This window comes from Somniosus microcephalus, chromosome 25 (assembly GCF_052327205.1).
Source record: "Somniosus microcephalus isolate GS21.2 chromosome 25, FLI_Smic_1.0, whole genome shotgun sequence".
Taxonomy (NCBI): domain Eukaryota; kingdom Metazoa; phylum Chordata; class Chondrichthyes; order Squaliformes; family Somniosidae; genus Somniosus; species Somniosus microcephalus.
The window spans coordinates 35,668,810-35,740,898 of record NC_141011.1 but is presented as its reverse complement, the minus strand read 5'-3'; the positions used below and the strand labels follow the sequence as shown (position 1 = coordinate 35,740,898).

The window sequence follows — 72,089 nt, the reverse complement described above, 5'->3', positions numbered from 1 at the left end:
GCTCCTGGGCCTCGTCCTCGCCCCTGGGCCCCGTCCTCGCTCCTGGGCCCCGTCCTCGCTCCTGGGCCCCGTCCTCGCTCCTGGGCCCCGTCCTCGCTCCTGGGCCCCGTCCTCGCTCCTGGGCCCCGTCCTCGCTCCTGGGCCCCGACCTCGCTCCTGGGCCCCGACCTCGCTCCTGGGCCTCGATCTCGCTCCTGGGCCCCGACCTCGCCCCTGGACCCTGTCCTCGCTCCTGGGCCCCGACCTCGCTCCTGGGCCCCGTCCTCGCTCCTGTGCCTCGCCCTCGCCCCTGGACCCTGTCCTCGCTCCTGGGCCCCGACCTCGCTCCTGGGCCCCGTCCTCGCTCCTGGGCCCCGTCCTCGCTCCTGGGCCCCGTCCTCGCTCCTGGGCCCCGTCCTCGCTCCTGGGCCCCGTCCTCGCTCCTGGGCCTCGTCCTCGCCCCTGGGCCCCGTCCTCGCTCCTGGGCCCCGTCCTCGCTCCTGGGCCTCGTCCTCGCTCCTGGGCCCCGTCCTTGCTCCTGGGCCCCGACCTCGCCCCTGGGCCCCGTCCTCGCTCCTGGGCCCCGTCCTCGCTCCTGGGCCCCGTCCTCGCTCCTGGGCCCCGTCCTCACTCCCGGGCCCCGTCCTCGCCCCTGGGCCCCGACCTCGCTCCTGGACCCTGTCCTCGCTCCTGGGCCCTGACCTCGCTCCTGGGCCCCGTCCTCGCTCCTGGGCCCCGACCTCGCTCCTGGGCCCCGTCCTCGCTCCTGGGCCCCGTCCTCGCCCCTGGGCCCCGTCTTTGCTCCTGGGCCCCGACCTCGCCCCAGGGCCCTGTCCTCACTCCTGTCAACAGTCTACTTAATCATGGATCCTGTCACTGTTAAATGTCCAACAAATTGACTTTTCAGCAGTGGGTCTGGAGGGTCATTGTATGGTGGTCTGGAGGGTCATTGGACGGTGAACTGGAGAGGTCATTGGATGGTGAACTGGACACACAGACATCTCACACTCAAACTCACACACACACACCCACACACATACCCAGACACACCCACACATGCAAACACTCGCACACCCACACACACAGACACACACACACCCACACACACGCACTTACCCACACCCACACACCCACATAAACACACACACCCACACACACTCACACACACCCACACACACTCTCACACACACACACCCACACACACTCTCACACACCCACACACACTCTCACAGACACATACCCACACACTGACACACACACGCTCACACCCACACACACACTCTCTCACACAGACGCACACAGACAATCACACACACACTGACACACACACTCAGACACACACTCATCCACTCACACACCCACACACACACATGCACACACACCCACACCCGCACGCACACACACACACACACACACACCCACACACAGGGGGAGAAATTCGGTATCGCCCATTTTGAGGCGCGAATATCGGCTAAGCGCAAATTATCGCCGCCGACTGCAAAATTCGCCTCTCTCACCCCTGGAGGTGATTGGAGCGCTAAATCAGGTGCTACACAACTCTCTTAAGGCGCTAAGCCCGAGGAGCGAGGCGCTACATCAGAGGGTGGGCACAGCGCAGGTGCTGTCAGTTAGCGATTGAACACAGACACACTGGTGCCGGTCAGTTCTTAAAGGGGAGGGTCGACCTTGCTGTGCAGCCACGCCCTGCTCACTGGAGCCTTGAGTCTCGGCCTGGACAGACCTGTGGCGAAATCTTCCAGCCAAGGACCATGGAGAGGGCCAGGGAGCAAGCACAGCGCTTCAGCAAGCATGCCTTGGAGGCTCTGGTTGGCGTGGTGGAGCGCAGAAGACCTCTACTGTACCCAGAGAGTGGCAGGAGGCCTTTGCCAAGCGAATACAGGAAAGCGTGGAGGGACGTGGCTCACAGAGTGACCTCAAGCAGCATGGTGCCTAGGACCCCTGTGCAATGCAGGAAAAAGTTCAACGACCTCAGTCGGGTCGTCAGGGTGAGTGCCTTTTTTCAAAACCTCTTCATCCCTACATCTCCACCTCACTTTATGGCCAGAGGGTCTTGAAAGCCCCAATGCCCAGCACTTATCCAACACCTATGGCCCTTTCATGAAACACACACACGCACATTCCACACTTTGCATACAGTAAGGGCTATTCAACCATGGGAGGCATTTCAGGCAAGATCATGGCTGCATATAGTAAGGGCTATTCAACCATGGGAGGCATTTCAGGCAAGATCATGGCTGCATATAGTAAGGACTATTCAACCATGGGAGGCATTTCAGGCAAGATCATGGCTGCATATAGTAAGGGCTATTCAACCATGGGAGGCATTTCAGGCAAGATCATGGCTGCATATAGTAAGGGCTATTCACCCATGGGAGGCATTTCAGGCAAGATCATGGCGGCATATTTGCTCAGACGCCATCCTTTTTCTTGCAGGCCAAGCTGGCTCATAATAGGAGACAGCAGCAACAGACCGGTGGAGGGCGGCCTCACCTTCAAGCCCTCAGCGATCTTGAGCAGCGCGTCCACAGGATTGTGGCAAGCCGGGTGCTTGGTCCCGTCGCCACTGGAGTCGCCGACCCCGTTCTGGCCAGCAATGGTAAGGTCATCACCTTTATGTCCTCTCTCCTTCCACTTGTTCCTCACAACAGCAGCCTTTGACACTTTCAATCCAAATCAGTACATCGCTGCACTCATGTCTCCCTTGCTGCCACCCTGTCCTCACGCTAAAGCCACTTTTGTACCTCCCTGCTTTCAGATGGTGATTCACCAGGTGAGGAGACGGGCCCTCAAGCTGCCATTGGGAGTGAAGCTGAAGGCGAGGAGGAAGAGGAAGCCGGACCATCAGCGCAACCCTCTGCCGAGGCAGCCCATGCCCATACTGGGGACACGACTTCCCTGGAGGGGAGCGGGGGGGAATGGTTTGATGAGGGTGAAGCTCCAGGACCCAGCGGGCTGCAGCAACACGAGTGGGTTAGGGAAGCTCGGGGGCCTTCTCCCTGGACGGAGAGTATGGCCTCGAGTCCTGCTGCACTGAACGCAGACGAGGAGTGGGTCCTCACTGAAATGAGCGCCCAGGCGGAGCAAAGGCACACTGAGCTCGTGGCTGCAGTGGCAAGGATGCCCGAATCCATTGAATCACTGGCAAGAAGTGTGGAGCACTTCGCTGGAGCACAGGAGGCTGCCACGCAAATGCTAAGTGCTGCAATGCAGTCAGTGGCTGGTCTCATGCAAACACAGATTGAGGTCACGCAAGCACTGACTGCTGCCACCCTCGCTGGATCGGGCAGATTTCCCCGGGGCTCTCACCGCGCCGCAGCAGGCCAGCAATCTGTGCTCCAGTAGATTGCTCCGTATGCTGAGGTGCTGCCCCGTCAGAGTGCCAGTGTGTCAGTCGAGCAGGGAGTTGCTGTCCTCGCTCAAGATGACAGCATTCCTGCTGCCAACACTGTCACTCCTCCACTGCAGTTGCCACCACCCGTAGGACAGACTGCTGCCGCCCATGCAGAGTTGGAGCAGTCAGCAGCCGGGCCCTCCAGGCCCAGAGCTGGTCCAGGCCGTCCCTCAAGGGCATCTGCAGTCTCAGTTTCTGACACTCAGTAGCCTTCCCCCAGCCTTGCTGCAGCCACTGGGGTCCCATTATGGAGGAGCTGCAGGGTGGGAAGGGGGCAATTTCACAAGGGAGGCAGATCACCCTCGAAGGGCAAAAAGTAGGAGGTGTCGCAAAATGTATTTCATTGTTTTATTGAAGGCCGAGTGTTGTGGTCAATTTTTTGTTACTGTTTTGGACATTGTCTCCAGGTTGTGAGAGCCAGTTATGTGAATGACTGTTTTTTTTGGTGTTTCTTTCTATTACTTTGTCATGCAGAAATGAGACACAGTTTGTGAAATAAAGAAGTGTCTGTATTCAAAATGTGCATGTTTAGTCACACACCCACACACACACATACTCTCACACACACCCACACCCACAGACACACAAACACAATCACACACACACACATACACACACTCTCACACACTCACACATACGCGCACACACACTCAAGCACACACCCACACACTCACACAGACACACACACACATACCCACACACCCGCACACGCACTCACACACACTCACCCACACACACTCACACACAATCACACACACACTCACACACACATACTCACACACACTCACCCAAACACACACACACACTCACACACACTCACCTACACACTCACACACACACACACACACACTCACCCTCACACTCACACACACACAAACATACACACACACACTCACACGCACACACTCACACACGCACCCACACACCCACTCTCACACACACCCACTCACACACATACACACACACACACAAACACACACCACCACACTCACACACAGATACACACATCCACACTCACACACACCCAAACACACACTCTAACAGACACACACACACACAACCACACACACACATTCTCACCCACACCCACACACACACCATCACTCACAACCTCACACACCCACCCACAAACGCACACCCACACACACACACACTCTCTCACACACACCCACACACACACCCACACCCACACGCTCACACACACATACACTCACCCACTCTCACACACACACAAACCCACACACACTCTCTCTCACACACACACCCACACATGCACTTCTCACACACACACCCACACACATCCCACATGCACACATTCATGCGCACACACATTTACACACACACAAACACTCTCTCTCACACACGCACCCACACGCACACTCACACACACACATAAACTCTCACACACAGACACCCACACACACAGTCTCACACACACATACCCACACACTGACACGCACACACCCACACACAAACACACACACTCTCACATACACCCACAGACACACACACACTTTCACACACATACACACACATACCCACACACTCTCACACACACATACCCACACACTGACACCCCCACACACACCCCCACACACACACACACTCACCCACTCACACGCACATGCACACACACAGACCTTCACACACACACACACCCACAGACCCACAAATGCAATCACACACCCGCACACACACACACGCTCACACACGCACCCACATAGGCAATCACACACACACTTACACACACACTAAGACACACACTCATCCACACACACACACACACACACACACATACAAACACCCACACACCATCCCACACACACATACACTCACACCCACATCCACACCCACACTCACACACCCACACACACACTCTCACACACACACACACACATATTCACACACTCACACACAGACACACACATACACCCAGTCACATACACATACATGCACACACTAGCACGTGCACACACACAGCAACACTCAGAACCTCACACACCCACCCACAAACCCACACACAAACACAGACACACACACTCTCACACATGCACACACACACACACACTGACACACACACTCTCTCACGCACACACTCACACACACACACACAAACACACACACACACTCATGCACACTCACACACACACTCACACTCACACACACACACTCACACTCACATACACACTTTCACACTCACACACTCACAAACACACACACACATCCAAACACACACACACACTCATACACTCACAGACACACTGACACTCACACACCCCCTCACACACCCACACACACCCACACAATCAATCTCTCACACACAAACCCACATACAAACACACACACACTCACACACATACCCACCCACACACACACCACACACACACACACAAACACAGGCACACCCACTCATGCACACTCACACTCACACCCACACACTCTCACACACACACACACACACACACACATGCTCACACACAACCCACACACCCACACACACTCTCACACACCGACACAGCCACGCACACCCACACATACCCACACACACACACACCCACGTATGCACCTTCACACACACACACACACGCACACACACACACCCACATACACACAAACACACACACACACTCATGCACACTCACACACCCACACACACTCTCACACACCAACACAGCCACACACACTCACACACACACACTCTCTCACACACATACACACACACTCACACACTCACAAACACACACTCACACTCACACACCCACAACACACACCTACACACACACATTCTCTCTCACACACACTCACACACACACACTCTCTCACACACAAACCCACACACAAACACAGACACACACACTCTCACACACACACTCACACACGCTCACATACCCACCCACACACATGCACACACCCACCCACACACACTCACACACATACCCACCCACGCACACGCACACACCCACCCACACACACTCACACACATACCCACCCACACACACACACACAAACACACACACACACTCATGCACACTCACACGCACACTCACACACTCACACTCACACACACACACACTCACACCCACACACACACACACTCACACTCACACACACACACACTCACACCCACACACTCTCACACCCACACACTCTCACACCCACACACACAGACACACCCTCTCACACCCACACACTCTCACGCCCACACACTCTCACACACAGACACACCCTCTCACACCCACACACTCTCATGCCCACACACTCTCACACACAGACACACCCTCTCACACACACACACTCTCACACACACACTCACACACACACTCTCACACACACACTCACACTCACACTCTCACACACACACTCACACTCACACTCTCACACACACACACTCACACACACACCCTCTCACACACACTCTCACACATTCACACACACTCTCACACCCACACACTCTCACACACACTCACACACACAGACTCTCACACACCCACACACACTCTCACACACACTCTCACACACAGATTCTCACACACCCACACACATGCTCACACACACACACTCACACACACAGACACACACTCACACACACAGACACACACTCACACACACACACACACACTCTCACACACACGAAGCAGCATCTTTTTGTGAGAATCACCAAAAATGACTCACAAAAGTTTCTGATTCAATTTCCCCTCAGTGGCTGATCTCCCGAGTATGTCAATTGTTCTAACGTAATACAACACTGATCACTGGTGCCAGGAACCAATCGATGATCCCTTTATTAAATGTGTTCTGTTATGGCTATTTTACAAAATGTCACTGATGTTAATTATAATAATAATAATTTTAAAAAGTTGCGCTTTGCTTCACACACCCTCCCTTAATCTTCATTTAATTCGTATTCAGCTCGGCTAATAATTCGCCTGCCAAGTAATAACAGCGCGTGTATTCCACAAATAACTGTAAATGAACATTGGGAACAGCCTTGTGTGTCAGACTGCTACCCGGCCGGAGGTGAGACCCGGACAGCCCCTCAAATCCACACAACAATTCATTGCAATTCACTTCTCTTTTTATTAAAACTGTTACTAATATTTGGGCCATCCGTTGCGTTGGAACTGCATTAAAAAAAATCTCACCGCAGAAGTTGACTCACGAATTGATGGGGCTCCGTGACACTTCCGCAATTAGTTCTCTGGTCGTCTGTTGAGGGTTCCTGCTTCGAGCGGTGTGTTTAGAAACCGCGCAGGATTTGAAATATCGATGCTGCTATTCCTAGCCCCTAACTCTAACAGTAAAACCAATTCCCATCCCGACTTTCATCCCAATTCTAGCAGAATTCAACCCCGAATTGACCCCCAAACCTAATCCTGAATCCTGAATCCTGATTCTAACCCAGATGTACACCAGGACTAGCCCCAATCTCCAGTCTAATCCTAACCATATTGCGAGCACAGTTTTCCGTGTCTGCTAACCCAACTCAAATCCTACATCTCTGCCTCAGGCCTAAACCAAACAATTGCTCAGAGTTCCTGTCGGTCACATTTGAACGAATTGATAGAAAGCTTCACCACACGGACTGCAGCGGTTCAAGAAGGCGGCTCACCGCCACCTTCTCGAGGGCAACTAGGGATGGGCAATAAATGCTGGCCTTGCCAGCGACACCCACATCCCATAAACTATTTTTTTAAAGCGCAACATTTGGAACCGTTCGCCTAATACCGGGAGAGCGGCGAGCGACACGGGACACGGTTTGTACCGAACAAGGAGACTGTTCTTCCTGCAGCTGCATCCCGGCTTCCAGCTCCCTGTCCCTCCCGAACCGTAGTCCGAATTCCCTTTTATCCTAATCTCAACATTAATCGAGAGAAAGAGGCAGTCAGTTGAAAAAGACGGATGAGCAGGTAGGTTAAAAAGAGGAATATTAATCCCCATTATCAAATAATATTACCCTACATTGTCCAGTTACCTCTTTCAAAAAATATCCAGTTCTGCTAATCCCTAATATCAAGCTATGTCAGCCCCTAAGGATCAGTTATCAGTGTCACTATCCAGTTAAGTCGCTCCCCAATATCCAGTTATATTAGTCCCGAATATCCAATTATAGCAGTCCCAAAATATTCAGTTATCTCAGTCTTCAATATCTAATTATATCAGTCCCCAATATTCAGTTATATCAGTTCCTAATAACCAGTTATAGCAATTTCCATTTTCAGTTAGTTTAGTCCCCAATCTCCAGTTAATTCAGTCTCCAATGTCCAGTTATATTTGACCCCACCATCCAGATATAACAGTTTCTAACATCCAGTTACATCAGTTCATAAAATTCAGTTATATCAGTCCCCAATATCCAGTAATATTTGACCCCAATATTCAGTTGTGACAGTTCCCAATATCCAGTTATATCAGTCTCCAATATCCAGTTATATCAGTCTCCAATATTCAGTTATATCAGTTCCCAAAATCCACGTATTAGTTCCCAATATTCAGTTATATCAGTCTCCAATATTCAGTTATATCAGTCTCCAATATCCAGTTATATCAGTTCCCAAAATCCACGTATTCGTTCCCAATATCCAATTATATCAGTCCCTTGTATCCAGCTATATCAGCCCCAATATCAAGTTATAACAGTCCCCAATATTCAGTATATTAGTCATCAATAACCAGTTATATCAACTCCCAATAATGAGATATATTCATTACCAATATCCAGTTGCCAGCCCCAATATCTAGTTACATAATTCCAATATTGAGTTATATTTGTTCCTAAAATGCAGTTTTATCAGTCCTCAATATCAGTTATATTAGTCCCAACAGTCACTCATTATCCGTCTTCAATATCCAGTTAAATCACTTCCTAATATTTACTTATACCAGTGTCCAAAATCCAGTTATACCAGTTCAGGTATATTAATCCCCAATAACTTGTCCACTTATCTCAGTCCCCAATGTCTAGTTATATGCATATCAATTGTAGTTATATTTATACCCATTATTCAGTATATCTGCCCCAATAACCAGTTACATCATTCCTCAGTATCCAGTCATATTATCCCTAATAACTAGTCATTATTAGTCTCCAATATTGTGTTCAATTGCATTTTATGCACTTGCAACAATTGCCCAAAATCCAGATATATTAGTATCAATATCCAATCTATCAAACTTCAATATCCAGTTATATCAGCCCCCAATATCCAGCTATATCAGCCCCCAATATCCAGTTATATCAGCCCCCAATATCCAGTTATATAAGTCCCCAATAACCAGTTATATCAGCCCCAATATCCAGTTATATCAGCCCCCAATATCCAGTTATATCAGCCCTCAAAATCCAGTTATATCAGCCGCCAATATCCAGTTATATCAGCCCCCAATATCCAGTTATATCAGTCCCCAATATCCAGTTATATCAGCCCCAATATCCAGTTATATCAGCCCCCAATATCCAGTTATATCAGCCCTCAAAATCCAGTTATATCAGCCCCCAATATCCAGTTATATCAGCGCCCAATATCCAGTTATATCAGCCCCCAATATCCAGTTATATCAGCCCCCAATATCCAATTATCAGCCACCAATATCCAGTTATGTCAGCCCCAATATCCAGTTATATCAGCCGCCAATATCCAGTTATATCAGCCCCCAATATCCAGTTATATCAGACCCCAATATCCAGTTATATCAGACCCCAATATCCAGTTATATCAGCCCCAATATACAGATATATCAGCCCTCAAAATCCAGTTATATCAGCCCCCAATATCCAGTTATATCAGCCCCAATATCGTTATATTAGCCCCCAATATCCTTTTATATCAGCCGCCAGTATCCTTTTATATCAGCCCCCAATATCCAGTTACATCAGCCCCTAATATCCAGTTATATCAGCCCCAATAACCAGTTATATCAGCCCCAATATCCAGTTATATCAGCCCCCAGCATCCAGTTATATCAGCCCCCAATATCCAGTTATATAAGCCCCCAATATCCAGTTATATCAGCCCCCAATATCCAATTATCAGCCACCAATATCCAGTTATATCAGCCCCAATATCCAGTTATATCAGCCGCCAATATCCAGTTATATCAGCCGCCAATATCCAGTTATATCAGCCCCCAATATCCAGTTATATCAGACCCCAATATCCAGTTATATCAGCCCCCAATATCCAGTTATATCAGCCCCCAATATCCAGTTATATCAGCCCCAATATCGTTATATTAGCCCCCAATATCCTTTTATATCAGCCGCCAGTATCCTTTTATATCAGCCCCCAATATCCAGTTACATCAGCCCCTAATATCCAGTTATATCAGCCCCAATAACCAGTTATATCAGCCCCAATATCCAGTTATATCAGCCCCCAGCATCCAGTTATATCAGCCCCCAATATCCAGTTATATAAGCCCCCAATATCCAGTTATATCAGCCCCCAATATCCAATTATCAGCCCCCAATATCCAGTTATATCAGCCGCAATATCCAGTTATAACAGCCACCAATATCCAGTTATATCAGCCCCCAATATCCAGTTATATATGCCCCCAATATCCAGTTATACCAACTCCAATATCCAGTTATATCAGTCCCCAATACCCAGTTATATCAGCCCCCAATATCCCATTATATCAGCCCCCAATATCCAGTTATATCAGCCCCAATATCCAGTTATATCAGCCCCCAATATCCAGTTATATCAGCCCCCAATATCCAGTTATATCAGCCCCCAATACCCAGTTATATCAGTCCTCAATATCCAGTTATATCAGCCCCCAATATCCAGTTATATCAGCCCCCAATATCCAGTTATATCAGCCCTCAAAATCCAGTTATCTCAGCCCCAATATCCCATTATATCAGCCCACAATATCCAGTTACATCAGCCCCAATATCCAGTTATATCAGCCCCCAATATCCAATTATATCAGCCCCCAATATCCCATTATATCAGCCCCCAATATCCAGTTATATCAGCCCCAATATCCAGTTATATCAGCCCCCAATATCCAGTTAAATTAGCCCCCAATATCCTTTTATATCAGCCCCTATTATCCTTTTATATCAGCCCCCAATATCCAGTTATATCAGCCCCCAATATCCAGTTATATCAGCCCCCAATATCCAGTTATATCAGCCCCCAATATCCAGTTATATCAGCCCCCAATATCCTTTTATATCAGCCCCTATTATCCTTTTATATCAACCCCCAATATCCAGTTATATCAGCCCCCAATATCCAGTTATATCAGCCCCAATATCGTTATATTAGCCCCAATATCCTTTTATATCAGCCCCCAGTATCCTTTTATATCAGCCCCCAATATCCAGTTACATCAGCCCCTAATATCCAGTTATATCAGCCCCAATAACCAGTTATATCAGCCCCAATATCCAGTTATATCAGCCCCCAGTATCCAGTTATATCAGCCCCCAATATCCAGTTATATAAGCCCCCAATATCCAGTTATATCAGCCCCCAATATCCAATTATCAGCCACCAATATCCAGTTATATCAGCCCCAATATCCAGTTATATCAGCCGCCAATATCCAGTTATATCAGCCCCAAATATCCAGTTATATCAGCCGCAATATCCAGTTATAACAGCCACCAATATCCAGTTATATCAGCCCCCAATATCCAGTTATATATGCCCCCAATATCCAGTTATACCAACTCCAATATCCAGTTATATCAGTCCCCAATATCCAGTTATATCAGCCCCAAATATCCAGTTATATCAGCCCCCAATATCCAGTTATATCGGCCCCCAATATCCAGTTATATCAGCCCCCAATATCCAGTTATATCAGTCCTCAATATCCAGTTATATCAGCCCCCAATATCCAGTTATATCAGCCCCCAATATCCAGTTATATCAGCCCCCAATATCCAGTTATATCAGCCCCCAATATCCAGTTATATCAGCCCCCAATATCCAGTTATATCAGGCCCCAATATCCAGTTATACCTACTCCAATATCCAGTTATATCAGTCCTCACTATCCTCTCATATTATCCCTAATATCCAGTTTTTTCACCCTCCATTATCCAGTTGTATCAGTCCCCATTATCCAACAATCTGAAGCCTGCTGAGAGATGCTGGAACCCCCTGAATTCCAAGTGTTGCACCCAGTATAATTTACCAGGTGCGGGCCTGATCCCCCAGCCCCAGGGCTAACATTACTGGCCATGTTTACTGACACTGTCTGTCATTGGTTGCAGGGAGAGTGCAAGAAAATCCCTGGCTGTTTCCTCAGGTGATTTGTGTGGGCCCCACACAGTCTCCTGTTGTCTGTAATCTCGGTTTTACATCAACAACAGGTGAGAGGCAGAGTGTGGGCAAGCCACAAATCTAAAGCTGCTACTGTTTCACTAAACAGCAAAATCCAGACTCTGCTTTCATTGCGGTTAATAAAGCAAAGATCAAAGAGGATCTTGTCACCGTGACCAAACAAATGTAAATGTATTTAAACACATTAAAACTTCAATCAGGCTGCACAGGTGCAGGTTTGGAGCCGAGATTGTGTCTCGGAGGCGTGCGCTCTGCATTGGGTTCATTGGGAGGGGGCGAGTGGGGTGGGGCACTGGGCATCACCAGGCACAGTGGGTGAGCAGGCAAATCTCCCAAATTATTTCTCGATCAGGGATGAAATGGCAATTTTACATGGGAAAGGGAGAGAGAGAAAGTGGTAAAGGGGAGAGAAAGTGTGAAAGGGAGAGAGAGAAATTGGTAAAGGGGAGAGAAAGTGGGAAAGGGAGAGAGAAAACGTGGGAACATAAGAAAGAAATAGGAGCAGGAGTTGGCCTTACGGCCCCTCAAGCCTGCTCCGCCATTCAATAAGATCATGGCTGATCATCGACCTCAACTCCACTTTCCCGCCCGATCTCCATATCCCTTGATTCCCCTCGAGTCCAAAAATCTATCGATCTCAGCCTGGAGTATACTCAAAGACTCAGCATTCACAGCACTATGGGGCAGAGAATTCCAAAGATTCACAACCCTCTGGGTGAAGAAATTCCTCCTCATCTCAGTCTTAAATGGCCTACCCCTTATCCTGAGACTCTGCCCCCTAGGTCTAGACTCTCCAGCCAGGGGAAACAACCTCTCAGCATCTACTCTGTCAATATGATGGGAAAGTGAGAGATAATATGGTAAAGGGAGTGTTTGATGGGGCAGTGCAGAGGGAGCTTTACTCTGTATCTAACCCGTGCTGTACCTGCCCTGGGGGTGTTTGATGGGACAGTGTAGAGGGAGCTTTACTCTATATCTAACCCGTGCTGTACCTGCCCTGGGGGTGTTTGATGGGAGAGTGTAGAGGGAGCTTTACTCTGTATCTAACCCGTGCTGTACCTGCCCTGGGAGTGTTTGATGGGGCAGTGTAGAGGAAGCTTTACTCTGTATCTAACACATGCTATACCTGCCCTAGGGGCGTTTGATGGGACAGTGCAGAGGGAGCTTTACTCTGTATCTAACCCGTGCTGTACCTGCCCTGGGGGTGTTTGATGGGACAGTGTAGAGGGAGCTTTACTCTGTATCAAACTCGTACTGTACCTGCCCTGGGAGTGTTTGATGGGACAGTGCAGAGGGAGCTTTGCTCTGTATCTAACCCGTACTGTACCTGCCCTGGGAGTGTTTGATGGGACAGTGTAGAGGGAGCTTTACACTGTATCTAACCCGTACTGTACCTGCCCTGGGAGTGTTTGATGGGACAGTGTAGAGGGAGATTTACTCTGTATCTAACCCCTGCTGTATTGCCCTGGGGGTGTTTGATAGTACAGTGTAGAGGGAGCTTTACTCTGTATCTAACCCATGCTGTACATGCCCTGGGAGTGTTTGATGGGACAGTGTAGAGGGAGCTTTACTCTGTATCTAACCCGTGCTCTACCTGCCCTGGGAGTGTTTGATGGGACAGTGTAGAGGGAGCTTTACAATGTATCTAACCCATGCTGTACCTGCCCTGGGAGTGTTTGATGGGATAGTGTAGAGGGAGATTTACTCTGTATCTAACCCGTGCTGTACCTGCCCTGGAGGTGTTTGATGGGACAGTGTAGAGGGAGCTTTACTCTGTATCTAACCCGTGCTGTACCTGCCCTGGGAGTGTTTGATGGGACAGTGTAGAGGGAGCTTCACTCTGTATCTAACCCGTGCTGTACCTGCCCTGGGGGTGTTTGATGGGACAGTGTAGAGGGAGCTTTACTCTGTATCTAACCCGTGCTGTACCTGCCCTGGGAGTGTTTGATGGGACAGTGTAGAGGGAGCTTTACTTTGTATCTAACCCGTGCTGTACCTGCCCTGGGGGTGTTTGACGGGACAGTGTAGAGGGAGCTTTACTCTGTATCTACCGCGTGCTGTACCTGCCCTGGGAGTGTTTGATGGGATAGTGTAGAGGGAGATTTACTCTGTATCTAACCCGTGCTGTACCTGCCCTGGGGGTGTTTGATGGGACAGTGTAGAGGGAGCTTTACTCTGTATCTAACCCGTGCTGTACCTGCCCTGGGAGTGTTTGATGGGACAGTGTAGAGGGAGCTTCACTCTGTATCTAACCCGTGCTGTACCTGCCCTGGGGGTGTTTGATGGGACAGTGTAGAGGGAGCTTTACTCTGTATCTAACCCGTGCTGTACCTGCCCTGGGAGTGTTTGATGGGACAGTGTAGAGGGAGCTTTACTTTGTATCTAACCCGTGCTGTACCTGCCCTGGGGGTGTTTGACGGGACAGTGTAGAGGGAGCTTTACTCTGTATCTACCGTGTGCTGTACCTGCCCTGGGAGTGTTTGATGGGACAGTGTAGAGGGAGCTTCACTCTGTATCTAACCCGTGCTGTACCTGCCCTGGGGGTGTTTGATGGGACAGTGTAGAGGGAGCTTTACTCTGTATCTAACCCATGCTGTACCTGTCCTGGGAGTGTTTGATGGGACAGTGTAGAGGGAGCTTTACTCTGTATCTAACCCGTGCTGTACCTGCCCTGGGGGTGTTTGACGGGACAGTATAGAGGGAGCTTTACTCTGTATCTAACCCATACTGTACCTGCCCTGGGGGTGTTTGATGGGACAGTGTAGAGGGAGCTTTACTCTGTATCTAACCCGTGCTGTACCTGCCCTGGGGGTGTTTGACGGGACAGTGTAGAGGGAGCTTTGCTCTGTATCTAACCCATACTGTACCTGCCCTGGGAGTGTTTGATGGGACAGTGTAGAGGGAGCTTTACTCTGTATCTAACGCATGCTGTACCTGCCCTGGGGGTGTTTGACGGGACAGTGTAGAGGGAGCTTTACTCTGTATCTAACCCATACTGTACCTGCCCTGGGAGTGTTTGATGGGACAGTGTAGAGGAAGCTTTACTCTGTATCTAACCCGTGCTGTACCTGCCCTGGGGGTGTTTGATGGGACAGTGTAGAGGGAGCTTTTCTCTGTATCTAACTCGTGCTGTACCTGCCCTGGGGGTGTTTGATGGGACAGTGTAGAGGGAGTTTTCTCTGTATCTAACCCGTGCTATACCTGCCCTGGGGGTGTTTGACGGGACAGTGTAGAGGAAGTTTTACTCTGTATCTAACCCGTGCTGTACCTGCCCTGGGGGTGTTTGACGGGACAGTGTAGAGGGAGCTTTACTCTGTATTTAACCCATACTGTAACTGCCCTGGGAGTGTTTGATGGGACAGTGTAGAGGGAGCTTTACTCTGTATCTAACGCGTGCTGTACCTGCCCTGGGGGTGTTTGACGGGACAGTGTAGAGGGAGCTTTACTCTGTATCTAACCCATACTGTACCTGCCCTGGGAGTGTTTGATGGGACAGTGTAGAGGGAGCTTTACTCTGTATCTAACCCGTGCTGTACCTGCCCTGGGGGTGTTTGATGGGACAGTGTAGAGGGAGCTTTTCTCTGTATCTAATCCGTGCTGTACCTGCCCTGGGAGTGTTTGATGGGACAGTGTAGAGGGAGCTTTACTCTGTATCTAACCCGTGCTGTACCTGCCCTGGGAGTGTTTAATGGGACAGTGTAGAGGGAGCTGTACTCTGTATCTAACGCGTGCTGTACCTGCCCTGGGGGTGTTTGACGGGACATTGTAGAGGGAGCTTTACTCTGTATCTAACCCATACTGTACCTGCCCTGGGAGTGTTTGATGGGACAGTGTAGAGGGAGCTTTACTCTGTACCTAACCCGTGCTGTACCTGCCCTGGGGGTGTTTGATGGGACAGTGTAGAGGGAGCTTTTCTCTGTATCTAATCCGTGCTGTACCTGCCCTGGGAGTGTTTGATGGGACAGTGTAGAGGGAGCTTTACTCTGTATCTAACCCGTGCTGTACCTGCCCTGGGAGTGTTTAATGGGACAGTGTAGAGGGAGCTGTACTCTGTATCTAACCCGTGCTGTACCTGCCCTGGAAGTGTTTGACGGGACACTGCAGGGTTTAATTCTGTAGCTCTGACATGCTGATGAGCACATAATTCATAAAGAAAGTAGAAACTTTGCTGAAATTTCTGTATCTCTGATGGCAGATTCTTGTGGTGCAGAGCAAATTATTCAGGAAAGTCAAATAGAATTCTTTAACCGTCAAAATGCATGTTCCAGATAAAGCCAACTGTATTTGAATCAATGGAGGTTCCCTGTAGCAGCACAGACTGCAGTAAGAGCAGGTATTGAACTTCTCTTAAGGGACACAGCTTCTCTTAAGGGGTCTATAAAACGGTGTGTTTCATGTTCAATGAGCCACGACTGTTAAAGGGACATCACCTTGAAGGAAAGAAAAATTCTCTGTCAAATCTTTTTTGTTTCCATATACATAGCCCAATGAATTGTTACATGAATCGCGACGGATGAAATTGATCCAAGTCTCTTCCAGTTGTTGTTAGCCAATGAAAAAAAAGTTTGCCAAATGCCTTAATGGTTAAAGCCTGCTCCTTTAAGGAGCAGTGAGTCTAATATTTCTTGCGCAGTCTGGGCTTCAGTCCATTTGGTGAATAATTATGAGATTAGCAGTGGTGAGAATCATATTGTAAACTGTCAAACTGTCCACTGGATGCACCGATAACCTCCGCATTATCTCTTTAAAAGAACAGCCGTCAAACTAAATGAGTCAGGGCTTGGCTGTCAACCACTTGGCCCTCACGTAGGGCACTGGGTAAATCACCGCTCAGCGTGGGTCGGGAGCTGAGAGCAGGTGAGGGAATCACTGCGGGGGGGGGGGTGCAAAGGGCTCATACTCCTACCCATTGACACCGAAGGGTTAAATTTGACACGGTCCCTCGCCCAGGGTGAACCTTGAACTAGAGCCAGTGCCCATCGGAATACTGTGGGAGCATCCCGTGATTGTCTGGTGTTCACCGGCACCAAACCTAGGGGATGCCCACCCTCCAGCATTGCCCTGGTGTCTCCAGGAATTGAAGATTAATCTCCGGGACACTGCCGCCAGCAAAAAACCCGGGACAAAAATCACAGGGTGTTCAAAAAATTCTGTTTTTCATTTTCTGTGAACACTTTTGCTTATTATTTTAGAAAGTATTGGAGATGGGAATTAAGGGCTGTTTGGCCAGACGGGGCGGTTGGCGACGGGAGGTCCTGTGACTGAAACCTCGAGGAATGCATCCAACCAGAGTTGGCAACGCTAACAGAGCCTCAGGCTATTTACCCTGCAATGGCAGCATGAAGCCAGCCCTGGGCAGGGACACACCCCAGGTCTCATATAGAAAGAAAGACTTGCATTTATATAGCGCCTTTCACGACCACCGAACATTCAAAAGCACTTTACAGCCAATGAAGCACTTTTGAAGTGTAGTCACTGTTGTAATGTAGGAAACGCGGCAGCCAGTTTGTGCACAGCAAGCTCCCACAAACAGCAATATGACAATGACCGGATAATCTGTTTTAGTGATGCTGATTGAGGGATAAATATTGGTCAGGACACCGGGGTTGACTCCCCTGCTCTACTTCGAAATAGTGAGTGGGATCTTTTATGTCCACCTGAGGGGGCAGACAGAGCCTCGGTTTAACGCCTCATCTGAAAGACGACACCTCCGACAGTGCAGCGCTCCCTCAGCACTGCACTGGAGTGTCAGCCTGGATTATGTGCCCAAGTCTCTGGAGTGGGACTTGAACCCGTGACCTTCTGACTCAGGGGCGAGAGTGCTACCCACTGAGTCAGGGCATAGAAGTGTAGGATTTTGTTCTCGTTGCACCGGTTTCTGTGTGGATTCAGCAGGGCTCTGTCCTGAAATACGTCGGATGCCATTTTGCTTATGCTAGTGAGGGACCAAATGCCTTTTGAAGGAATCCTCAGTAACATTGTTCAGTGCCAGGCCTGCTCCACTCTGCTCAGGGTTTGGTCCTAAGTTTTTGTTATCGTGGAACCGAGTGGAATATTCCTGCTCCGCCCCCTCACGTTGCTCCAGCCATCATGATTTGGGGCAGGATTGATGGACCAGCTGGACACGAGGGAAATTATAGGACCCGTCCCATTCGCTGGCTCAGATCGGCTTACTCAGCACAGAACAGGACTGAGAAATCTGTGCATGTGGACATCAGGTGACGACAGATTGGGCTTGACTGTGCTGCCCTGACAATTGAATATCATCAAGGTCTGGCCTCTCACATGGGGAATGGCCATTTGCTGCCGCAATCAAGTGACCACGAGTGAGCCCAGACACTGAGTGGCGTCCGGCTATTCGACTGTGGAGGGCATCACAGAAACACATGTTTTTTGCCCTCATGCCACATCTTCACGCGGACATTCTAGCAGATGGTGATGGCCAATGGTTCTCTGGCCCAGGGGCACTGAGGTAAATTGTAGTGCTCTCTACTGCTCCAGCTGAGATCTGCTAACGCAGCACAGGCTGGTTATACAGCAGACGCTGCTCTTACCCACTGAACCCTTTCTGTTTACACGGGTACAAAACATTCTGTCTGGGGCCGTGTGTGTAGAGCAATGGGTATGGGGAGCAATGAGAACGTTACTGAGAAACAGCAGAAAACAGAGTGTGAAAAACAGGTTTGGACAATGAGGTAATTATACAGGAATTAATCTTTCATTCTTCCTTGTATTGCAGCTCAGCCTGTTATATAATTTACATAGGTTTTTAATAACTGGCTTGGATTACACCAGCTCAATCATTTGTGAAGCAGCGATGATACCAGAACTGAGAGGATAAACCTATCAGGAAAGACTGAACAGGCTGGGGCTCTTTTCTCTGGAGAAGAGAAGGCTGAGGGGTGACCTGATAGAGATCTTTAAGATTATGAAAAGGGTTTGATAGGGTAGACGTAAAGTGTGGGGGAGTCCAAAACTAGGGGGCATAAATATAAGATAGTCACTAATAAATCCAATAAGGAATTCAGAAGGAACTTCTTTACCCAGAGAGTGGTGAGAATGTGGAACTCGCTACCACAGGGAGTGGTTGAGGTGAATAGTATTCCAGCATTTAAGGAGATGCTGGATAAACACATGAGGGAGAAAGGAATAGAAGGTTATGCTCATAGGGTGAGATGTAGGGTGGGAGGAGGCTCGTGTGGAGCATACACACCAGCAGAGACCAGTAGGACCATATGGCCTGTTTCTGTGCTGTAAAATCTATGTCATTCTGTGTATGGTTGCACAGCCCAGGCAGCCCTTGCACTCAGACCTGTGTATGCTGCCCCAGCAGTCCACAAGCCAGTACAGGTGAGGAAGGCCATTCAACCCATCTTGGCTCATCTGTTTGGAAGGAAAAATGGATAGTCCTCATCAGACCATCCAACGGGTCATTGAGTGAGTCAAGGATTTCACCCCACTCATTAACCTGGAATCAATTCCAAGTATTGATTAATATCAGTCTCAAGTAGATCTTGCACCAGTTTGAACCTATTCTTTGTATTTCTCATGATGAATTAGTGCTCTGGATTTGCCCCTTTCTATACCAGTTGATATCTTATATCCTTCTTTCAAGGCTAAAAAAATGACATTGTTTCCAGGCTTTCCTCAAATCTCAAACCCCTAATGCTGAGATTTATTCGCACAGCTACTTCGCTAGCCAACTCCAGTTTGGTAAATTCACTGCCTTCTGGGCAACTGGGTCTTACAGTCAGAGTTCTTTTGTAATTCATTCTCGGGACGTGGGTGCCAGCATTTATTGCCTATCCCTAATTGCCCTTGAGAAGGTGATGGTGAGCCGCCTTCTTGAACCGCTGCAGTCCGTGTGGTGAAGTCTGTTAGGGAGGGAGTTCCAGGATTTTGACCCAGCAACGATGAAGGAACAGCAATATATTTCCAAGTCAGGATGGTGTGTGACTTGGAGGGGAACTTGGAGGTGGCGGTGTTCCCATGCACCTGCTGCCCTTGTCCTTCTAGGTGGAAGAGGTCGCGGGTTTGGGAAGTGCTGTCAAAAAAGCCTTGGTGAGTTGCTGCAGTGCATCTTGTAGATGGTACACTCTGCAGCCATGGTACGCTGGTGTGAATGTTTAAGGTGGTGGATGAGGTGCCGATCAAGTGGACTGCTTTGTCTTGGATGTTGTTGGGCACTTTGAGTGTTATTGCAGCTGCACCCATCCAGGCAAGTGGAGAGTATTCTATCACACTCCGTCCTGACTTATGCTTTGTAGCTGGTGGAGAGGCTTTGGGAAGTAAGGAGGTGAGAGACTCGCCACAGAATACCCAGCCTTTGACCTGCTCTTGTAGCCACAGTATTTATGTGGCTGGTCCAGTTGAGCTTCTGGTCAATGGCAACCCCCAGGATGTTGATGGTGGGAGATTTGGTGATGGTAATGCTGATGAATGTCACGGGACTGGAAACTAACCAACCTACAGGAAAGGAGGGGAGAACATTGAGAAATAAAAGGCCTAGAAAATCCTGGAGTACTGCGCTAAGTTTTTGGCACCTTTCACTGTATCATTGACTTGGATGAAGGAATAGAGCATTGTATATCCAAGTTTGCAGGTGACACTCAATTAGAAGGCATAGTAATATGATAGCAAAATACTGCAGATGCTGGAAATCTGAAATAACAAGAGAAAATGCTGGAAAAACTCAGCAGGCCAGGGCAGCATCTGTGGAGAGAGAAACAGTCAACGTTTCAGGTCGAAGACCGTTTGTCAGACGAAAGGTCATTGACCTGAAACGTTGACTCTGTTTCTCTCTCCACAGATGCTGTCCTGGCCTGCTGAGTTTTTCCAGTGTTTTCTGTTGTTAAGAAGGCATAGTAAGCTGTGTGGAAGGGAGAAGCAAGTTACAAAGGGACATTGACAGTCTAAGTGAGTGGGCAAAACTATGACAGATGGAGTTTAATGTTGGGATGTGTGAGGTTATCCACTTTGGGTCTCAGAAAGACAAATAGGAATATTTTCTTAATGATGAGACATCAGAAACTGTGGCTGAGCAAAGGGATTTGGGTGTCCATGTACACAAATCACTAAAGGCTAGTGCACAGGTACATAAAGTAATAAACGAGACTAATGGGATGTTGGCCTTTATTTCAAGCGGGTTGGAATACAAAAATGAGGATATTATGCTTCAGTTGTACAGAGCCTTGGTCAGACCCCATCTGGACACTGCGTTCAGTTCTGGGCACCGTGCCTCAGGAAGGGTATATTTGCCTTGGAGGTGGGTGCAGCACAGATTCACCAGAATGATACCGGGGCTTAAAGGGTTAAATTATGAGGTCAGGTTGCATAAATCTGGATTATATTTCCTTGAGTTTAGAAGGTTATGGGATAATCTAATCGAGGTGTTTGAAATGATAGGGTAGATACAGGGAAACCATTTCCTCTGGTGGGGGAATCCAGAACAAGAGGGCGTAATCTTATGATTAGAGCCAGGCCGTTCAGGGGTGAAGTCAAGAAACACTTTTTCACACAAAGGGTTGTGGAAACCTGGAACTCTCTCCCCCAAAAGGCTGTGGGTCAATTGAATCTTTCAAGGCTGAGATGAATCGATTTTTGTTGGTTAACGATATCAAGGGATATGGAGCTAAGGCGGGGAAATGGTTTTGAGGTACGGATCAGCCCTGATCTGATTGAATAGCGGAACAGGCTCGAGGGGCTGAATGGCCTGCTCCAGTTCTTACCTTCCTATAAACTAAAATAAACCAAGGTTTGATCTGACTACATTTCAATCTACAATAGCGACCACACTTCAAAAATATTTCATTGACTGTAAAGCACTTTGGGATGTCTCGAGGCCATGAAAGGTGCTATATAAAGGCAAGTCCTTTCTGGGACTGAATCTTTCATGGACCAGGAGAATGTGGCAGAATTTCTGTATAAGTTTATGAAATGAATAAATGGTGTCTCTGGATATGAAGTACAAATGCTTAAAAAACAGTTCCTAATGTTAGTTGTGATCACGGTAAGTAACACAGTGGAGCAGCGAGTGAGTGAGGGTTATGAGTGGAGTTGGTTGGGATTGGATAGCACTGGCTGCAGGTTGCAGGTGTGATTGGCAGATGGCGCTGTTGGACCCAGTGTGATGCTGTGTACAGTAATCCGACAGGGAAAAGGGTCCCGGGACGCTCCCTGAAGGAACTGATTGGGCTCCTTTGAGCTCCCTCTCTCCAGAAATCCTAGATGTGTGTCAGGAGAACTCTTGCCCCATAACCTGCCTCTATTTTCACTCCCCTTCGCTCTGCATTCCTTTGAAAAATTATTTTCCTGGTCCCTCTTGTGTCTAAGAAACTGTAGTCTCCCCCTTACAAAAAGTAAATTCTGAAGGGCATGGGAATCTGGAGATTTGATAAAATCATATGGATGGACGAGGGTGTAGCTGAGCAAATGAAAAGATTACAATTGAAATATGTAAAATCTTCACCCAGCTAATAAACAAAAAAATAGGATTTCAACACAGCAGTGTTCCATGTCGATGCCTGTAAGAGGGAAAGAGTGTACACAAGTTAGTGCCAAAGGGCTTCTTTGTGTGTGTGTCTGTGTGAATATGTAACCATAGAAGTTTACAGCAAAGAAGGAGGCCATTCAGCCCATCGTATCTGTGCCGACTCTTTGATAAAGCAATCCAAAACTAACCCCACTGCCCCACTCTCTCCCCAAAGCCATGTACCTTTCTCTCTTTCAAATATTTATCTAATTTTCCTTGAAAAGATGCAATAGTCTTTCTCAGCCACTCCCTGTGGCAATGCATTCCATACTCCAACAACCCACTGTGTAAAGAAACTTCTAAACTCTCTTTCTCATTCTATCGCTGACTCCTCAACCACATGAAATAATTTTTCCTTATTCACTCTACCAAAACTCTTCATAATTTTAAACACCTCTATTAAATCTCCTCTTAGCCTTCTCTGCTAAGTTATAGTTTCCCACCCCTGACATCATCCTGGAATCTACACTGTGCGCTCTCTGAGGCTTTGATATCTTTCTATAACGGGGAGCCCAAAACTGCACAGTCTCTAGTTGTGGCCTAAGCAATGTTGTGTATAAATTTATCAATATTTCTTTACTCTTGTAATCTGTGTCCCTATTTATAAATCCCCAAATTCTATTGACCTTTTTATGGTTTTATCTACCTACTCTCGTACTTTCATAGAATTCTGTATTTGATCCCCTGGTCTCTCAGTTTATCCACACCTTTCAGTGTTTTTCCACTGAGTATCCACGCCCACTTCTTGGTTTTATCCCAAAATATATCAACTCACACTTATCCACATTAAACTGTATCTGCACATTGTAGGATATAACACGATAGAGTATGACACTACAGGCTATAACAGGATAGGGTATAACACTATGGGTATAACACTATGGGGTATAACACTATGGGGTATAACACTATGGGGTATAACTCTTGGGTAAGGTATAACACTATGGGATGTAACACTCTGGTGTATAACACTATAAGGTATCACACTATGGCTATAACTCTATGGGGTATAATACTATAAGGTATAACACTGTAGGGTATAACACTATACGGTATAACACTATAGGATATAATAAGGTCCAGCATCTCGTGAAGTGGTGCGCCGATAACAACCTGGCCCTTAACATCAAGAAAACCAAAGAAATCATTGTGGAAGTCTAAAGGCGGAAGTCACACCCCCATCCACATCAATGGGGCTGTGGTGGAAAGGGTGGACAGCTTTAAGTTCCTCGGAGTCCACATCATGGAAGACCTCTCCTGGTCCCTCAATACCTCCTCTCTGGTGAAGAAGGCCCAGCAGCGCCTATATTTCCTAAGGAGGCTGAAGGGATGTAATCTGTCACCCCTGATCCTCTCTAACTTTTACCGCTGCACAATAGAGAGCATCCTGACAAACTGTATCACAGTATGGTAAGGCAGCTGTAGCTACTATGACCGGAAAGCCCTGCAGCGGGTAGTCAAAACTGCCCATGCATTACCGGCACCCGGCTACCGACCATAGAGCACATATACCAGAAACACTGTTTACGGAGGTCACGGTCCATCATCAAAGACCCTACCCACCCCAGCCACAGTCTGTTCACCCTCCTGCCATCTGGGAGATGCTACAGATGCATTCGCACCCGTACGACCAGATTTAGGAACAGCTTCTTTCCCAGGGCTGTCATCCTACTGAACTCCACAAATAAACTCTAAAGCCTGCACATCTGCCAATGCACTTTATTATGGTTATGTTTATGTTAATGTATTACAAGGCAAATGTATGTTGAATGTTTAAATGTCTTAATCTAAATGTACACTCTCGGGAGCCGCAAGCCTACATTTCGTTGTACTGCACTTGTGCACTAACAATGACAATAAAAGTTGATTTGATTTGATTTGATTTGATTTGACTATAGGGTATAACACTGTAGGGTATAACACTATAAGGTATAACACTATAGGGCATAACACTGTAGGGTATAACACTATAAGGTATAACACTATAGGATACTTTAGGGTACAACACTATAAGGTATAACACTATAGGGCATAACACTGTAGGGTATAACACTATAGGGTATAACACTATAGGGTATAACACTGTAGGGTATAACACTATAAGGTATAACACTATAAGGTATAACACTATAGGGTATAATACTATAAGGTATAACACTATGGGGTATAACACTATAAGGTATAACACTATAGGGTATAAAACTATGGGGTATAATACTATAAGGTATAACACTATGGGGTATAACACTATAGGATATAATACTTTAGGGTATAACACTATAGGGTATACACTATGGGGTATAACACTATAGGGCATAACACTATGGGGTATAACACTATGGGGTATAACACTATGGGGTATAAAACTATAAGGTATCACACTATGGGGTATAATACTATGGGGTATAACTATAAGGTATAACAATATGGGGTATAACACTATAAGGTAGAACACTATGGGGTATAACACTATAAGGTATAACACTATGGGGTATAACACTATAAGGTATAACACTATGGGATATAACACTATGGGGTATAACACTATAAGGTATAACACTATAGAAACATAGAAACATAGAAAATAGGAGCAGGAGTAAGCCATTCAGCCCCTCGAGCCTGCTCCGCCATTCAATGAGATCATGGCTGATCATCCAAATTCAGTACCCTGTCCCTGCCTTCTCCCCATATCTCTTGATCCCTTTAGCCTTAAGAAAGATATCTAACTCCTTCTTGAATATTTTTAATTAATTGGCCTCAACTGCCTTCTGTGGTAAAGAATTCCACAGATTCACACTCACTGGGTGAAGAAATTCCTCCTCATCTCTGTCCTAAATGGCTTACCCCTTATCCTTAGACTGTGACCCCTCGTTCTGGACTCCCCTGCCATCGGGAACATCCTTGCTGCATCTAGTCTGTCTAGTCCTGTTAGAATTTTATAAGTTTCAATGAGATCCCCTCTTATTCTTCTAAACTCCAGTGAGTATAAGCCCAATCGACCCAATCTCTCCTCATACGTCATTCCTGCCATCCCAGGTACCAGTCTGGTGAATCTTCGCTGCACTCGCTCCATGGCAAGAACATATTTCCTCATAGGGTATAACACTATAGGATATAACACTGTGGAGTATAACACTATGGGGTATAACACTATGGGGTATAACACTATGGGGTATAACACTATAGGGTATAACACTATAGGGTATAACAAAATGGGGTGTAACACTATTGGGTATAACACTGTGGGGTATAACACTACAGGGTATAAAACTATGAGGTATAACACTATAAGGTATCACATTATGGGTATAACACTATAGGTATAACACTGTGGGGTATAACACTATGGGGTATAGCACTATTGGGTATAACACTATGGGGTATATCACTATAGGGTATAAAACTATGAGGTATAACACTGTGGGGTATAACACTATAGGTATAACACTGTGGGGTATAACACTATGGGGTATAACACTATTGGGTATAACACTATGGGGTATATCACTATAGGGTATAAAACTATGAGGTATAACACTGTGGGGTATAACACTATAGGTATAACACTGTGGGGTATAACACTATGGGGTATAACACTATTGGGTATAACACTATGGGGTATATCACTCTAGGGTATAAAACAATGAGGTATAACACTGTGGGGTATAACACTGTAAGATATAACACTGTGGGGTATAACACTATTGAGTATAACACTATAAGGTATAACACTATAGGGTATAACACTATTGGGTATAACACTATAAGGTATAACACTATAGGGTATACCACTATAGGTATAACACTATGGGGTATAACACTATGGGGTATAACACTATAAGGTATAACACTATGGGGTATAACACTATAGGTATAACACTATAAGGTATAACACTATAGGGTATAACACTATAGGGTATAACACTGTGGGGTATAACACTATAGTGCATAACACTATTGGGTATAACACTATAAGGTATAACACTGTGGGGTATAACACTATTGGGTATAACACTATAAGGTATAACACTGTGGGGTATAACACTATTGAGTATAACAATATAAGATATAACACTATAGGGTATAACACTATTGGGTATAACACTATAAGGTATAACACTATAGGGTATACCACTATAGGTATAACACTGTGGGGTATAACACTATAGGGTATAACACTGAGGGGTATAACACTATTGGGTATAACACTATAAGGTATAACACTATGGGGTATAACACTATAGGTATAACACTATAAGGTATAACACTATAGGGTATAACACTATAGGGTATAACACTGTGGGGTATAACACTATAGTGCATAACACTATTGGGTATAACACTATAAGGTATAACACTGTGGGGTATAACACTATTGGGTATAACACTATAAGGTATAACACTGTGGGGTATAACACTATTGAGTATAACAATATAAGATATAACACTATAGGGTATAACACTATTGGGTATAACACTATAAGGTATAACACTATAGGGTATACCACTATAGGTATAACACTGTGGGGTATAACACTATAGGGTATAACACTGAGGGGTATAACACTATTGGGTATAACACTATAAGGTATAACACTATGGGGTATAACACTATAGGGTATAACACTATGGGGTATAACACTGTGGGGTATAACACTATAGGGTATAACACTATTGGGTATAACACTATAAGGTATAACACTATAGGGTATAACACTATAGGGTATAACGCTATGGGGTATAACATTATTGGGTATAACACTATGGGGTATAACACTGTGGGGTATAACACTATAAGGTATAACACTATAGGGTATAACACTATAGGTATAACACTATGGGTATAACACTATAAGGTATAACACTATGGGTATAACACTATGGGGTATAACACTATAGGTTATAACACTGTGGGGTATAACACTATAGGATATACATTATTGGGTATAACACTATGGGGTATAACACTGTGGGGTATAACACTATTGGGTATAAAACTATACGGTATAACACTATGGGGTATAACACTGTGGGGTATAACACTATAGGGTATAACACTGAGGGGTATAACACTATTGGGTATAACACTATAAGGTATAGCACTATGGGGTATAACACTATAGGGTATAACACTATGGGGTATAACACTGTGGGGTATAACACTATAAGGTATAACACTATAGGGTATAACACTATAAGGTATAGCACTATGGGGTATAACACTATAGGGTATAACACTATAGGGTATAACACTGTGGGGTATAACACTATAAGGTATAACACTATAGGGTATAACACTATAGGTATAACACTATGGGTATAACACTATAATGTATAACACTATCGGTATAACACTATGGGGTATAACACAATAGGTTATAACACTGTGGGGTATAACACTATAGGGTATAACATTATTGGGTATAACACTATGGGGTATAACACTGTGGGGTATAACACTATAGGGTATAACACTGTGGGGTATAACACTATGGGGTATAACACTATGGGGTATAACACTATGGGGTATAACACTATAGGGTATAACACTATGGGGTATAGCACTATTGGGTATAACACTATGGGGTATAACACTATGGGTTATAACACTATGGGGTATAACACTATGGGTTATAACACTATGGGGTATAACACTATTGGGTATAACACTATAGGGTATAACACTATTGGGTATAACACTATTGGGTATAACACTATGGGGTATAACACTATTGGGTATAACACTATGGGGTATAACACTATAGGATATAATGCTATAGGGTATAACTCTATGGGGTATAACACTATAGGGTATAACACTATTGGGTATAATGCTATGGGGTATAACACTATCGAGTATAACACTATTGGGTATAAGACTATGGGGTATAACACTATTGGGTATAAAACTATGGGGTATAACATATGGGGTATAACACTATTGGGTATAACACTGTGGGATATAACACTATAGGATATAACATTATGGGGTATAACACTATGGGGTATAACACTATAGGATATAACACTATGGGGTATAACACTATGGGGTATAACACTATTGGGTATAACACTATAGGATATAACACTATGGGGTATAACACTATGGGGTATAACACTATTGGGTATAACACTATAGGATATAACACTATGGGGTATAACACTATGGGGTATAACACTATTGGGTATAACACTATAGGATATAACACTATGGGGTATAACATTATGGGGTATAACACTATAGGATATAACACTATGGGGTATAACACTATGGGGTATAACACTATAGGATATAACACTATGGGGTATAACACTATGGGGTATAACACTATTGGGTATAACACTATAGGATATAACACTATGGGGTATAACACTATGGGGTATAACACTGTGGGGTATAACACTATAGGATATAACACTATTGGGTATAACACTATAGGATATAACACTGTGGGGTATAACACTATAGGGTATAACACTATGGGGTATAACAATGTGGGGTATAACACTAGTACGATAGCAAAATACTGCGGATGTTGGAAATCCGAAATAACAACAGAAAATGCTGGAAAAACTCAGCAGATCAGGCAACATCCATGGAGAGAAATTTGAGTTGACGTTTTGGGTCGAACCCTTCTTCAAAACTGGAAAGAAAAGAAGATAGATCGGAGGCAGGGCTGCGATCGGACAAAAGAATAAAAGAAACAAAAGAAGTAAAAGAGACAATAAAAGGTATTAGAAGCTAGACGAGATGGTAATAGGCTGAGATTAGGTGTAAAGTGCACTGGCAGGGCAAGAGATAGCTGCCAGGTGTGAGAGAGAAACAAAAGGAAAGGGGAGGGGGGGAAAGGAGTGGAAAAATTACAAGAAAAAATGTGTAATAGGGGCCGAGGTTATGATCTGAAATTGTTGAACTCGATATTGAGTCCGAAAGGCTGCAAAGTGCCTAATCGGAAGATGAGGTGCTGTTCCTCGAGTTTACGTTGAGCTTCCGTGGAACAATACAAGAGGCCAAGGATGGTGAGGTCCGAGTGGGAATGGAGTGGTGAATTAAAATGACAGGCGACCGGAAGCTCGGGGTCACCCTTACGGACTGAACGGAGGTGTTCCGCAAAGCGGTCACCCAATCTGCGTTTGGTCTCCCCAATGTAGAGGAGACCGCATCGTGTAACTCTATAGGCTATAACACTATGCGGTATAACACTATGGGGTATAACACTGTGAGGCATAACTCTATAAGAATGATTAAATGACGTGTTCCCATCTAGCCCCTCTTTGACACAGCAGAACCTCACAATAATCGGAAACGTCCCCGTAGAATTTGCGCACTGGGCTTGGCTCTCAAAGTGACCTTTCAAACACGGTTGGCTCTCTGAGGGTGGACTTTGCGCTTGTATTCGCCGCTGTGTCCTTGTTAACTGTCAATCATGGGCTGCTGACACCGCCCTCTCAGCCCTGGAGACCAATGGCAGGTGTCAGATACCTGTGCACGTGATACCTGTGCCGGTAACCCCAGGTTTTACAGGTGAGCCTCCCGGCAGCTGACGGTCCTTTTCCATTGCCCCCCACCCCAGCAGCCTGACAGCTCTTGCTCTTGACATGCCCGGTTTGCTGAGTAAACTCCGGGGGCCGGAACTGGTGGCTCAGTTTCAAAGTCTTTGCGGACTCAGCCTGCTTTCAGAGGACAAATCAGCACCTCGACCCTTCCCTGAAGCGGACAGACAGGCACAGCCAGTTTCCACACCCCGATCACACACTGCATGGAGGGGAGAGCATGTCAACTCTGAAACCAACGGCACGGTCTCGGGGACTCCGGTGAGTGTATTGCCTCAATGTTGTGACTTTACTCAGATCCTGGGAGGCAGGGCTAGCCCTGGACTTTGGAATCCATCAAGTTTGTTATACAATATCCTCCTTGTACTAAACTGTACAGGTGGAGGAGGGCCCAGGTTCCAACAGCCAGGCTGCCCTGGGTTAGCTCAACTCACACAGGTGTGCCTCACATTGGCCTCAGTGCCCAGCACTAGGGAGGAGGGAAATCGGCCAGGGTTCTTGCTCCTGACCACTGTCTGCTGTGGGCGGAAACTGCAACGCCCTCTGTGTTTGAATAGCAGAGCTGGTGTGTCACCCAGCCCCACGGAGCCAGGTTTCAATATCACAAGTCGTGCAGCACCCGCACAGGATGATTATTTTTCTCTATTTCCTTCTTGCTGTTTCTTCCTGTGCTGGGTTCCCCCTGGCTCAGATCACCAAACTCCACACCGACCAGGGACTCGGCCTGAGAGCTGTGTGATTCAGTATCACTCCAGACAATGCTTTACTCATTGGAGGAGTTGAGTCACATTCGATCAAAAAGTTGACTCAGTGGGGGTCTGATCTATGGGGGTCTGATCTGCAGGGGCCTGATCTGATCATGGGGGTCTGATCTATGGGGGTCTGATCTATGGGGGTCTGATATAGAATCTCTGTTCCTATTCCGCACTGTCTCTAGTTACAAGCTGCTTACCATAGAGAAATTTAGCAAAACCTTTTCATAATTCCCTGATACGTTTATATAGCTCAGGAAATTTATGAACCATGATTAAGGGATGATTTTATATCAAGCATCTGCATAGGAATAGGCCATTCGGTCCCTCGATCATGGCTGACCTGTACCCCAACTCCATTTACCCACCTTTGATCCACATCCCTTGATGTCTTTCCCTTTCTGGAGTAAAAGTGTCCTGTAAAACCCTCCATTCTATGATGACACGACTGGTACCTCACCCAAGTAGCTATTCTTCATTGCAAATTTAGATACTGAGTGTCAACAGTCTATTCAACAGTGAAAGGCATCACCATACTGTTAAAATGTAGTCACTGTTGTAATGTAGGAAATGTGGCAGCCAATTTATGCACAGCAAGCTCCCACGAACCACAACGTGATAATGACCAGATAATCTGCTCTAGTGATGTTGGTTGGGGAATAAATATTGTCCAGAACACCGGGGAGAACTCCCCAGCTCTTTTTCAAAATAGTGCCATGGGATCTTTTACGTTCACTTGAGAGGGCAGATGGGGTCTCAGTTTAACATTTCATCCAAAAGACGGCACAGCCGACAGGGCAGCACTCCCTCAGCACTGGAACTGGAGTGCCGGCCTGGATTTTGTGCTCAAGTCTCTGGAGTGGGACTTGAACCCACAACCTTCTGACTCTGAGGCGAGGGTGTGACCCACTGAATCACAGGGCTGTTATAGTCAGATGCTTTCAGATTCCTGCTCACTGTGCTGACATAACCTGCTCACTGTGCTGACATAACCTGCTCACTGTGCTGACATAACCTATCAGGCTCGGAATCTGATTTAATCTGCCGCACAGACAAGGTTGGGGTGGCAGACAGGAGTCTAAGCACAGAGGAACCTCAGTCACTTCAGATCTCATTAAACTCTGCTGAAGGTGCACATGGACTCTTGATGTTGATGAGGCTTGAAGTGTGGGATTCCTCCACCACTGCCTGGCCGAGTCGGGCAGAGGAGCGCAGCGCAACGAGCAGCAGCAGCAGACTCACGACATGCTGCAGCACATCGGCCGGCAGCTCCATTTCGGGTAACTCGCAGTCCGGATGGGAGGAGGGGAGCCGGGCATGGTGGCCAGAGCGGGAGAAGCAGGCCACCACACGTGGAGCCGGCAACAGTGAGGAGGAGGCCACAGTGAAGAGGAGGACGGCGCGGCTGAGGGACATCGTGCTCCCACTGCCACTGGAAGCCATTGTATTGACTCTGAACACGGCGCTGTATGTATAGCTGATGCGTCCCTACGGGGAACAAGCATTCCATTGTACTTGTTACATATGGCAAATAAATCTGAATCTGAATCTGGTGGGGTGAAGTACCAGCCTATATACAGCATCAGATCTCCTCTCACACCTTCTGTAAATGTTCTATAAACACAGAGACTCTTTTAAGAGTGGAAGAGTCTACATGTGTTACTAACTCCCGCTGACATATATTCAAAATCTTTGACACTGCCTTATTGGTTTATGAAGTGATACTGCTTTCCTGGAGTCAATACTCTTTTATATTCTGTCTCCCCTTAAAGCCTTGTTGTCCACACAAAGCTTTGCCAAGAATCTAAATGTTTTGAAGACACTGCATTAATATACATAATATTAGCTGTGGCTCAGTGGGGAGCACTCTTGCCTTTGAGTCAGAAGGTCGTTGGTCCTCCAGAGACTTGAGCACAAACTCCAGGCTGACACTCCCAGTGCAGTACTGAGGGAGTGCTGCACTGTCAGAGAAGCCATCTTTTGGATAAGATGGTAAACCGAGGCCCCATCTGACCTCTCAGGTAGATGTAAAAAAAATTCCATGGCACTATTGGAAGAAGAGCAGGGGAGTTCTCCCCAGTGTCCTAGACAATATTTATCCCTCAACCAGCATTACTAAAAACAGAGGATCTGGTCATTATCACATTGCTGTATGTGGGAGCTTGCTATGCAGCAATTGGCTGCCACGTTTCCCACATTACAACAGTGACTACACTTCAAAAGTGCAAGCGGAGGAGATGTAACACCTGCCCCGATACCTCCCCCCCTTCCCACTGTCCAGGGCCCCAAACACCCCTTCCAGGTGAAACAGCGATTTACTTGTACTTCTCGCAATCTAGTATACTGTATTCGCTGCTCACGATGCGGTCTCCTCTACATTGGGGAGACCAAATGCAGATTGGGTGACCGCTTTGCGGAACACCTCCGTTCAGTCCGTAAGGGTGACCCCAAGCTTCCGGTCGCCTGTCATTTTAATTCACCGCTCCATTCCCACTTGGACCTCACCATCCTTGGCCTCTTGCATTGTTCCACGGAAGCTCAACGTAAACTCAAGGAACAGCACCTCATCTTCTGATTAGGCACTCTGCAGCCTTCCGGACTCAATATCGAGTTCAACAATTTCAGATCATAACCTCGGCCCCCATTACACATTTTTTTTTGTAATTTTTCCACTCCTTCCCCCCCCCCCTTTCCTTTAGTTTCTCTCTCACACCTGGCAGCTATCTCTTGCCCTGCCAGTACACTTTACACCTCATCTCAGCCTATTACCATCTCGTCTAGCTCTTTTACTTCTTTTGTTTCTTTCACTTCTTTTGTCCGATCGCAGCCCTGCCTTCGATCTATTTTCTTTTCTTTCCAGTTTTGAAGAAGGGTTCGACCCGAAACGTCAACTGAAATTTCTCTCCACGGATGTTGCCTGACCTGCTGAGTTTTTCCAGCATTTTCTGTTGTTATTTCAAAAGTATTTAATTACTTTGGGACGCCCTGAGGTCGTGAAAAGCGGTAAATCAATGGAAGTCTGCTTTTTAAAGTGTCAGTCAAGGTGTCATGGGGCGAAAGCACAGCCTGGCTGTGGCATTGAGCCATGCGGACCGGTCCCACTACCCGTCCGTGTTGAGAGCTGGTCTAAGCTGGGACTCTGAGTTATGGAGAGGAAAAAATCCACCAGAGACATCCTGGTTCCAATGTCAGTGAGCCCTGCTGGAAAGTGCACGTGTGGATGTCAAGTGAGGGTAGTGTTGGGTTTCTCATGATTGAATGTTCTGCCAACACTCGCAGATTCACACATGAAGAATGATAACTTAGCAAGGAACTGGGGGTTGGTCAGCACCTGTGGAACTGGACCCCAGGGAGGGCAGCACCTTTGGGGAGGGGCGGGAAGAAACCAGGTTGATGGCAATTACCTCAACATAGTGATTGGAGGAGGAGATGTTTGGATGGAGTGGGTGATTGGGGAGGAGTGATGGGGAGAGTTATTCCTCTATTATTGGGGTGGTATATTACTCTATTATCATATTACTAACATGGTGCTTCTCGTGGTAACTCGGAGGATGTAATATTTAAAAGAATAGGAACATTAAAGTAGACGTGTGTGACCCTTTAAGACCCTTAAAGTCTAATTATGTTAATTAGGTACATTGGGTGAGTTCTTAGAGGCCAATTAACAGGCTGGAGACATCCTGGCTCTGATATTTGGTATTCCTGGAGAGTTCCTTTGTGCTATGCTTTGAAGTATGACCCAGAATGTTGGGTATGTCTCTTGCAGTGTAATAGCCAGGAAATGCACACTAGGTAACCATTCTTACAACATGATGGGTGGATAGACATGTATATTTCTATATGTTTACGTTGTGTTTTACAAAGTCCGGCAGTCCCTTTCGGTCTCTGCTCCTGCATGCTGCAGCACCTGAGGGAGCGCTCCTCAAACCCCGCTAACAATATTGTGTGTGCGATTCCTCTAGGTTCCGCGGAAGAAGTACAAGGTTGAGAATCGTTTCCTCTACTACCTCTTCCTGTTTGCTGCCACCTTGGGCCAGGAGGTTTTTTACATCACCTTCCTTCCTTTTTGCTACTGGAATATTGACCCATACGTAGCTCGGAGAGTGATCAATATCTGGGCAGTGAGTGACTTAATTTGTATATTTTGGTGGGGGGGAGGGTGACACTGAAATGACAAAGATCTGGGCTGAAAAGACCCTTCATGGGGGGGGGGGGGGTTGGGACAATGAGGACAATGTGCTAAAACGTTTTATTCATTTATTTTTCTTCTCCCCTTTTCGTGTCCAATTCACTCTAACTGGGGTCCCTCTGTGGCCCGGTCTCAAATTTTGTCGGACATAGCCTTTTGGGACATAGAAACAGAAAATGCTGGAAATACTCAGCAGGTCTGGCAGCATCAGTGGAGAGAGAAACAGTGAACGTTTCAGGTCGATAACCCTTTGTCCAACGAAGGGTCATCGACCTGAAACGTTAACTCTGTTTCTCTCTCCACAGATGCTGCCTGACCTGCTGAGCCTTTCTAGCATTTTCTGTTTTCATTTCAGATTTCCAGCACCCGCAGTATTTTGCTTTTGTATAAGCCTTTTGAGACGTTTTACTGTGTTAAAGGCGCTATTTAAATGTTGATGTTGCATAGGTACTGGTATCCATCCATTGCCTCATTCAAGTGGCTATCCTTCATGTGTGCCAGGAGGCTATTGGACTGTGCATCAGTGGTTGATAGCTGGCAATAAGCAGCCAGAACCCGGATTGATTGCCCCCCCACCTCAGACCCAGGACTCTGGAGCTCCGCTTCTTGCTGTTGTGGCTGAGATCAGCTGCCTGGGCACAGAGCAGGGATTGAACGTGGGCACCTCCCTTGGTACCACATCAGGTGGTGCATTTATCAACTGGGCCCCAGAGGCGTCCTTATTTCTCATTAATCTCTTAAAAGCAGTTTATTTGGGCCTTGAAGATTGGACGTGGTCGTCTGATGTCAGAACACGGCAGACGTGTCTGGATTGAGGAGCCTGTGGTGCGTGAACTTGTCTCCCAGATGCTTCAATTGCCCGAGCCCAGCACACACCAGCCAATGGGTGCCCTATCAACGAGGGTATTGACTTGAAGAGAATCTCCCGTACCAGTGACTCATTGGCAAATGGGTTTCTGGCGTTATTTCAGATTTCCAGCATCCGCAGTATTTTGCTGTTGTGCCACAGCAGCTGATCGATAGCAATGATTAGGTGAAGAGAATGTTTGGCTGTCTGCCAGGCTTAAGGCGATTGCACAATTGGAACAGGAGGGTGCGGTGTTGCAGGAGACCAGAACCTTATGCTTTGGGTCTCCACCCAATTATTTAAGCCTCCTGAAATGGTGCTTTCTGGTAGTATATGTTTACACTTGCCTCACTTAATTACGGAGATCTGCACCTTCACCACACAATAATCCCTGCTGGTGCAGAACTAGTTTACCAAGATATTTCATGAATGGGTCACGATCACTATCAGCTGCAGAAGAAAAATAGTTTATCTCCAGACTCGGCACATTGAGTCAGTCTAAACCAAAGATACAAGTTGTGATGCTGCACATATCCAAATCAATGCAAAGCTGCAATCAACAAAGTCAATATAGTGTTGAGCTACACACAGCTCAAATAATCAGAGGAGGTAATGGTCACATAAGAACATAAGAAATAGGAGCAGGAGTAGGCCATTCAGCCCTTCGAGCCTGCTCTGCCATTCAATGAGATCATGGCTGATCTTCTGCCTCAACTCCATTCACCAGCCCTATCGCCATATCCCTTGATGCCCTTACTAGTCAGCAATCTATCAACTTCTGTTTTGAATATACCCAATGACTGAGCCTCCACAGCCCCTCTGGGGTAGAGAATTCCAAAGATTCACCACCCTCTGTGTGAAGACATTTCTTCTCATCTCAGTCCTGAATGGCCTACCCTTTATCCTGAGGATGTGGCCCCTGGTTCTAGACTCCCCAGTCAAGGGAAACATTCTCCCAGCATCCACCCTATCAAGCCCTGTAATAATTTTGTATGCTTCAATGAGATCCCCTCTCATTCTTCCGAATTCAAGAGAATACAGGCCTAGTTTACTCAATCTCTTCTCATACGACAGTCCCACCATCCCAAGAATCAATCTCGTGAACCTTCGTTGCACTCCCTCTATGGCAAGTATATCCTTCCTTGGGTAAGGAGACCAAAATTGTACACAGTACTCCAGGTGTGGTCTCACCAAGGCCCTATATAATTGGAGTAAGACTTCTTTACTCCTGTACTTAAATCCCCTTGTAATGAAGGCCAGCATACCATTTACCTTCCTAATGGCTTGCTGCACCTGCACATTCACTTTCAGTGACTCATGTACAAGAACACCCAGGTCCCTTTGAGCATCTGCATTCCCTAATCTTTCACCATTTAAGAAATACTCTGCCTTTCTGTTTTTTCTACCAAAGTGGATAACTTCACATTTATCCACATTATATTCCATCTGCCATGTTCTCGCCCACTCACTGAGCCTGTCGAGATCCCCTTGAAGCCTCTTCACAACTGACACTGCCACCTAGCTTTGTATCATCAGCAAATTTGGAAATGTTACATTTAGTCCCCTCATCCAAATCATTGATATAGATTGTGAATAGCTGGGGCCCAAGCACCGATCCTTGCGGTACCCCACTAGTCACAGCCTGCCATCCTAAAAAAGACCTGTTTATCCCTACTCTTTGTTATCTGTCTGTTAACCAATTCTCAATCTATGCTAATGTATTACCCCCAATTCCATGTGTCCTAATTTTGTTCACCAACCTCTTGTGTTGGACCTTATTGAAGGCCTTCTGAAAATCCAAATACACCACATCTACCGGTTCCCTTTTGTCTACTCCACTAGTTACATCCTCAAAGAACTCCAATAGGTTTGTTAAACAGGATTTCCCTTTCATAAATCCATGTTGACTCTGCCCAATCTTACTATTAGTTTCTAAGTGCCCAGTTATTGCATCCTTTGTAATAGATTCCAGCATTTTCCCAACTACTGATGTGAGGCTAACAGGTCTGTAGTTCCCCGTTTTCTCTCTCCCTCCTTTCTTAAATAGCAGGGTTACATTTGCCATCCTCCAATCTGCAGGAACTGTTCCAGAATCTATAGAATTTTGGAAGATGACAACTAATGCGTCCACTATCCCAATGGCCACCTCTTTCAAAACCCTAGGATGTAGGTCATCTGGTCCTTGGGATTTATCGAGTTTTAGTCCCATTAATCTTGCTAGTACTGTTTTTTTTTACTAATAGTAATTTCTTTAAGTTCCTCATTCTCGCCACACCCTTGGTTTTCTCGTATTTCTGGGAGGTTTTTTGTGTCTTCCTCCGTGAAGACAGAAACAAAGTATTTATTTAATTTCTCTGCCATTTCTTCATTCCCCATTATAAATCCTCCTGTCTCTGACTGTAAAGGACCTACATTTACCTTCGCCAGTCTTTTCCTTTTTACATACCTATAGAAGCTTTTACAATCCGTTTTTATATTTTTCGCTAGTTTGTGCTCATATTCCAAATTGCCTTTCGTTATCAATTTCTTGGTCCCCCTTTGCTGATTTCTGAAAAGATCTCAATCCTCAGGCTGACTGCTTTTTCTGGCTACTGTATAAGCTTCCTCCTTTGACTTAATACTAGCTTTAATTTCTTTTGTTAGCCATGGTTGGATCACTTTTTCTTTTGGGTTTTTAGGCCCTAGAGGAATATATGTTTGTTGCAAATTCTGCATTATTTCCTTGAATGTTAGCCATTGTATGACCACCATCATACCTTTTAGTGTAGTCTCCCAATCTACCATGGCCAACTTGACCCTCATACCCTTGTAGTTTCCTCTGTTTAGATGAAGACCTTAGTTTCAGATTGGACTACATCACTCTCAAACTTAATGTAAAATTCAATCATATTATGATCACTTGTCCCTAAAGGTCCCTTTACCACAAGATTAGTGATAAGCCCTTTTTCATTACACAGTACCAGATCCAAAATAACCTGTTCCCTGGTTGGTTCCTCCACATACTGATCCAGGAAACCATCTCGCATGCATTCCAAGAATTTGTCCTCCACACCATTAGTGGTAATTTGATTTGCCCAGTCAATATGTAGATTAAAGTCCCCCATAATTACCGTATTGCCCTTGTTACATGCACTTCTAATTTCTTGATACTGTGCCCTACATTACCATTACTGTTTGGTGGCCTATACACAACTCCCACCAATGTTTTCCACCCTTTGCTGTTTCTTAGCTCCACCCAAACTGATTCCAGTTCTACATCACGATCTGCCGAGCCAAGATCTTTTATCTCTACCATACCGATCTCATCCCTTATTAACAGTGCTACTTTCCAGCTTGTACAGGTCACACTGTATAGTGATCTGGTCAGACCACATCTTGGAGTATAGGAACAGGAAGAGGCCATTCAGCCCTTCGAGTCTGTTCCACTATTTAATTAGATCATGGCTGATCTGTAGCTTAACTCCACCCACCCTAGGTATCCCTTAATACCCATGCCTAACAAAAATGTATCACACCAAAGCAAAATACTGCGGGTGCTGTATATCTGAAATAAAAATAGAAAATGCTGGAAATACTCAGCAGATCAGGCAGCATCTATCAATCTCAGTTTTGATTTTTTCCAATTGACCCCTAGCCCCAACAGCTTTCTGGGGAGAGAGAGCATCTAGTTCTGGTGACTGAAAAACAAGGGAGCCCTTTGAGTGCTGGAGGCAGAGCAGAGAGGAGCCACAAGGCTGATTGCTTGTGTCAGGGGTCTGAGATTTGGGGAAAGATTGGGGCTGTTCAGCTTGAGGAGGAGGTAATCTTAGAAAGGTGCATAAGATAGTTAAAGGATTGGAGAAGGTAATTCCAGCATATTACTTTAAATTACATTGCGGGAGTAGAACTCGGGGACACAGGTTCAAACTAGTAAAAGGTCATTTTTAGACTAATATCAAGAAATTCCCCTTCACACAGAGGGGTTGATCAACACATGGAATAAACTTCCAGATATGTCATGGAGGAACCATTTAAGAAATAATTGGATGTTACAGTGGCGGAGGCTTGCGATCTCTCGGGATGCGGGGCTTGAGATGGGCTGAATGGTCTTCCCTGTCCGCAGTTACCTTATGATCTTGTGTGATTAAATGAACATCTTGTATTGAAGACGTGGGTGGTTACAACTTTTTTTTTCTGGTCACCAGTAAAATGCCCACATTGTACTCTGGGGATGTGCGTTCTGCACCGTACAAATTTCCGCATCGAGGAAGGAAGGCTCGGATTGGCTGATGATGCCTCCAATTCCTTTTGTTGTGATGGGGGCTCCATACTGGACCGTTCCATTCCTTTGTCTGGGGGGTGGGGTGGGGGCGAGCCGGCGATTTATTTGCCCCGTTGGGTGTGAGACAGGTGCAGCTCCTCTGTGATCCTCCTCGGAGACTGGCGTGGTATGGTCGAGTTTAAGAGTTGAATATGAAATGCAACTCGCACATGGATGGGTGCAGAATAATCTGTGCCCCCCCCCTCCTTCAAATCCCCCTGGTTAATGCCTGGTTAAGTTTCAAAGTGAGGCAGTGGAGAATAGACAGCGGCAGGGAACATAAACATAATCCATTCTTGGCTGTCAGTCAAACATCTCCCACCTTCAATATTTTTATAACTAATATACAAAGAAAATGGAAAAAAACCACACTTTTTTAAAATTGCCCCAATGATTTTTCTCCCTCTTTTAGCTGGCGGCAGTGTCCTGGATATTAATCTTCAATTTCTGGAGACTCCAGGCCAATCCCGGAATGTTGGCGGTCCCCACCCGAGTAAAAAGGGTCTTTGTTACAGACACAAGGCAGAGTGAATCTGCTGGATGCGAGAGTGGTGTGTCATAGAATCATGGACATTTATGGCACAGAAGGAGAACATTCAACCCATCGGCCCCGATTTTCTGCCAGCCGTCGGGCGGGGGCCGAAAAGCGCCGAAATAGGGGGTCGCGACCCCACCCGCCTGATTCCCCGCCCCGTCCGACTTTCGGACCGCCGTTTCTCCGCGACCCGAATCAGTACCGCCCGCCGGGACCCTGATCACCAATTATTGGCATGTTTAATGCCATTTTAGGGTGCCCTTGCTATTTTCAGGGGTTCCCCACGCTAAACACGCCTGCGGGGAACCCCGCTGATGAAAGCTGGCGTGAAACTTGCCGGCTTCCTTGCTCTCAGCTGCAGGTCATTCGGGAAAGCTGCGATTTAAAGGGACAGCATTTGTATGTTGAAGGACCTTGTTGTTGCAGGCTTGGGGCTACTTCTTCAAGGCTTAGGCACATCTGTGGAAGGTTGGAGCCTCACACACTTCTCCAATGTGATCTCCTGGGAAGCACCGCTCGGCACCATCACGGAGGCATCTACCAGAAGCATGGGACGCCTTTTTTTCCTTCCCTTCTTGCCATTAGAGGATCTCCAGCAGCAGAGGCGGCAGTAGCAGAACCAGGAACAGCATGATGAGCACCAGGCTGCTGCTCACTCACCTGACGTTGCACAGGCCAGAAGAGGCCAGCGCTTGGAAGTGGCTTGAGACCACCTTGCTGCGCTTTAGGGGGCCATGGGGACCCGTATCTGCACTGGTAGTCCTACTCAGAAGGACTTCCATGAAGGTCTGGTTTCTCTGTTCAATAGATGGCCATTGCTCCTCAAGAGATGTCATTCTCTTATGAGCACTCACCATGTTTTCCATACCCTGGCGAGTTATCTCCTGCATGGAGGTTGCCAACCTTTCCATGGTGATGCATTCATGCGCCAATGACTCCACAAAGGCTCTGCTCATGGTCACTATGGACTCCTCCATTCGCTCCACACTCGCAGTGACCCTGGAGATAAAACCTGCCAGAGACTCCTGCATCTGTGCATGGAGATCCATCACCTCTTCTCTTGCGGATGGACCCAGAGGCAGAGGGTCGACATGCAGTGCAGCTGAGCTGAGCTGGCAGAGTCCTGCGTCCTCCGACGAGGACTCTCCACTGCTGTCCCTGTCTCCAGAATCTGCTGAGGCTCACTTGTGAGCTGTGAAACACCAGGTGACAACACTACTCTATGTCCCGAAGGTCCCCCCGAGGTGTGAGTGTCTGCGCTGGTGCTGGGTGCGCTTACTTCTGCTGATGCTGTGCCCTCAGAGGTTGCAGCTTCCCCTGAGGAGTCTGGCTGCACAGCCTCTTCCTCCTCCACAGTGGTGACGGGGGCTCTGGATGGTCCTGTGGGGGAGTAGAGGAAGGAGTTAGAGATGTGATGCCACGGTTACATGCACATTCGAGTTGACATCTGCTGACACCTGCATCCATGCAGTCTTGGTCTCAGTGGGAGGCCTCTTCCTGCCTGACCTAGGGAAGAGGACCTCCCTGTGGGCTCTAACCCCATCCAATAATGCCTGCAGTGAAGCCTCGTCGAATTTGGAGGCAGCTCGGGGTCTGGCACTGGCCACAGCTGCTACAGGCTCCTCTGCCATCCTGTATGGTTCGTTTGGAAGCCTTCAGAGGAAGCAATGCTTGCTGTGGACCTTGAAAGCACCACGAATGATGACATCATACTGTGGGGCTTCCTGACTGGAAATGGACAATTAGCAAGGCTGCCCACACGCTGGGAATTAATTGGCCACTTGAGGGAAAATTGCGTGCAGCTGGCTGACCCATTTTTTTGTGTGTCAGAACCCCACATTCCGGGGATTCCGACCATTTCCCACACAATCCACAAAATTGGGCCCATCGTGTCCGTGCCGGCCGACAAAGAGCTCTCCAGCCTAATCCCACTTTCCAGCTCTTGGTCTGTAGCCTTATCGGCTATGACACTTCAAGTGCATATCCAAGTACTTTTTAAATGTGATGAGGGTTTCTGCCTCTACCACCCTTTCAGGCAGTGAGTTCCAGACCCCCCACCACTCTCTGGGTGAAAAATGTCCTCCTCAACTCCCCTCTAATCCTTCTACCAATTACTTTAAATCTATCCCCCCTGGTTGTTGACCTTTCTGCTAAGGGAAATAGGTCCTTCCTATCCACTCTATCTAGGCCCCTCATAATTTTATACACCTCAATTAAGTCTCCCCTCAGCCTCCTCTGTTCCAAAGAAAACAACCCCAGCCTATCCAATCTTTCCTCATAGTTAAACCTCTCCAGTCCTGGCAACATCCTCGTAAATCTCCTCTGTACCCTCTCTAGTGCAATCACATCTCTCCTGTAATGTGTCACTCGGCACAGAAGGCGAAGGAGAAGGAGAGGTACACACAACGCTGACGCTACAGCTTAAATTGGACTTTAAAACCAGAACACGCAAATTTAAAATTAACCAGGCCTGGAGTGAAATTAAGGGTTTGACAACGATTTTCAGCAAGAGTCTTATAGCCTTGAGTTAATGCTGAGTCAAGCCATTCCTCTTAAAAGAACCGGGTAAATATCTGGTTCAGAGCAGAACCTAAGGTTATAAGGATAAGTAGGGATAAGTAATAAATGGCTCAAAGGCACACTGGTTCCTGCTGTACTGAGCCCTGAAATCTGGAGAATGTGGCAGGTCAGGGTTGAATGGTGCTAGTTGTAAGGTGAGAAGGATAGGCAGAGTTTACAGTAGATTGACCCTTCTCTCCTTGTCTTCTCTCTTCCTTTAGATTGTGATGTACATTGGACAGGCTTCCAAAGATGTCTTAAAGTGGCCGAGGCCTCCGTCACCGCCGGTGGTCAAGCTTGAAGTGCGGGTGGATGCAGAGTATGGGATGCCCTCCACTCACGCCATGGCTGCCACTGCTATCCCCTTCACCTTCCTCCTGGCCACGATGAACAGGTACGAGGTGAGGTGGAGTTCATTTCTTCCTTGGTCTTTGAGTGTTGGGATGGCTGTCATGGAACTTCAACTCTCTCTGTCTTGGTTCTTGTGGCAGCTTCAAGTTTTTTTTACCCTGTTCCCCGGCAATGTCACATCAGATATTCTATTGGGGGGTTGCGGCGCGAAACAGACAATAGTGAATCCAGTATACAGGAGCTGTAAAAGTCGTTCTCTCTTAAAGGTACATACACTACAGCCCCGTTGAGCTAATCTCAGCCTGGGCAGCAGTTGGAGCATCATAATTGGGCCTCAGTACCCCTGGGTCAGAGAGGGGAAAACTGGGGGGGTAGAAATTCGTTAAGGCTCGGTTTCGGGCACATAACCGCTGGTGCGTGTCCAGCGCGTGCCTGAACAGGGAGGCACAAGTCTCCTCAGAAATTGGGTCTCAGGCCACACCTACCCACACCCACCCACACACACACACACCCCTACCCACACCCACACCCCTACCCACACCCACACACACACACCCACCCACACACACACACACACCCCTGCCCACACCTACACACACACACACCTACACACACACACACCTACACACACCCACACACACACACCCACCCACCCACACACACACACCCCTACCCACACCCACACACACACACCCACCCACACACACACACACACCCCTGCCCACACCTACACACACACACACCTACACACACACACACCTACACACACACACACCTACACACACACACACACCTACACACACACACACACACACACACACACACACACACACACACACACACCTACACACACACACACCTACACACACACACACACCTACACACACACACACCTACACACACCTACACACCTACACACACACATATCTACACACACACACCCCTACCCACACACACCCCTACCCACACACACCCCTACACACACACCCCTACACACACACCCCTACACACACACCCCTACACACACACCCCTACACACACACCCCTACACACACACCCCTACACACACACCCCTACACACACACCCCTACACACACACACCTACACACACACACACACCTACACACACACACACCTACACACACACACACCTACACACACACACACCTACACACACACACACCTACACACACACACACCTACACACACACACACACCTACACACACACACCTACACACCTACACACACACACACCTACACACACACACACACCTACACACACACACACCTACACACACACACACACCTACACACACACACACCTACACACACACACCCCTACCCACACACACACACACACACACCCCTACCCACACACACACACCCCTACCCACACACACACACACACACACACACACCTACCCACACACACACACACACACACCCCTACCCACACACACACACACACACCCCTACCCACACACACACACACACACCCCTACCCACACACACACACACACACACCCCTACCCACACACACACACACACACACCCCTACCCACACACACACACCCCTACACACACACACACACACACACACACACACACACACACCCCTACCCCTACCCACACACACACACACACACCTACACGCACGCACACCTACCCCCACACCCCTACCCACACATACACCCACAAATAAACACACACACCCCTACCCACACCTACCCACACCTACACACCCCTACCTACACCTACACACACACGCACCCCTACCCACACCTACACCCCCCCTTACCCACAGACACACCCCCCCTTACCCACAGACACACACACACCCCTACCCAAACACACACACCTACCCACACACTCACCCCTACCCACACCTACCCACACACCCCTACCCACACCTACACACCCCCCCTTACCCACAGACACACCCCCCCTTACCCACAGACACACACACACCCCTACCCAAACACACACACCTACCCACACACGCACCCCTACCCACACCTACCCACACACCCCTACCCACACCTACACACACACGCACCCCTACCCACACCTACACACACACACACACTTACCCACACACACCTACCCACACAAGCACACAATATAAGCACAGAGTGTGAGAGGGATAGAGGGGGCCTGTACACTGTCTGCGATCCGGACTCACATTGCCTGCTCACCCTGGCTGTTGCACCAGAATGGAGGAACCTAAAGAAGGAAGAACATCTTTTAAAAAGACAGTAACTGGAACCAGGTGTTTCCTGATCAGAGCTGCCAAGAAGCTTTTAAAAAAACTGGCAAGGTCATCTCCAAGCTCGATAAAATCTAATTACTGTGTAAGTGACTCCCTATCTGGTTAATCAGTTACTACTATGAGTATCATAAAAGGAATTTTGACAACCAGGATCACTGAGCTCTGGAGCCCAGGCATTCCACTGTGTCAGTCCGCTCCACTTCTGACTACAGTTCGGACAGAAAAAGGCAGATGAACAATTATCCAAACAATCAACCTATAAATAACAAAGCAGGTCCTTTCTGCTCACAGTTTCTCTCCAGCGATAACGGTTTTACTGGACACTCTCTCCCTGCTTGGAGTTCTATACATTATTGTAATGTAGGAAACATGGCAGCCAATTTGTACACAGCAAGCTCCCACAAACAGCAATATGATAAATGACCAGATAATCCATTTTAATATTGGTTGAGGGATAAATATTGGCCAGGACACCGGGGAGAACTCCCCCGCTCTTCTTTGAAATTGTGCCATGGGATCTTTTACATCCACCTGAGAGAGTAGACAGGGCCTCGGTTTAATGTCTCAACTGAAAGACGGCACCTCCGACAGTGCAGCACTCCCTCAGTACTGCACCGGGAGTGTCGGCCTAGTTTTTGTGCTAAAGTCCCTGGAGTGGGACTTGAACCCACAACCTTCTGACTCAGAGGCAAGGGTGCTACCAACTGAGCCACAATGAGACGCGAAACAGACTCATGGCAAATTGAGGATGTGCCTGTGGGTGATCCTCGAGTGCTTTTACTGAGTTGTGACTGGGGCGAGACCTGCGGACCTGTACACTCAATACTATCAGAGTAAGTTGGTTCTTGTGTGGCCCTCCGATTCAGTGAAAACTCCAAGCGCTAAATCAGCAGCTTGAACCACAAATCATCACCACAGCTTTGATTTTATACCAAGCTCCATTTGGAAAACGGAGTTATAATTCATCAAAGCCCAGCCCCACCCTCGCCTACTCTGTGATATTGCCTTGGGTTTTATCGGAAGTGTTTTTGCTCTTGTAGTGTTAGAGTCGGTCTCACTGCAGTATGCTCCTCTCGTTCAAAGGTCACAGGTGCAGTTCCTCGTGAAGAACTGTGTGCTTAGGTTATAAAAATTATTTGATAGCCTTGGGGCATTGCAGAGCAGGGAGCTGTGTCTGTACTGAGATCTTTATTTCACACAAGAAGATACAAGGAATGGGATTAGGCTGTGACATTGACTGGGGACTACTGGAGTCGTACTGAACAGCCAGAGTTGGAACACACATTGCTGAGCCTCTCAGGATCAATTGCAGAGTTTGCAGTTAAACGTGGTTTCATTGTTTTAGATTCCGAGGATTACATTCATACTTCCCCAAACAACCCACTCTCATTACAGTTACTTAGGGCCAAAGTGTATTCTGAAACCACTTCATTAGCACAGACCTCTGAGGAAAATGGAATCCGAGAAGTATTAAACATGCTCTGAATCCAACCCGTGCTGTACCTGCCCTGGGAGTGTTTGATGGGACAGTGTAGAGGGAGCTTTACTCTGTATCTAACCCATGCTGTACCTGCCCTGGGAGTGTTTGATGGGACAGTGTAGAGGGAGCTTTACTTTGTATTGAACCCATGCTATACAAGTCCTGGGAGTGTTTGATGGGACAGTGTAGAGGGAGCTTTACTCTGTATCTAACCCATGCTGTACCTGCCCTGGGAGTGTTTGATGGGACAGTGTAGAGGGAGCTTTACTCTGTATCTAACCCGTGCTGTACCTGCCCTGGGAGTGTTTGATGGGACAGTGTAGAGGGAGCTTTACTCTGTATCTAACATGTTGCTCAGTTAAGTTACTCTGCATCTCTTTTTTCAGTACCCCTGTGAGCTGGGACTGCTGCTAGCTGTGGCTATTTGTACCTTGGTCTCCCTCAGCCGTATTTACACAGGGATGCATACGGTTTTGGTAAGTCAGGAACAGGCAGTGTGCTGCACGACACTAGGGTCAATGACAAAGGTTTTAGTAAATGGGGTTTTGCTTTAAAGGGAAATGATCTTGATTATTCAACAGATAAACAGGAAATAAAAACAAATCCCAGAAATCTGAAATAACAAAAGAAAATGCCAGAAATACACAACTGGTGCATCAGCACCTGTGAAGAGTAATGGGAGGTTAACATTCCAGGCCCATACCTTTCAGCACAGGTCCGAGGAACGGTCACAACCAAAATATCGGAAAAGTCCCGTAAACTCAACAAACCCCTTGTTTTGATTGATTAAAGCTACTAACCCACCTTCTCCCCATATCCCTCAACCCCACCTACCCACCTTCTCCCCATATCCCTCAACCCCACCTACCCACCTTCTCCCCATATCCCTCAACCCCACCTACCCACCTTCTCCCCATATCCCTCAACCCCACCTACCCACCTTCTCCCCACAGTAGCCTAATGGTTCTGGTACTGGATTAGGAACCCATAGGTCATAAGTTCAAATCGCACCATGGCAAACTGTGAAATTGAGTTCAATCAATCTGGCAATTTGTGCTGCCAGATTGTTGTAAAGTCTGTCAGGGAAGGGAACCTGCTACTGTTACCCAGTCTGGCCTCCACGTTACTCCCACACACTACATGGTTGATTCTTAACCCCCTCGGGGCAACTAGGGATCGACAGTAAATACTGACTTGCCAGCCTTGCCCACATCCCAAGAACAAATGATAAAAAGCAACAAGTGGCCAATGTACTGAAGTGCCAAAGAGCAGGTGGCATGCTTTTTAAAGTCAATCTTAATTCTAATAAAATGATTGTGGTTTGTGGGTTGCAAACAGTGAATCTCGGCACCACCCTAGGGGTTGCAGGAGTGACTGAGAGCCTCAAACAGTTCACCCTCTCCAACATTTCAGTCACCCTCGGGTTTGTTGACTTACTCCGGTCAATACTGGCACACAGTGCCTATCTCCAAGTGTTTATTACTGCTGGGTGTTTAACAGCTTAAAGCAGCAATGTTATAAAAGACGTCTATTCATTAAATGCATCTGCTGTTATCTCGATCCAAGACCATGCACTTCTTTAGCTGCAGGACAAGCTACGACATTGAAAACTGGATCTCTATACAGAGACTGGATTGTTAATGAATGGTTAGGAATTGTAGGGCTTTCCACCAGAACCAACGGTGAGCCAGCAGTGGTGACACTACCTCTATAGCCCAGCTGTTAACTCGGAACTGAGCCACACAGACCAGGAGGGTGACTGGTTCGATGCCCGATCTATGCTGAGTGAGATGCTGCTACATTTGCACTTGAGCCTGAACTGGGAGGGCAGAAATCTGCCAGGGTTCCTGCACCACATTGCCATCCAGTAGCCTGCCCTGGAAAGTGTAAGTGTGTGTGAACGTGGGGTGAGGGCAAAGATCAGGCTCGGTTGTGATTCCCTCCCAGGTCAAATACCCTGCCGACACCATTCGGGAGGGGGGGGTCACACATGGAGGATGGCCACTCGGGTGAGGTGCCGCAGGGTGTCATGGAACCTGTACCCAAACTAGAGCCTCATATCCTCAGGAGAGACGGGGAGAAAATGAGGTCTAGAGAAGAATGGAAATACTGAACAGGTCAGGCAGCATCTGTGGAGAGAGAAACAGAGTTAACGTTCCAGGTTGTGACCCTTCGTCAGAGTGTCTGGCGAAAGGTCATCGACCTGAAACGTTAACTCTGTTTCTCTCTCCACAGATGCTGCCTGACCTGCTGAGTATTTCCAGCATTTTCTGTTTTTATTTCAGATTTCCAGCATCTGCAGTATTTTGCTTTTGTATCTGGAGAAGAATGTTGTGCATTCAGGACTGATCTCCATGACTTGAATCAAAGTTCCCAACTTCTAGTTTAAGTCTGAATCCTCCTGGTTTTTTTTTACTATTTATTCCTTATTAGATGATATTTTCTTTCTCCATTCCAGGTATGGAATGTAAGGTTGGTGAGGAATTGATGTTTTAAAGGTTGTACCCAGGCCCCTCTGGAACTAACCGCCCTTTCTCTTCCTCAGGATGTGCTATGTGGAGTTGCAATCACTGCTGTGCTGGTGGCTGCATCCTACCCTTTCTGGGATGCCATTGAAGCCTTTCAGATGAAGAACTGCTTTGCTCCTATATTAGCATTGTTGCTGTCTTTCCTGGTGTCTATATACTACCCTGAGCTGGATCACTGGAGTACAGCACGGGGAGACACCACCAATATAGTCAGCGCTGGCGGTGGGGCTGCTGTGGCCACCTGGATCAATCATCGGTGGGACCTCGTCCCAGAACCTTTGTCAGCCCCACCCTACAAGATCCCTTCGCTCTCGACTGGATTATTCTGCAGGATGGGTGCCCGATTCGCCATCGGGATCGTGATTGTGTTTTTCGCTCGGCAGGCTATAAAGTCTGTAGCCTTGGCTCTCGTCTGCAGATTGGCTGGAGTTTCCTCTGGAGACCAGGAGGCTCGGAAACTCCTGAGGGTGGAAGTCCCCTACAAGTACATTACGTATAGTTGCCTCGGAGTTGTTGGACTTGCAGTGTGCCCGGCAGTGCATAGATATTTATCACTTTGACCTTGTTACTGATAGATGTATATTGATGATTGAGGCAGTAAGGGTTACTGGAGAGCGTAGCACACTGAAGGTTGCATCAATTCGGCCAACTTGGCCTTTGGCTTCAGCCTGGATTTAGTCATCGATCTGAGGGATGGTAGGACAATGCTCAATTGTGACGTTCCTCAACCAGCTAAGCTGCAACTTCTCTGGCAGGGGATCGACATTCCCCTCTTACTGTTGTCCAATTGTTGGTTTTGTATAGTGTGTAGGAACAATTGAGCTAACTCCAACTTCTCGCTGTTCAGCTCTCTTGGAGATGGCTCATTCCTACTTGAGTCTACTGTGAATCGGTTTGATGGCTCCCTGCCTGGATTGCTTGTAGTGTCCTCTTTAAATATTATCAGTGGAAGTTCCAACAAAGACCATTCGATGGAGAATGGGGCTGTAATTCCTTGGGATGACGAGCACGGGGCTGGTTGCCACTATGCGGGGGCCCATCTTTGGCTCCTATCTAGCCAGAGACTGTGGAACTTGTCTGTCACTTGAGGAGGGGAGGGTGCCCAGGCCCTTCTCCATCGTTGGCCATGTCCTAATGTTTAGGGGGGGAGGGGGGGGGTGTCAGCAAAATTAGAAATAAATATACTTCTCTTCAGGGTTCTAGGCTGCTTCGCTTCCCTGGACCCAACCAGTTGCGACTAGACCCACTCAGCAGGAGGCCAGTAGACCTCACCTGACTGTGTGTACAGGTCTTCACAGATACACCAGAACTTTCCACCATCTACAAGGCACAAGTCAGGAGTGTGATTGAATACTCTCCACTTGCCTGGATGAGTGCAGCTCCAACAACACTCAAGAAGCTGGACACCATCCAGGACAAAGCAGCCTGCTTGATTGGCACCCCATCCACCAACTTAAACATTCACTCCCTCCACCACCGGAGTACCGTGGCTGCAGTGTGTACCATCTACAAGATGCACTGCATCAACTCGCCAAGGCTTCTTCGGCAGCACCTCTCAAACCCGCGACCTGTTCCACCTAAAAGGACAAGGGCAGCAGGCGCACAGGAACACCACCACCTGCAAGTTCCCCTCCAAGTCACACACCATTCTGACTTGGAAGTATATCGCCGATCCTTCATCGTCGCTGGGTCAAAATCCTGGAACTCCCTCCCTAACAGCACTGTGGGAGTACCTTCACCACACGGACTGCAGCGGTTCAAGAAGGTGGCTCACCACCACCTTCTCAAGGGCAATTAGGGATGGGCAATAAATGCTGGCCTTGCCAGCGACGCCCACATCCCATGAAAAGATTTTTTAAAAACTTGACTGAGCCAGAAATGTGGGAACTCCTGGTGTAGAAAGTCCCTGCTCCCAGTGCCATTTGCCTTGTATGGGTCAGGTGGAGGTTAAACATGGGGCACCATGACAGAGGGGTATTGCTTGGAGGTGATAGGGGTTACAAAGAGGGCTCAGTGATCAGCCTCTGCAACCCAGAGCCCAAGAAAATACGGACATGCCCTATCACAGTTACAATGCACAATGAAGTAAACAAGGATGAAGATTACACAAATCTGAAAGATCCCCACATTCTATGCATGTGTCCTGATGTTAGGATGTGCTCTTGTAACCTTGGACAATCTCATGAATTAGCCCAGGTAGGCTGAGTGTAATTATGGGAAGCGCACCTAGTCTGGTATAACCCAAGTGAGACCATTAAATAGATTTGCGTTACACTTTAAGACTACAGTGACTGCCATGAATCCTATTCAATCCAGGTCCAGTGTGATTACTCGGGTTCCCTTACATTACCCCAGCATTAGGGAATGTCCCCTCACACAGTGAACTTTCAATAAAAAAAACCAAATTCAAATATGGAATTCAAGCCCCTTCCCATTAATTCCCAATTAACCCCAAACACCTTCCATTCGATCCCATTGTACAGAATCCCCACGGACTGAACCCGTTCCCATCAGCTCCGCTTACATGGAATCCCAATGGACTGAACCCCTTCCCATTCACTCCCATTGTATGGAATCCCAATGGACTGAACCCCTTCCCATTCACTCCCATTGTATGGCATCCCAGTGGACTAAACCCCTTCCCATTCACTCCCATTGTATGGCATCCCAGTGGACCAAACCCCTTCCCATTCACTCCCATTGTATGGAATCCCAATGGACTGAACCCCTTCCCATTCACTCCCATTGTATGGCATCCCAGTGGACCAAACCCCTTCCCATTCACTCCCATTGTATGGCATCCCAGTGGACCAAACCCCTTCCCATTCACTCCCATTGTATGGCATCCCAGTGGACCAAGCCCCTTCCCATTCACTCCCATTGTATGGAATCCCAATGGACTGAACCCCTTCCCATTCACTCCCATTGTATGGCATCCCAATGGACTGAACCCCTTCCCATTCACTCCCATTGTATGGAATCCCAGTGGACCAAGCCCCTTCCCATTCACTCCCATTTTACAGAATTCTAAAAGGGTTTTTCTTGGCTCCGTTAAATCAGTCACTCCATTGACAAATTACAGTGAGGAACAGCTCGCAGGCAGGAATTTAGTTGCTTTCATGTGAGTTTTGCTGTCTTTGTGTTTATGTTGCTGCTGAATCATCGATTTAAAAAAAATATGCAAAGAAAATTGTGGATTGTGTGTGTTTTTTTTAAATCTAGAGTTGACATCAATGAAGCATATGCTGGTCCTGTTGTGCCTTCAGTCTGTCTGCACCGGGTCCAGTATAGCTGCCTTCTTGCGCAGGGGCCCGACACTCAGAGTCAGTGCATGTGGTGTGTAGGGGCAAGCGGAAGGGAGGGGAAAGAATCGCAACTTCTGTCTGAATGACTGGGATTTTGGGCCTCGACACTCAAACAAGCTCCCCCAATGTACATGGTGCAATATCACAACCCGTCACGCAGAATGCGAGTTAACCTGCTCCGCCCCCCCCCCCCCCTTCTCGCTGTACCGCACGGCTTCTGGGCCGCTTCAGTGAAAGAAATCGAAGTGTGTGTCAGTACAGATTGGCACTGACTGTGAGCCAGGTGTTCCTTGCTGAGAGCAGTCACTGTCAGTGGGACAGCTCCCCTTAATCCACCTGGGTACATTTTTGAATGAATAAATCCAGATTGGAGCGCTCACTCTAAACTGTCCCATCCAACACTCCCAGGGCAGGTACAGCACGGGTTAGATACAAAGTAAAGCTCCCTCTGCACTGTCTCATCAAACACTCCCAGGGCAGGTACACCATGGGTTAGATACAGAGGAAAGCTCCCTCTACATTGTCCCATCAAACACTCCCAGGGCAGGTACAGCACGGGTTAGATACAGAGTAAAGCTCCCTCTGCACTGTCTCATCAAACACTCCCAGGGCAGGTACACCATGGGTTAGATACAGAGGAAAGCTCCCTCTACACTGTCCCATCAAACACTCCCAGGGCAGGTACAGCATAGGTTAGATACAAAGTAAAGCTCCCTCTACACTGTCTCATCAAACACTCCCAGGGCAGGTACAGCACGGGTTAGATACAGAGTGAAGCTCCCTCTACACTGTCCCATCAAACACTCCCAGGGCAGGTACAGCACGGGTTAGATACAGAGTGAAGCTCCCTCTACACTGTCCCATCAAACACTCCCAGGGCAGGTACAGCACGGGTTAGATACAGAGTAAAGCTCCCTCTGCACTGTCCCATCAAACGCTCCCAGGGCAGGTACAGCACGGGTTAGATACAGAGTAAAGCTCCCTCTACACTGTCTCATCAAACACTCCCAGGGCAGGTACAGCACGGGTTAGATACAGAGTGAAGCTCCCTCTACACTGTCCCATCAAACACTCCCAGGGCAGGTACAGCACGGGTTAGATACAGAGTGAAGCTCCCTCTACACTGTCCCATCAAACACTCCCAGGGCAGGTACAGCACGGGTTAGATACAGAGTAAAGCTCCCTCTGCACTGTCCCATCAAACGCTCCCAGGGCAGGTACAGCACGGGTTAGATACAGAGTAAAGCTCCCTCTGCACTGTCCCATCAAACGCTCCCAGGGCAGGTACAGCACGGGTTAGATACAGAGTAAAGCTCCCTCTACACTGTCCCATCAAACGCTCCCAGGGCCGGTACAGCACGGGTTAGATACAGAGTAAAGCTCCCTCTACACTGTCCCATCAAACACTCCCAGGGCAGGTACAGCACGGGTTAGATACAGAGTAAAGCTCCCTCTACACTGTCCCATCAAACACTCCCAGGGCAGGTACAGCACGGGTTAGATACAGAGTAAAGCTCCCTCTACACTGTCCCATCAAACACTCCCAGGGCAGGTACAGCACGGGTTAGATACAGAGTAAAGCTCCCTCTACACTCTCCCATCAAACACTCCCAGGGCAGGTACAGCACGGGTTAGATACAGAGTAAAGCTCCCTCTACACTGTCCCATGAAACACTCCCAGGGCAGGTACAGCACGGGTTAGATACAGAGTAAAGCTCCCTCTACACTGTCCCATCAAACACTCCCAGGGCAGGTACAGCACGGGTTAGATACAGAGTAAAGCTTCCTCTACACTGTCCCATCAAACACTCCCAGGGCAGGTACAGCATGGGTTAGATACAGAGTAAAGCTCCCTCTACACTGTCCCATGAAACACGCCCAGGGCAGGTACAGCAGGGGTTAGATACAGAGTAAAGCTCCCTCTACACTGTCCCATCAAACACTCCCAGGGCAGGTACAGCACGGGTTAGATACAGAGTAAAGCTCCCTCTACACTGTCCCATCAAACACTCCCAGGGCAGGTACAGCACGGGTTAGATACAGAGTAAAGCTCCCTCTACACTCTCCCATCAAACACTCCCAGGGCAGGTACAGCACGGGTTAGATACAGAGTAAAGCTCCCTCTACACTGTCCCATCAAACACTCCCAGGGCAGGTACAGCACGGGTTAGATACAGAGTAAAGCTTCCTCTACACTGTCCCATCAAACACTCCCAGGGCAGGTACAGCATGGGTTAGATACAGAGTAAAGCTCCCTCTACACTGTCCCATGAAACACGCCCAGGGCAGGTACAGCAGGGGTTAGACACAGAGTAAAGCTCCCTCTACACTGTCCCATCAAACACTCCCAGGGCAGGTACAGCACGGGTTAGATACAGAGTAAAGCTCCCTCTACACTGTCCCACAAAGCACTCCATGTCTTCAGTTTTATTTTATGTTTAAGTCTCTCTAACTGACTTGCCCTGCAGGCTGAGTGAATAGGTTCACGGTCTGGGGTCATACTGAGCCATACTGACCGCAAGATGCCCAGTATCCTTCTCGCTCTGTGTTGACCTCAGCCGAGGCTTTGTTAGGGGAACTATGATTGGCTTCAGTGCCCTAAATTGGGGAGGAGAAAATCATCCCTATTGGCCAGTGACTATTGCTAGAAATTCATCCCTATATCCTGCTCTTGACCATTGGCCAGTGACTATTGCTAGGAATTCATCCCTATATCCTGCTCTTGATCATTGGCCAGTGACTATTGCTAGAAAATTATCCCTATATCCTGCTCTTGATCATTGACCAGTGACTATTGCTAGAAATTCATCCCTATATCCTGCTCTTGATCATTGGCCAGTGACTATTGCTAGGAATTCATCCCTATATCCTGCTCTTGATCATTGGCCAGTGACTATTGCTAGGAATTCATCCCTATATCCTGCTCTTGATCATTGGCCAGTGACTATTGCTAGGAATTCTAACAGGAAAGACTGAACAGGCTGGGGCTCTTTTCTCTAGAAAAGAGAACGCTGAGGGGTGACCTGATAGAGGTCTTTAAAATTATGAAGGGGTTCGATAGGGTAGATGGGGAGAAGATGTTTCCACTTGTGGGTGAGACCAGAAATAAGAGCCATCAATATAAGATAGTCACTAATAAATCCAATCGGGAATTCAGGAGAAACTTCTTTACCCAGAGAGTGGTGAGAATGTGGAACTCTACCACGTGGAGTGGTTGAGGTGAATAGCGTAGATGCATTCAAGGGGAAGCTAGAAAAACACATGAGGGAGAAAGGAATAGAAGGATATGCTGATAGGATGAGATGAAGTAGGGTGGGAGGAGGCTGATGTGGAGCATAAACGCTGGCATCGACCTGTTGGGCCGAATGGCCTGTTTCTGTGCTGTAGGTACTATGTCATTCTATGTCATTGTGTTTGTTTGGACGTCGAGCATAGGCAACACAGGCTGTAATGGCCCCCATGATGGAATGCCCTGACAACACTCACCGCCCAGGCTGACGTGCAGAATGGCGGCCGGGGCCATTGGGATTGTGTCAGCACCGAGCCAGTCAGAAAGGGGAAGGAGGTGGAGAAAATCTTCCCTCCGATCAAGGGACGCTGTCCTTGATTACCAGAGACTCAAAATAAGGCAACCAGTCACCAGAGACTGCACCAAACCAGAGAATCTAATCATCTGTCGGTATCCACATGAACAAATCGACCCTAACCAAAGCCCGCATGAGGGGTCTATTTGTAGCGTGTTCGTTTAGCAGCTGTGTGCATGTGTAGGTGCAGAAAATTGAATTGAAACTTTGTAAAAACAGAGCAGCTACTTGTTGGCATAGCAACGAGCTTTCAAATGACATCATGTTATGAAGGCCGTATAGGAAGAAGTAGCGCAGTGAAATGCTTGTAACTCGCACAGCTTGTTCCCCGGGGAATCAGACATTGAGGCACAGACACAGTGTGTACAGGTGCCACAGAGATGTTAATGATGACACGGTCAGGCAGGAAGTAAAAACAGGCTCAATTTAGAAATATAATGATGTAACATTATTACTGCCTTTTTTTTTCAATCCTTGTGCTGCTCCAGGTGAGGGATATTAGAGCTGGGGAATGGAACTCTTTCCATTCTCGGCACCCACTCAAACACTCCCAGGTCAGGATTCGGGTATAACCCAGGTAAGATGCAGTTTAAAGCTCCCCTAACAATGCACCTCAGCTCCAGCCTCACCAACACCGCCATCTACTGCACCAGTGTGGCATTTCCCCATTCCCCACACCAGCAAATCCTGAGGTCTCTGAGGTGGATTGATTGGCTCATTTGCGCCAGTTTCCTGTTGGAGACCCATGCTCCCTGGGATAAGATTGAGAGTCTGCCCAATCTCGATTTACAGCCAGCAGACAGGAGAGACTTTCATCCCATTCTCTGGGCTTGATTTGAACCAAGGTCCCAGAGGTTTAAAGGCCACTGTCTAACCCACTGCACCACCCAGTACTATAGTATTGATTTTAGCTAATTAAAACCTGCCCCTACCTCATCCTTGCCCTTGCCCCTACCCATGCCCCTTCCCTTGCCCCTGTCCATGCCCCTACACCTGCCTGTGCCCCTGCCCCTACCACTGTCCCTGCCCCTACCCTGTCACAAACTCCATTCCCAAGCCACCAACTCCATCCCTCTCCCTGGCAACTGTCTGAGGCTGAACCAGACTGTTCACAACCTTGGTGTCATATTTGAACCCGAGATGAGCTTCCGACTATATATCCGCGCCATCGCTAAGACCGCCTATTTCCACCTCTGCAACATCGCCCGTCTCCACCCTGCCTCAGCTCATCTGCTGCTGAAACCCTCATCCATGCCTTTATTATCTGTAGACTTGACTATTCCAACTCCTGGCTGGCCTCCCATGTTCTACCCTCCTTAACATAGAAACATAGAAGACAGGAGCAGGAGTAGGCCATTCGGCCCCTCAAGCCTGTTCCGCCATTTAATGAGATCATGGCTGATCATCCAAATTCAGTACCCTGTCCCTGCTTTCTCCCCATATCCCTTGATCCCTTTAGCCTTAAGAAATATATCTAACTCCTTCTTGAATATATTTAATGAATTGGCCTCAACTACCTTGTGTGGTAGAGAATTCCACAGGTTCACCACACTCTGGGTGAAGAAATTCCTCCTCATCTCAGTCCTAAATGGCTTACCCCTTATCCTTAGACTGTGACCCCTGGTTCTGGACTCCCCCGCCATCGGGAACATCCTTCCTGCATCTAGTCTGTCTAGTCCTGTTAGAATTTTATAAGTTTCAATGAGATCCCCTCTCATTCTTCTAAACTCCAGTGAATATAAGCCTAATCGACCCAATCTCTCCTCATACATCATTCCTGCCATCCCAGGTATCAGTCTGGTGAATCTTCGCTGCACTCTCTCCATGGCAAGAACATTCTTCCTCAGATAAGGCGACCAAAACTGCACACAATACTCAAGGTGTGGTCTCACCAAGGCCCTGTACAACTGCAGCAAGACATCCTTGCTCCTGTACTCGAATCCTCTTGCTATGAAGGCCAACATACCATTTGCCTTCTTAACCGCCTGCTGCACCTGCATGCTTACCTTCAGCGACTGGTGCATAAGGACACCCAGGTCTCGTTACACTTCCCCTTTTCCCAATCTATTGCCGTTCAGATAACAATCTGTCTTCCTGTTTTTGCCACCGAAGTGGATAGCCCCACATTTATCCACATTATACTGCACTTGCCATGCATCTGCCCAATCAGCCAACCTGTCCAAATCATACTGGAGTTTCTCAGCATCCTCCTCACAGCACACACGCCCACCCAGCTTTGTGTCGTCTGCAAACTTGGAGATATTACATCTAGTTCCCTCGTCTAGATCATTTATATATATTGTGAATAGCTGGGGACCTAGCACCGATCCCTGCGGTACCCCACTAGTCACTAACTGCCACTCAGAAAAAGACCCGTTTGTTCCAACTCTTTGCTTCCTGTCTGCCAACCAGTTCTCTATCCAAGACAGTACCTTACCCCCAATCCTATATGCTTTAACTTTGCACGCTAATCTCTTATGCGGGACCTTATCGAAAGCCTTCTGAAAATCCAAATACACCACATCCACTGGTTCTCCCTTATTTATTCTATCAGTTACATCCTCAAAAAATTCCAATAGATTAGTCAAGCATGATTTACCTTTTGTAAATCCACGTTGACTTTGTCTGATCCTGTCACTGTTTTCCAAGTGCCCTGCTATTACATCTTTTATAATGGACTCTAGCATTTTCCCCACTACCGATGTCAGACTTACCGGTCTACAATTCCTTGTTTTCTCTCTACCACCTTTTTTAAATAGTGGGGTTACATTGGCTATCCTCCAATCCATGGGAACTGTTTCAGAGTCTATAGAATTTTGGAAGATGACCAGCAATGCATCTACTATTTCTAGGGCCACTTCCTTAAGTACCCTAGGATGTAGATTATCAGGCCCTGGGGATTTATCAGCCTTCAATCCTGTCAATTTCCCTAACACCATTTCCCTACAAATATTGATTTCATTCAATTCCTCCCTCTCATTAGACCCTATGTTCCCTGACATCTCTGGGAGGTTATTTGTGTCCTTTTTGAAGACAGAACCAAAGTATGTATTTCATTGGTCTGCCATTTCTTTGTTCCCCATTATAAATTCCCCTGATTCTGACTGCAAGGGGCCTACGCTTGACTTCACCAATCTTTTTCTCTTCACTTATCTATAGAAGCTTTTACAGTCAGTTTTTATGTTCCCTGAAAGCTTACTCTCATACTCTATTTTCCCCCTCTTAATTAATCCTTTTGTCCTCCTTGCTGAATCCTAAACTGCTCCCAATCCTCAGGTTTGCTGCTTTTTCTGGCCAAATTATATGTCCTCTCCTTGGATCTTATGCTATCCCTAATTTCCCTTGTTAGCCATGGTTGAGTCACCTTTTTTGTTTTATTTTTATGCCAAACAGGGATGAACAAATTCTGTCGTTCATCCATGCGATCTTTAAATATTTGCCATTGCCTATCCACCATCAACCCTTTAAGTAACGTTCCCCAATCCATCCTAGCCAACTTGTGCCTCATACCACCGTAGTTTCCTTTATTTAAATTCAGGACCCTAGTCTCTGAGTCAACTACTTCACTCTCCATTTTAATGAAGAATTCTATCATATTATGATCGCTCCTCCCCAAGAGGCCTCACACAAGATTGCTAATTAATTCTTTCTCATTACATAATACCCAGTCTAAGATGGCCTGATCTCTAAACTTGAGGTCATCCAAAACTCTGCTGCCAGTGTCCTAACTCGCACCAAGTCCCGTTCACCCATCACCCCTGTGCTCGCTGACCTACATTGGCTCCCGGTTAAGGCAACGCCTCAATTTTAAAATTCTCAGCCTTGTTTTCAAATCTCCCCATGGCTTTGGCCCTCCCTACCTCTGTAATCTCCTCCAGCCCCACAACCCTCCAAGCTAATTCTGGCCTCTTGAGCATCCCTGATTGTAATCGCTCCACCATTGGTGGCCGTGCCTTCAGCTGCCTAGGCCCTAAGTTCTGGAATTCCCTTCCTAAACTTCTCCGCCTCTCTACCTCTCTCTCCTCCTTTAAGATGCTCCTTAAAACCTCCCTGTTTGACCAAGCTTTTGCTAATCTGCCCCAATATCTCCTTATCATAGAATCATGGAATGGTTACAGCCCAGAAGGAGGCCGTTTGGCCCGTCGAGCCCGTGCTGGCTCTCTGCAAGAGCATTTCAGCTAGTCCCATTCCCCGGCCCTTTCCCTGTATCCCTGCAAACGTTTTCCTTCAGGTAGTCATCTAATTCCATTTTGAAAGCCATGATTGAATCTGCCTCCACCGCCCTTTCAGGCAGTGCATTCCAGATCATAACAACTCGCTGCATAAAAAAGCTTTTCCTCATGTCGCCTTTGGTTCTTCTGCCAATCACCTTAAATCTGTGTCCTCTGGTTCTCGACCCTTTTGCCAATGGGAACAATTTCTCTCTATCTACTCTGTCTAGACCCCTCGATGGCTGTGTCAAATTTTGTTTTATAACGCTTCTGTGAAGCGCCTTGGGATGTTTTACTACATTAAATGAGCTATATAAGTACAAGCTGTTGTTGTCGTTGTTTTTGTCCCTACCCCGACCCCTACCCCTGCCCCTGTCCCCGTCCCCGTCCCCGTCCCTACCCCTGTCCCTGTCCCCGTCCCTGTCCCCGTCCCTGTCCCCGTCCATGCCCCCGTCCATGCCCCCGTCCATGCCCCCGTCCATACCCCTACCTATGCCCTGCCCCTGCCTGTGTCCCTACTCTTACCCTTGCCCTACCCCAGCTCCTTCTGCTGGCGAGGGAGTCTAGGACAAGGGGACATAACCTTAAAATCAGAGCCAGGCCATTCAGGAGAGAAGTTGGAAACACTTCTTCAAACAAAGGGTAGTAGAAATGTGGAACTCTCTCCCACTAAAAGCAGTAGATGATAGCTCAATTAATAATAATAAATCTGAGATCAATAGATTTTTGCTCGCCTGATCTCATTAAATGGCAAAACAGGCTCGAAGGGCTGAATGGCCTCCTCCTGTTCTTACGCACCCTTACCCCAACCTCTACTCCTTCCCCTGCTCCAGCCTGCAAAACTATACCTGTGTCTACTCAACATTGAGAGTCTTGTGATTTTAGAATCAATGCCAATCCTTCCTGGGATTGGTTGAAGAATTTCTCCAATTGTGGTATTTTGGACAACAATATAGACATGTTAAAGACGGTTCGTATTGTCCTTGTGTATTTGATTCCCACCAGTTTTCTCCTCCCTCTCCTGAAGGTGCTGACTCTTGCAAGGGTCAGTTCCACAAATGCCAAGTTCATGCCAGTACCTACCCAGGTGGATGTTCTCCATGTGTAAATCTAGACAGGGAATATCAACAGGGTACTGGTGGAGTATCAGATCCAAACCTGACCTGTGCTCATCGATGTCCACATACACTCTCACACACACTCATACCCACTCTCACAATCACGCACACACACACACACACACACACACACACACATCCTCAAACACACACACACACTCACATTCTTACACACACACTCACAGACTCTCACACACACACTCATACCCACTCTCACAATCATGCACACACACACACACACACATCCTCAAACACACACATACACTCACACTCTTACACACACACTCACTACACTCTCACACACACACTCATACCCACTCACACACGTATACACACTCGCACACATTCACATACTCACACACTTGCACACACACTTACATCCTCAAACACACATTCAGACACACACACACTTACACACACTCGCACACACATCCTCATACACACACATTCAGACACACACTCATACACACTCACACACTTGCACACACACACATCCTCATACACACACACTCAGACACACACTCAGACACTTGCACACACACACATCCTCATACACACACACTCAGACACACACTCACACACTTGCACACACACACATCCTCATACACACACACTCAGACACACACACACACACACTCATGCACACACACACACACACATTCGTATACACACACTCAGACACACACTCACACTCATGCACACACACACACATCCTCATACACACACACTCAGACACACACTCACACACTCACACTCATGCACACACACACATCCTCATACACGCACTCAGACACACACTCTCACACTCATGCACACACACACACACATCCTCATACACACTCTCACACACACTCTCACACTCATGCACACACACACACACATCCTCATACACACACACACACTCAGACACACACTCAGACACATTCAGAAGTGGCAACCCTCGCTGATTTTTCCCTTTCCCACTGCAGAGAGGCCAATTGTAACTCGGCTACCATCATCCCATGGGAGGAAACGATCAGAGACGGCAGACTGTGGCGATCCACATGTAGAGAGTTAACCAGTTTGAACAAGTTAGGATTGCCAAAGAAGAAGAGAAACGTAGATGAGGAAAGAGGGTCCGTCTGCTGCGATTAAACCATTAACCGGGTTGTCCCTCATATATCAGGTTTGTGGTGAAATACGTCTCTCTAGGATTGATTTACGAAGCCAATCTAAATGCTCACCAAAGACCCAGCCAATCTTAAAACTCAAAAAAACATTTTATGCTGAGAAAGAATCTTACTTGATTTTGAGGGATTGCCCACACCATCATCCCAGGTGAGATCGGCTAATTTAGCACAGCCCAGGGATTGAACCTGGGGTCAATACCAGGCTGAGCCCCTGGAGAAAGCAAAGGCTGGTATTATCCACTGTTAACATGATGTACCCACTTCTAATCTCTTCACTGTTTGTATCTGAGGGCTTTCAATGAAGCTAGTGATTGTTATCAGGTGCCTGTAATACAGACAAGATGACACACTTTCCATAAGTGACCTTGCGAGAGTATGGGCCAACACAGCTTCCTAACTGTTAACTGGGATGTTGCCTGCTACACACAGCTGCAGGAGCTACCTAGGCTGACACTCCAGGGCAGTACTGAGGGGGTGCTGCACTGTCGGAGGTGCCGTCTTTCGAATGAAATGTTAAACCGAGGCCCTGTCTGCTCTCTCAGGTGGATGTAAAAGATCCCATGGCATCATTCAAGGAAGAGCAGGGGAGTTCTCCCTGGCATCCTAGCCAGTATTTATACCTCAACCAACATCACTAAAAGCCGATTAACTGATCATTCATGTCGCTGTTTGTGGGATCTTGCTGTGTGCAAATTGGCTGCTGCGTTTCCTACATTACAAGCGCCTACACTTCAAAAAGTGCTTCATGCGCTGTAAAGCACTTTGGGATGTCCTGAAGTTGTGAAAGGCACTATAGAAATGCAAGTTCTTTCTTCACGTAGACAACAGGTCGAAACCCTTACAAGAAAACCACAACCGCGGGAACTCGATGTGCTGCTCCCATCCCTTCACCTGCTTCTGGTGCTTTCGGCTATCCTGATGAGCAACAGATCAAACTTCTGAAACATTTGATAGCATAACCCAGGATGTGCAAAGCTCCTGACAAGATTAATCTTCAACAAGTTTGATGATTTGTTCCAATTGGCTAAGAAAGAATAATAAATAATAATAATAATTCAACTTTATTGTCATTGTGATGCACTATCAATTACTCATAAAAGACTGAGAGTTAAGAGAGTAACTAAAGGCTTTTATTAACAAAAGAATGAAGGTCTGCCTCGAGTGGTCGACCGGTCCAGAAATACAAAGGGCTGGGGAGCAGTCACCTTTATACTAGGACTTGTGGGAGGAGTCAGCCGAGGCATGTCCAGGCATGTACACAGTGGAATACAAACAGTGGTTTACCACATTCACCCCTTGTTTAAAATTGAGTCCGGCGGGGTGAAGTGTATTAAAAGTTAGTGTATTGGAGTCTCTCCGGAGGTCTTGTCTGCCGCTGTGATCGGCGTGGCGACGGCAGGGGTAGTGGAGCTTCCAGCGTCGAGTCCTGCGTGGGCTGTGGCACAGGCGTGTCGTCCTCGTAGATGTCGAGCGGGTCGCGGGGCCCAGGCCTGCCGTCTGCTGGGGCTGGATATCGGATCGTGGGGGGGGGTGGTAGTGAGTAGTGGGTTACTGCGGCCCCCGAGGGTGCAAGGTCTCTTATGGAGACTGTGTCCTCCCGCCCGTCCGGGTATGCAATGTAAGCATACTGGGGGTTGGCGTGGAGGAGGTCGACCCTCTCGACCAGGGGGTCTGTTTTATGGGTCCTCACGTGCCTTCTCAGTAGGACCAGCCCTGGGGACGTCAGCCATGGCGGTAGCGATGTCCCCGATGTGGACTTCCTTGGGAAGACAAACATTTTCTCATGAGGGGTGGCGTTAGTGGCAGTGCAGAGCAGTGACCGAATAGAGTGGAGCGCATCGGGGAGCACATCCTGCCAGCGGGAGGTTGGAAGGCCCCTAGACTTTAAGGCTAGCAGGGCGGCCTTCCAAACTGTCGCATTCTCTCTTTCCACCTGTCCGTTCCCCCGGGGGTTGTAACTGGTGGTCCTGCTTGTGGCAATACCCCTAGTTAGCAGGTACTGACGGAGTTCGTCGCTCATAAACGATGAGCCCCGGTCGCTATGGATATAGCTGGGGAAACCGAACAGGGTGAAGAGGTCGTTCAGACATTTAATGACCGTGGCACTGGTCATGTCCGGGCAGGGGATGGCGAACGGGAAACGGGAGTACTCATCAATAATATTGAGGAAGTACACATTGCGGTCGGAGGAGGGGAGAGGCCCTTTAAAATCAACGCTCAGGCGCTCGAAGGGGCGAGTGGCTTTTATCAGGTGGGCCCTGTCTGGTCTATAAAAGTGCGGTTTGCACTCAGCGCAGACTTGGCAGTTCCTGGTCATGGTCCTGACCTCCTCAATAGAGTAAGGCAGGTTGCGGGCCTTGATGAAGTGGAAGAACCTGGTGACCCCCGGGTGGCAGAGGTCATTGTGGAGGGCCCGCAGTCTATCGATCTGCGCGCGGGCGCAGGTGCCACGCAATAGCGCATCCGGGGGTTCATAGAGCTTCCCGGGCCGGTACAAGATCTCGTAATTGTAGGTGGAAAGTTCGATTCTCCACCTCAAGATCTTGTCATTTTTGATTTTGCCCCTCTGCTTGTTGTTAAACATGAAAGCAACTGAACGTTGGTCAGTGAGCAGGGTAAATCGTTTTCCGGCCAGGTAGTGCCTCCAATGACGCACAGCCTCCACAATCGCCTGGGCCTCCTTCTCAACAGCGGAGTGTCTGGTCTCCGGGCCTTGGAGGGTTCGTGAAAAGAAGGCCACGGGTCTCCCCGCCTGATTGAGGGTAGCGGCCAGGGCAAAGTCGGACGCGTCGCTTTCCACCTGGAAGGGGATGGATTCGTCCACTGCGTGCATGGTGGCTTTGGCAATGTCTTCCTTGATACGGTGGAAGGCTAAGCGGGCCTCTGCCTTTAAGGGAAAAGAGGTGGACTTGATCAGCGGATGGGCCTTGTCCGCATAGTAGGGGACCCACTGGGCATAATAGGAGAAAAACCCTAGGCACCTCTTCAGGGCCTTGAGGCAGTGGGGCAGTGGGAGTTCCATAAGGGGACGCATCCGGTCGGGGTCGGGGCCGATGACTCCGTGTTCCACAACACAGCCAAGGATGGCGAGGCGGTTTGTGCGGAATATGCACTTCTCCTTGTTATATGTCAGGTTCAGGAGTTGGGCGGTGCGGAGGAATTTTTCGAGGTTTGCGTCATGGTCCTGCAAGTCACGGCCGCAGATGGTCACATTGTCCAGATATGGGAAAGTGGCCTGCAACGCATTTTGATCTACCATCCGGTCCATCTCCCTTTGGAAGACGGAGACCCCGTTGGTGACGCCAAAGGGAACCCTAAGGAAGTGGTAGAGGTGGCCGTTTGCCTCAAAGGCAGTATACTGGCGGTCCTCAGGGCGGATAGGGAGCTGGTGGTACGCTGATTTCAGGTCAATGGTCGAGAAGACGCGGTACTGCGCGATCTGGTTGACCATATCAGCTATGCGGGGGAGTGGGTAGGCGTCCAGCAGGGTGTAGCGATTTATTGTCTGGCTGTAGTCGATGACCAGGCGCTGCTTCTCGCCGGTCTTAACGACCACAACCTGGGCTTGCCAGGGGCTGGTGCTGCCCTCAATAATCCCTTCCTTCAGGAGCCGCTCCACTTCGGTTTTAATGAAAACCCTGTCCCCGGCACTGTATCGCCTGCTCTTTGTGGCGATGGGCTTACAGTCGGGGGTGAGGTTAGCAAACAGTGGGGGGGGGGGGTGACTCTGAGTGTGGAGAGGTTGCACCTGGTGCGCGGCGGGCTATTTGGGAGCTGCTGGCTGCGGACTGTGAGTGGGGGTAGGGGTCCACCGTACGCCATCGTAACACTTTTAAGGTGGCACTGAAAATCTAACCCCAGCAGGACGGCAGCGCAGAGGTCGGGCAGGACCAGAAGTTTAAAATGATCATACACGGTCCCGTCTACTACGAGTGTCACTACGCAGTAGCCACCGATGTCCGCCGACTGGGACTCGGAGGCCATAGAAATCCGCTGGTGCGCAGGCAGGACTGGGAGAGAGCAACGCCGCACCGTGTCAGGGTGGATGAAGCTCTCCGTGCCCCCAGAGTCAAAAAGGCAGATTGTATCATGGCCATTTACCTTAATGTCCATTGTGGAACTGGCCAGCTGGTGCGGTTTCGCTTGGTCCAGTGTAACGGATGCCAGCGTAGGGGTCGGTGTGTCGCTGCGGGTATCAGATGAGGCGGTGTAGGGGGCCTGCTGCGTTCCGGCTGTCGTCCAAGATGGCGGCGTCCATGATCCCCATGTGGCTGGAGGCATCCAAAATGGCTGCTGTACCGGTGGTTCGCACATGGCCGGGGAGGCCCAAGATGGCGGCCCGCATGGCCCACACGCGGCGCTGCTGGGGTTCAGGGTGGCTTTGGCCCTGCAGACGTTAGCGTAGTGTCCCTTCTTCCCGCAGCCCGAGCAGATCGCGTTTTTCGCCGGGCAGCGCGCTCTGGGGTGTTTTGCCTGGCCACAGAAGTAGCATTTCTGGCCTTGGGGCACTGCTGTCTGGCCTTGGGACACTGCTGCGGTAGTTGGGCCATTGCTGGGGTGTGGCTGGGGTGGCACGGCGCTATGAGGCGGTCCTACCGTGTCCCAGGCTGTCATTCCCCGCGGCGTCCACGGTGCAGAGGAGTAGGCATCCATGCCCCGGTAGGCTGCATCCAATGATAGTGCGAGTTCAGAGGCCTTGTTGAGGTCGAGGTCACTCTGCTCCAACAGTCGCTGTCGGGTGTAATTGGATCTGTGGCCCGCTACAAAAGCGTCCCGGATAAGTTCCTCTGTGTACACGGCGACCTTTACATCCTTACAACCACAGGCCTGGCCAAGCACAGACAGTGCCTGAAGGTATTCCACGGTCGATTCCCCAGGTTGTTGTTTACGACTCCCCAGAAGGTGCCTGGCGTACACTTCGTTCACTGGGCGCGTGTACTGGTCCTTGAGGAGCTTGATAGCGTCCGCATACGAGGTCGCGTCTTGGATGACCGAGTACACTCGGTGGTTCACTTTGGAGGTCAGGACATCCAGTTTGTCCTCGTCCGATTTGATTGCTGCGGAGGCGGTCAGGAATTTTTCGAAACACTTAAGCCAGTGAGTAAACTTGGTGGATGAGTCCGCCTCCCGATGATCTAAGTCCAGGCATGCTGGTGTGAGGATCTTCTCCATTATAAAAATTTTGTTAATAAAATTGATGCGCTATCAATTACTCATAAAAGACTGAGAGTTAAGAGAGTAACTAAAGGCTTTTATTAACAAAAGAACGAAGGTCTGCTTCGAGTGGTCGACCGGTCCAGGGAGCAGTCACCTTTATACTAGGACTTGTGGGAGGAGTCAGCCGAGGCATGTCCACAGTGGAATACAAACAGTGGTTTACCACACATTGCACAAGTACATGAACAACGAAATGTGATCTTGCAAGCTCCCATGACTGGGAGAAGCAAAGCCGCTGCGTCGGTGCACGCCGCCATTCCATTTCCACCATTCCTCCTGTCCGACAATCTTCAGCCCACCGCCCGGGCCTGCTCACCGGCTGCTCCTCCCGTGGCTCCTTCCGTGACCTTCTCACCAACCACCCCTCCTCGGGGCTCCTTCGAGTGACCTTCTGCATCTGGTCTTCCCTGATAGTCACCCCTCCAGGGTACTAACCAGGCCTGGCTCTGCTTAGCTTCCAAGCCTTGCCAGTGACCCTGTCCCTAGTCCCAGGAACAGGGCTTTTGGAGCTAGTCTTTAGCCAATCAGAGATATATTTTATGTGACACTGGTCTCAGCTCCAAAATAGTCAATAGGTTATTGTGATGAAGGCACACAGCAAGATCCCACAAACAGCAGTGTGGTCATTAACCAGGTTTGGTGGTATTGATTGAAGGAAGAGTGTTGGCCAGGACACCAGGACAACTTCCTGCTCTTCATCATCATCAGCAGTTTCTATTGCACAATATCCTTTCGGATAGTGTGATGGGATCCTTAACATCCACCTGACAGGCCCTCAGTTTAACATCTCACTTGAAGGACGGCATCTCCGACAGTTCAGCACTCCTTTAGTACTGCACTGAGGTGCTCAAATCCTGGAATGAAAGAAAGGAAAAAATAAATTGGCTTTATATTGCACCTTTCACAGCCTGAGAATGTCCCAAAGTGCTTTATGACCAATGAAGTACTATTGAAGCGTGGTCACTATTGTAATGCAGGGAAACGCAGCAGCCAATTTGCACACAGCAAGGTTCCACAAACAGCAATGAGATATTGGCCAGATAATCTGTTTTAGTGATGTTGGTTGAGGGATAAATATTGGCCACAACACTGGGGAGAACAACCTTGCTCTTCTTCAAATAGTGCCGTGGGATCTTTTACATCCACCTGAAAGGGCAGACGGGGCCTCTGTTTAAAGTCTCATCCAAAAGACAGCACCTCCGACAGGACAGCATTCCCTCAGTACTGCACTGGAGTGTCAGCCTGGATTATGGGCTCAAGTCCCTGGAGTGGGGCTATGAACCCACGACCTTCTGACTCAGGGGCAAGAGAGTGCTACCCACTGAGCCACGACTGAAACACAGGAGTTTCTAAGTTGAAGAGAAAATGAGAAATCAATGATAGCTCAGTGTGCAAGAGCCATACAACAACAACAACTTGCATTTCTATAGCACCGTTAGTAAAATGACCCAAGGTGCTTCACAGGATCGTTATCAAACAAGATTTGACACTGAGCCACATGAGAAGACAGTAGATCAGGTGACCAAAAGCTTGGTCACAGAGAGACTATACAGACAAAGTCGGTTCAATTCTGTACAAAGTTTTGGGCAGCGAATTCCTGCTCCAGCCCACGATTCAAACTATTACCAAATATTACAAAATAGTTGCAGCACAGAAACAGGCCATTCAGCCCAACAGGTCCATGCCGGTGTTTATGCTCCACACGAGCCTCCTCCCACCCCTCTTCATCTAACCTCATCAACACATCCTTCTAGTCCAACACATGATCTCTCTCATGTGTTTAACTAGCTTCCCCTTAAATGCATCTACACTATTCGTCTCAATCACTCCCTGTGGTAGCGAGTTCCACATTCTAACCACTCTCTGGGTAAAGAAGTTTCTCCTGAATTCCCGATTGGATTTATTAGTGACAACTAACTTTATTCGTTAGATTCAGTGATCATCCTGGTCTTATGGCTGAGTGCCGCACTGGGCAACGTATCAGCTTAACCGAGGCCAGCAAGAGGCCAAGAATTGTTTTGAAATCCGTTGTTTAAAATAATAGATACGTACAACTTATTCTTCGATCAAACGATATGGAAAGTCTTCATTTATTGAAAACTTGCAAATTGTTTCATTTATAAATGAAACATTGTCTGTTCTAATCACAGACTCCAGCACTCACCTTAGGAGGGTCCCTAATAGGTATGTTAGGATAGAGTGCAGCAGGGGATGTCTACATATCTGATCAGCTCCAAGTCCGATTACTTTTTGAGCCTGGGGGAAGCTTGCCAAAGATGACCTGGAAATCCTGTTGAGTGGTGATGATTCGGGAAGAGAGCCAGTGTCACACGATGGGAGATTTGGAAGTGATTAAGCACATTTAAAAATTTTACACAGATACTGCTTCACCCCCTCCGGGCTTTCTTCCAAGCTGTCAGACAATGACACCTGCTGGACTGGCCAAGATTTCACTGCTGTTCTGCCGCAAGATGGTGTGGCCTTTTAGAGAGATGTGACACTGTTGGAGGCAGGAGCAGGTCACGGTGAGAAACATGCAGGGCACTGGGTTGCCAGGCAGGTTCTGGGAGTCACTTTCCCTCCAGCTACACAGCAGTGCGGGCTTTAACTTACTTAAGAGGATATTAATATGGCCTCAGAATGCCTGGCACGACTGCACAGGAAAGACCCTCCTCTTCATTCATTCATTTAACACATGTGGCCATGTGCTTAGGCCTTCAGCGTTTGGATGAAGAGACTTAACTGCAAGTTAGAGCTTTGGAGACTGTAATCTGCATTCCTGCTTTCATGCTGTACTGGATGTCCCCTGTTGTTCTAGATTTCTGGTACCGCACTCCCTCAGTACTGCTCAAGGCTCTGGAGTGGGAATTGAACCCACGACCCTCTGACTCAG

The 72,089-nt window shown here is 47.8% G+C and overlaps 1 protein-coding gene across 1 annotated transcript; it reads left to right on the top strand.

Moving 5' to 3' along the window:
- Positions 1 to 30,737: 30,737 nt before the first annotated feature.
- Positions 30,738 to 53,782, top strand: LOC147100687 (sphingosine-1-phosphate phosphatase 2-like). The gene is made up of 5 exons (XM_085967197.1): positions 30,738 to 31,042; positions 35,496 to 35,654; positions 44,185 to 44,364; positions 48,451 to 48,540; positions 50,610 to 53,782. Exons 1-5 carry the CDS (start codon positions 30,827 to 30,829, stop codon positions 51,150 to 51,152), a joined length of 1,188 nt encoding a protein of 395 aa, XP_085823323.1. The 5' UTR covers positions 30,738 to 30,826; the 3' UTR covers positions 51,153 to 53,782.
- Positions 53,783 to 72,089: the final 18,307 nt, after the last annotated feature.

What these genes read in the sequence shown, in the direction of transcription:
- LOC147100687 (XM_085967197.1), top strand. Translation starts at nt 30,827, where the DNA reads ATGCCCGGTTTGCTGAGTAAACTCCGGGGGCCGGAACTGGTGGCTCAG. An exon ending in CCACGATGAACAGGTACGAG is followed by an intron (nt 44,365 to 48,450) that starts GTGAGGTGGAGT and finishes CTCTTTTTTCAG; the next exon opens with TACCCCTGTGAGCTGGGACT. An exon ending in CAGGGATGCATACGGTTTTG is followed by an intron (nt 48,541 to 50,609) that starts GTAAGTCAGGAA and finishes TCTCTTCCTCAG; the next exon opens with GATGTGCTATGTGGAGTTGC.